Source organism: Triticum aestivum, chromosome 3B (genome assembly GCF_018294505.1).
Source record: "Triticum aestivum cultivar Chinese Spring chromosome 3B, IWGSC CS RefSeq v2.1, whole genome shotgun sequence".
Taxonomy (NCBI): Eukaryota; Viridiplantae; Streptophyta; class Magnoliopsida; order Poales; family Poaceae; genus Triticum; species Triticum aestivum.
In genome coordinates, this window is record NC_057801.1 from 569,903,807 (window position 1) to 569,975,895 (window position 72,089).

The window sequence follows — 72,089 nt, forward strand, 5'->3', positions numbered from 1 at the left end:
GTGCCTTTGCCATCAGCTGGCAGATGGCAAAGCCTCTTAACGGGGTTAGCCCCGTTAGAAGGCTAACGGCATACTTTGCCATCTGCCAGCAGATGGCAAAGGCTACAGGCTCTTTGCCGTTTGCCAGCAGATGGCAAAGGCTGCATGCTTTGCCGTCTGCCAGCAGATGGCAAAGAGCCCAAATAGGCTAGCCCAAATTTTACATGTAGATGACACGTGGCCTCTTTGCCATCTGCCAGCAGATGGCAAAGTGACTATATTGCCCCATTTAATTTTGTTTTTTCTTATCAGTTCATTTTCACAGAAAATCAAACACAAATATATTTATATGACCAATATAGCATATTCAACACATATTACCAATAGTCATGAACACATATATATCCAACACATGTTACCAATAGTAGCAAGTTTCATCCGTACATATACATAGTTTCATCAATATTACACAGTTTCATCCATAGGTAGCAAGTTTCACAAGGTCAAAACAAAAACTAAATACAAGCACTCCATCAACCCAAGCTTCCGTGATCTTAAGCAAATCTGTAAAATGGGAAAGAAGAAAGTTAGAAGAAGAAGACTAGAAGAAGAAGATTATTATGATGCAGAAATATGCATGGATTGTCAAAACTTGCATTATCCTACTATCGCTAGTACAACAAAGCTGCAGGTTGGCATAGTTCATGAACCATGTACATCATGACAAATACAATATCATCCAATGCTCGACTATGAACAAAATTGAACAATTACACCTCACAAAGGCGGAGCATAGAACCAACAAGCAAGTAGGAGGGGTATAAGAGGACGTGAGGAGCTCACCGGAGGGGGTTCTAGCCTAGGCTGAGCTTCATCACCATGGATGCGGCTAGGGAAATCAGACGAGTCTACCATCATAGGAGCACCACCACCACCACCGCCAAAACTGGAATGGCCAGAGCAAATCGCCATCATATGGGTCACCACCACCGAATGATCTTGCAAGGTGTAAAGTCTCCACATTTCAGTATAAACTAGTGGCGTCAAGAAACAAGCAGTAGCAGGCAGAAGGTAAATTCTAGTAACTGATGATTAGTAGACAAAAACAGGAAATAGATCGCACCAGTAGCAAAGTCCACTGCCGCAAGTCCTAAACATTTCATTCAGATCATATATGAAACTCACTAGTAAGCGTGCATGTGCAACTCACGTTTCAAACGTTGATCAAGTGAGTGTGAGTTCACGGTATAAAACTAAAATATGTTTTGCAAATAAATAAATTAAATGGATACAAAACTGCATGTCGTTTAAATTGTATTTTAAAAAGTGAGACATCACTGTGATCCAATAATCAGATGAAGAATCAGTTTGTGGCCTCGATAACCAATGTTTTCACGCAAAATGGTTTCTGAGATGAATTTACACACAACCAATATGTAAGTTCCGAGCACATGCAAGAGAAGAATTGAAGTTATGCATATATCTTACCCTGTTACCATCAGATGCAAGTGAACTATTAGCTTAAGATCACTTGAGCCCAGAGAGCGAAGAACATTTTTTTTCAAATTACATCATTTAGAATTGCAAAATGGACCAAAGATAAGATAATTCATACATTGGATAAAGTGGCAAAATATAGCAATGGTGTAAATAGGCATGGGACATCCCAAATATACATTGGATAAAATGCAAGGTGATAATAAGATTAGATCTGGTCACTTTATTACAAAGTAGTAAGACTAAATCTCCCAAAATAAAAATGGTTGTTCTGCCTATAAAATATATAATGCAGCCCCAATTAAAAAAGGTAGAATAAATTATGCCACAAATTGCATCATCGGCCAGCCTAACTGCGCTAATGTATCCATTTCAGAATGGCAAGCAAGCAAGTGTGTCGGGTAGCTACATGACTATAAACTTTAGTGTGGTCGATGATACCAGCAACCATCAAGTCCTCGTACTACCGAACAGAAGGATCACACACTTGCAGCTAGAAATAATCTGGTACGACATCATCTTTTATGCTATTCAGATCTATGCAGAAATATATGAACTTTATATTAGTAAATGAGATCTAACCTTCTCGGTAACAATGTTGTCATTGACACCCACATTCTTTGCAATCAATTTGAATGGAAAAACTGAAATGTTCAATGGTTCAACATGATTGTTTGTGACCCACATGTGGTGGACCGTGTTGGCTGCGGGTATTAGGAGCACGGGGCAATGTCATTCGTTTCTTGTACCTTATGAAACAGGGTATCCTTGACACATCTACTTTAGCAGCCAATTTGAAAAGAGTTCACACTCCACAACAATACCTTCCTCAATGGCAGCGTGCGAAAAGAAGAAGCAATTCAGAAGCTTTAAGGAAGCAACAAACTAATTGACTTAATTCTGCTTCTTTGAAAAGCAAATACAAAGGACAACTTGAAATGTTCAATGAAAAAACATTGATTGACTCACCTAGTTACATTAGAGCATCCTCAACTCCCAACCTCTCTTTAAGTTCAGTTTATGTTCGTCCTCCCACCTATCAAGTCATGGGTTACAGTCACCATATCATCCTTCCTTCCAACAGGTTATCAAGGAAAAGAGCAGCATATCAACAGATAATGCCCTCCATTAATACATGAATGACAGCGACACCACCGGCCAGTGCTATCCTCTGGTTGAGTTCTCCTTCTCGTAGTCTAGTTTTGCTGCCAGCAAATTAGTAATGATAACTTAGAATCAGACTTAAGACTATGACACTTCCTATGTTTGCGATAAATAAAACAACTACACATATAGGTCATACAAATAGATTTATAATCAACTCCCAGGATGAAGCCTTCAAGAATTTCTAATAAAGGGAGGCATAAAGAAAAGAAAAGGAGGCATAAAGTGTATTGTAATATGAAGAAACTTCTAATCTGCATCTACTACCAAGAATTATAAAATGGAACCCTCAAGAATTATGCTACCAAGTCAAGGGAGGCATAGAGAAGAAAATGGTCGTACCTCATTGAGATTTTCTATCTATGCCATCCTCTTAGTCACTTCTTCCTGGGCTACATGAAACTTCTGTTATGAGTTGTGAATGAAAGATAAAGCAACAACAAGGAGATGATAGAGATATAGCAGATCAGAACCATTTTGACATAATGATAAATTCCTACAAGATTCCTGTAAATCAAAGGAGGTCTTTTCTTTAATAACAAACGAAAGGAAGCAAGTACATGCAAAAATAAATTTGACACTCTTGCCAATAAAATGTTGTACCAAACTACCAAAGTAAAGCAAAATTTACAGAGGTATTGTAATTCGGTTTCTGTACCAAAATCAACGGGAAAAAAATCTCAAAGATGTGGTTAACAAAATCTGCCGGCAATGCAAACTTGCAAACAAACAATACCTACTAAATCAGTGGTGCCTTGCAAATGCAGGTTGTTGTGTGCCTACAGAACGTCCTAATTCCTAAATGGGCATTGAAGGCCTACGGGGATCAGAGGATCAGCCTTATTCTTATGCTTCTACCTACAGGGATTTTTTGAGCTAGCTAGGTTAAAACTTGAACTAATTAATAATATATATGTATATAATAATAATGGAATACCTGACATGAACTATAATATTAATATGAGGGCCTCCTTGTGTTTATATGTATAGAATGCTTATATGTATATATGTATAGAATATGTATAGAATATGGGCCTCCTTGTGATTCCTCAAAAGAATATCAAATGTGAATAAACAAAAAATCACTCTTATCATTTACTTTTCTTTACATTAAAATGAAAAACATCCACCAGGGAAACCTACTGTTCTACTAAAAACACATTTGTTTCCCTGGGGTGTACTGTTTTGCAAACTTGTTTCTCATATCAATCTTGCTAAATCTCAGTCGACTGAGACCTCGTTAAGAGTCTCAGTCGATGCTATATTCTTGAGATCCTACACTGAGATTTTCTCACATAGTACTACTATTTATGCCAGTTCATAAGCATTTTCCACAAACTACTTTGAGATTTTGCACTGCGTTTGGCTGGGAGGTAACCGAATTTGCCAGCTGGTTACTTGCTTTTGCCCATGTTTTGCAGAACAAATAACAGGCCATACTAGACATGAAGAATGACACTAGGTCCATGGAAAAATAGCACAAGAATTTGTTTTTTGGATGCTAAGAAAGCCGGCAACAGGCTAAATTGCACTTCCTCAGCCTCTCTAAAAAAGGCACCTACAGCATTGGATATCAAAAGGACCCGTCGAAACTTAGTTTACGAAATCGGAGATATCGAACTTAGTTTACAAACTCTGCTAGTACATGATATTGCAACCAAGCTTGCATACCTCAGGTTTTCAATGTCTTGACAAACGTCAGCATCACACAAGCTTAAGAGCATTTTCGAAGCATTTCAGCATAAGAAACATTTCCGGGTCAAGCTTCTAACAAATAGTCCATTAGCTTTACCGAACGATCGTAATCATCTTCAACTCCGCACCTCCCTCAAGGTCATAAGAAGACCTCTTCTCCTTTGACGGAAACACTAAAACTGGATTTGTTATTGTTCTCTCCCCTTGTCTTGCATTGCTTATAGCCATTACACAGGCTGATGCCTGGACGGCCGCACTATTGTATTCCACGAAATTTGATTGCATGGCCTGCAAGCTGATATCATCAGATAATCACTAAACAAGTAAGCGGTCAAACCGTAAGACAGACGAGTTTTCCAAATGATGCTTATAACAAGGAAGCTGCTGGAGGGGGCAGAGCTGAATTACCTATGGTTAGGCAGAGCCATGATCATCGTCTTGCTGCTTATTCTCGGCTTCGAGCCATTCGTCGCTGCCGTCAATCCACTGACGTAGATCTGCTACTACAGAGACACCCACATGAATGAGAGCACCTAAAAGCAAACCTTGAGCTCCTATCTACTGCTCTATTCACTAGCGCCTCATATCCACGAACTGACCAAGACTGCATATACGGCATCGTGGTGTGCCGCGGTGATGGCGTCGTCGATGCCTGCCCCAGCTGCATCACCACAGCATTCCAGGATGTGTGGTGGGCCGTGGATGAGGGGGAGGGCCGGCGACGGGGCGGGGGAGCGACGGCGATGGGGCGGGGGAGTGACGCGGCCGGTGACAGGGCAAGGGAGCGACGGGGCCGGCGACAGGGTGGCGGGGGAGGGCCGGCGACGGGGCGGGGGAGGGCCAGCAACGGGGCAGGGGAGCGACGGTGACGGGGCGGGGGAGTGACGCAGCCGGCGACAGGGCGGGGGAGCGACGGGGCCGGCGACAGGGTGGCGGCGGGCGAGCCTAGAGCGCCATCGACGGGGGTTGTTCGGTGTGTGGATGAGATGCGAACAACGTTTTTTTTACCTGGATGGGTGGGGAGAGAGAGAGAGGGGATAACCCCACAGTTTTTTTTACCTGGAAAAAAATAACCCCATCTCTTTGCCATCTGCCAGCAGATGGCAAAGAATCTTTGCCGTCTGCTGGCATATGGCAAAGAGGTGGGGCTGGTATGCCGTTACATGCTTGACGGCCACAGGATTTGCCAACCTCTTTGCCATCTGCTGGCAGATGGCAAATATTATTTGTCATCCACTAGCAGATGGCAAAGAATTGGCTGATGGCAACCATGTTCTTTGCCGTCTTTCAGTTCTTTGCCATCTGTTTTTTATAAGTAGATGGCAAAGACGTTCTTTGCCATCAGCTGGCAGATGGCAAAGAGCTGGCTGATGGCAAATTCCCTGTTTCCAGTAGTGACTTCTATTCCTCAGTGCTTTACAACAAGGGCAAAGTCTTCGATCATGAGCATATTCCTCATGTGGACATGGAATCCATGCCTTGCTTCTCTCAAGTCCTCAGCATGATTCATGACGCTGGCTTGCTCAATTTCTACTCTGACATAGTTGATTGGAATGAAGAGCTTATTCTTCAGTTCTACGCAACCTTGCATATCACAGGCGATGTTGCTGAGGTCAATTCTTGGGTGTTGGACTGGATGACTGAAAATACTCATTAAAAGGCACCAGCCTCTGAATTTCTTCGTGCCTTACCTATCAGTCCTCCACCTGACGGTGCTCGCTGTGTGTATGATGAACCTGAACTTACTGATCACTATATGCAAGTGCTCATGAAGCCGCTGAAGCTAGGACAAGCTCCAAGGACCAAATTCCTTGTGAAGGAATTGCTCTATGTGCCCAGAACCATCTACCGCATTCTGACGAAGACCATGAGTCCCATCAAAGGCCATGACTCATCCGATGAAGAAATTATCGGAATGATGAAGAATATGCTTTTCAATATCATGCATGGCATCCCCATAAATTATCATGATTTCTTCATGAGGACTCTGGCAAATGTTGCACTTTCTCCATTTGAGCTGAAGCCTTACGCGTCGTGGATCATGAGATTCCTCAGAACAAGGTTTTCACTCAACTACAAGGCAGATTTTCAGAATCACCTCATCTACTTGCCCCCTATTGAAGTCCTCAAGCGGACAATTTCCTCATCTGATGAGAAGGGCAAGTCACCAGCTGTGATCGATGAAGGCACTCGTCCATTGGATGGTCAGTTCCGCCAAGCTGCATCCTACTCCACCAATGATGACTCTGCCACACATGATTCTGCTGCCAATGCTCCAAAGTCAAGTCCTCAAGCTACTGCTCCTCGTGTGATGACTGACCGTGAACTGCTGATAAGTCTTCACCAGAAGGTGGATCGCAACCACAAGTGGGTTAAGCGTCAGTTTGGTTCTATTCTTCACAACATGACTTCCACACATAATGCAGTGAAGAAAAACCACTACTACCTCCATGAAGTGTTTGATCACACCTGGGCTATTTTGTCACATCTATATGGTGAAGAAGATCTGAAGCAAATGGGCTTCAAGGAAGACTTTCACTGGTCTGCTCCTCCTCCGAAGAGATACAAGAAGGTCAAGGTTCCTCCCTTGGTGGCCAGCTCATATTCTTCATCATGCGATACGGACGAGCATGAAGACTTGGACGACACTGCAATAGGCCCTACATCGACTCAAGACCCTGCCAACGCTGGTGCTCCTCCATCATCATGATATTCTTCAGGGGCGTTAGTCCTCAGTTTCAACCCTTTTGGTCATTCGATGACAAAGGGGGAGAAATTTGAGTTAGTCTTCAAGCGGGTCTATATATGGGCGTTTTTTGCTAAGTTACAACTCTCATTCTTCTGATGACTTTGATGGATCGAGTTGTAATCTTAAACTCTATGGTGGCTTGATACTTTTGCTGTGTTCTTCTGCATGCTTATTCCTCATTTATGTTAATGCACGCATGCTGAATTACATCAGTCACCATATTTCATCATGCATTTCAAATTCCTCATATTATATGTTAAATGCGTTTATGAATGACAAGATATAGGGGGAGATCTCCATGATTATACTCTTCAAGTGTGCATTCCTTCAAAAGCAAATTCCTCACTATGCACATCTTCAGGGGGAGTTCTTCTATATCTTGCAATCAAATTCCTCAATATCATTATTTACACTTCATATGTTTATCCCCGTTGAAAACTTAACCTATATTGTCATCAATCACCAAAAAGGGGGAGATTGTAAGTGCATCTAGTGCCCCTTAGTGATTTTGGTGTATTGAAGACTTATAGGTTAAGGGACTGATGCGTTTGTGAGTGTACACAGGTATATAAGTCTATGAGAAGTTTGATATTTACAGAGAATGTCGACCCCTAAAAATGAAGTTCTTCATCTGAAGACTTTGGATTTCTGAAGACTTTCTGAAGACTTACTGAAGACTTTGAAAGTGAAGAAATTGGTGTGACCCTGAAGACTTGGTATTCATTCGAGGAACATGAAGCGTGAAGAATTTTGTTTTTATAGTTTCATTTTCTCTTTCTTGAGTCATAGGAAACACCGTACTGTTAAAGGGGGTCGAGGAAATACTAAGGAAAAATTTCCATGTGATGCTCAACTCAAAATCCTACACCTACCGATCCCTTCGAGTGAAGCCATTGGAAATCTCATACACTTCAGTCAAATTCTTGAGTGACAGAGACAAAGTTCTTCTGATCTCTGAGGAATTTGTTCTGACTGAGGAGTTAGGAATTCGCTAGTGCAAATTGCCTACACAGTGAGGAACATGATAGCCTGAGGTATTTGAGAGTCAAATATTCCTACCGTTGCTGTGCTACGCGCCAGCTGTCCCAAAATATCTACCCACCTAACGGTCATATCAGACAAGGGCATTTATGTCTTATCATGTCGGGCTACTCCGTAGGCTATAAATAGCCGCCCCCTACAACCACTAGCTGGTTGGCTGCTCCGAGAGAAACTGACACTTGTCATTTGAGAGCAACCCATCCTCCGAGGACTTTGAGCGAAAATCATCAAGTGAGGAAATCCCAAACCCAAACCTACAAAACCCCAAGTGATTGAGCATCACTGAAGAGATTGATCCTGCGTGGATCCGATGCTTCTTTCCTTTGAAGACTGTGCTTCTTCCAGACGGTTAGGCGTCAAGGTCTAGAGCATCCAAGAGGAATTGTGGATCACCGAGTGACCAAGTTTGTGAAGGTTCGGAAGTCACGTGAAGACTTACCACGAGTGATTGGGCAAGGTCTGTGTGACCTTAGCTCAAGGAGAATACGGTGAGGATTGTGTGTCCGGGACTGTGTGTCCTCGAGTTTAAATACTCAGCCGCTCCAACCATATGTACAACTGAGACAGCAGTTGGAACTGGTCTACCAAATCATTGTCTTCACCGAGCTAACTGGTTCTATCTCCTCAACTCTTTCATTTCCTCATGCATGTTGTTGTGTGCCTGTTCATATCTGTTTGAAGACTTTGACTGAAGACTTTCTCAATTTCCTCAGTTCAGTTTCTTCAGTCTGTCCATCTTCATCTTGTGTTATCCTGTGTTTACGCTTTCTGTACTCTGTGCTTGTCTTCATTTCATCATGATGACTATGCTTGTGTTCTGTTTCATTCCTTTCTGAGTACTTATTCTGCTGCTAGTAGTTCTTCATTTAGGAATTTCCTCACCAGCAAATTCCTCAGTGAAGAATTCATAAAAATCTCCTATTCACCCCCCCTCTAGTCGATATAACGCACTTTCAATACCCCTCCACCCCCTCTTCATTCGTGGAGAGAGCCATCAGAACGAACCTACACTTTCAACTTACATTTTCTGAGAGAGAACCACATACTCATGTGTTGAGACCAAGATATTCTATTCCTACCATATGAATCTTGATCTCTAGCCTTCCCCAAGTTGCTTTCCACTCAAATCTTCTTTCCACCAAATCCAAATCCCGTGAGAGAGAGTTGAGTGTTGGGGAGACTATCATTTGAAGCACAAGAGCAAGGATTTCATCATCAACACACCATTTGTTACTTCTTGGAGAGTGGTGTCTCCTAGATTGGCTAGGTGTCACTTGGGAGCCTCCGACAAGATTGTGGAGTTGAACCAAGGAGTTTGTAAGGGCAAGGAGATCGCCTACTTTGTGAAGATCTATGGCTAGTGAGGCAAGTCCTTCGTGGGCGACGACCATGCTGGGATAGACAAGGTTGCTTCTTCGTGGACCCTTCTTGGGTGGAGCCCTCCATGGACTCGCACAGCCGTTACCCTTCGTGGGTTGAAGTCTCCATCAACGTGTATGTACGATAGCACCACCTATTGGAACCACAACAAAAACATCTGTGTCTCCAATTGTGTTTGATTTCTCCAAACCCTTCCCTTTATATTTTTGCAAGTTGCATGCTTTACTTTCCTCTGCTCATATACTCTTTGCATGCTTGCTTGAATTGTGTTAAGATTGCTTGACTTGTTCTAAGTTAGCTAAAATTTGCCAAAGACTAAAATTGGGAAAAGGATAAGTTTTTATTTGGTCAAGTAGTCTAATCACCCCCCCCTTTAGACATACTTCCGATCCTACAAGTGGTATCAGAGCTTTGGTCTCCATTTGCTTTGATTTCCATAGCTTTTGGTGGTCATAGCCTTGGTTTCACAACCTAGGAGAGTATGGCATCTAGCGAGGGAAACTATCACCGTAGAGGTCCTTACTTTGATGGTACTAATTTTGCTAGTTGGAAGCATAAGATGAAAATACATATTCTTGGACATAACCCCGCAGTTTGGGCTATTATGTGTATTGGCTTGCAAGGTGAATTCTTTGATGGGAGAGAACCGAACCGTGAAGCTAGCGCGGATGAGTTGAAGATGCTGCAATACAACGCTCAAGCTTGTGATATTCTCTTCAATGGATTGTGCCCCGAAGAATTCAACAAAATCAGTCGTCTTGAGAATGCAAAGGAAATTTGGGATACTTTGATTGATATGCACGAAGGTACTGACTCCGTCAAGGAATCCAAGTTGGATGTGCTTCAAAGTCAACTTGACAAGTTCAAGATGAAGGATGGTGAAGGCGTCGCTGAAATGTACTCTAGGCTTGCTCTCATTACAAATGAGATTGCCGGGTTAGGAAGTGAAGAGATGACCGAAACATTCATCATAAAGAAGATCCTAAGAGCATTGGATGGAAAATATGATACCGTGTGCACATTGATCCAAACGATGCCCAATTACAAGAATCTCAAGCCAACGGAAGTCATTGGAAGAATTGTTGCTCATGAGATGTCACTCAAGGATAAGGAGGAGCTCCACAACAAGTCAAGTGGTGCTTACAAAGCCTCATGTGAATCCCCCACATCATCAAGTGAGAAACAAACCTTCAATGAAGAATTGAGCCTAATGGTGAAGAACTTCAACAAGTTCTACAAGAGTAGAAGCAAAGAGAGAAGCTCCAAGTCAAGGTCCTACAATGACAAAAGATCTTCTAGTCGAGAGCGTAATTGCTACAATTGTGGAAGACCCGGACACTATTCCAATGAGTGTACGGCTCCCTACAAAAGAAGAGAAGAATCACCTAAGAGGAGAAGTAGAAGAGAAGAATCACCACCAAGGGAGAGAAGGAGTAGAGATGATCGTTATGAACGAAGAACATCCCGGAGGAGCAAGGATTCGGAAAGGAAGGACAATTCATCAAGGAGCTACACAAAACGAAGACATCAAGCTCATGTTGGTGAATGGGTATCCGGCTCCGACTCCAACAATCACTCCGAGAGAAGCTATCACTCCGACTCCGAACATACTCAAGATGAAGGTGTTGCCGGTCTAGCACTTGTGTCAACCAACTCCTACGACATATTTGATTCACCAAATGAAGGACTTGGAAGATGCTTCATGGCTAAAGGCCCAAAGGTAACACACCCTGAGTATGTTGATTTCAATAGTGATGAAGATGACTTGTTAGGTGATGATGATTTACTTATTGACAACTCTAGTGATGAATACTATGATGAAACGTCAATTAATCATGCTAATCAAGATAAAACGAATGACAATGATAAGGAGAAGATTGAGATCCTAACTAAAGAACTAAACACTCTTAAGTTAGCTCATGAAACTATCTTAGGGGATCATCGAGAACTTTTAAGGACTCATGAGAAGTTACGCTTTGAAAAGCTCAACCTTGAGCAAGAGCATGAGTTCTTAAAGGAAATCAATGGTGATCTTCGCAAGAAAAGTTCTTCTTACATTGCCAAGCATTTACTCTTATCTACTTACATGCCTCAAGTCAAGTCTAGTAACAAGAACAAAAAGGATTCTTCCTCTAGTAGTAACAATAATCATGTTAAATCCAATGTTGTTGCTTCTAGTAGTTCTCTTGATTCCACTAATGATTCTCTTAGCCAAGTTACACTTGAGCAAGAAAATAGCTTATTGAAGGGAATTATAGAGAAAGGTGTTTACAAGAGCCTTGTCGGGAGTAAGCAATTCGAGGAAATTGTACGCAAGCAAGGAAGGCACCGGAAGAACCAAGGTGTTGGTTTTGAACGAAAGTTCAATGCCAATGGAGTTGAGTGGGAAGAAGATCAATACCCCAAGACGAAGTTTGTTCCTCAACAAGAGAAGTATGATCCTACTTCCTTCAAAGGGACACAAGCTCAAGATGATCTTCCACCACAAGACCACAAGCAAAAAGGCAAGGATGAGCTTCAAGAGGAGATTGATGCATTTGAAGAAGCTCCCAAGGCCTTGGTCAAGTGGGTTCCCAAGACTACGTCAAGTTCTACTTCATCAAGTATGACTACAACTCCAAGGATTCCCATCAAGATGATGTGGATCCCGAAGAAGAAGAACTAGAGAGTTCTTGAGGGTGACTCCGCCAACATACTTCACTCTTATCATTTTGGCAAGGACAAGTGCAATCAACTTCCACATCTTGTACTAGTTCATGGAGTCATAAACCCTCTTGTTGGTAAGACAAGGGACAAGGTAACCTAATGCTTTCATAGACATCATTTTGTGTGTGCATCACTCTATGTCTATGGATATCCTTGTTTGTTCCTTGTGGGACTAACCCGTGTAGGTATTGAAAGTGCAACTCACTCCAAAGGATTGCTCCAAATGATCTACATCAACATTGAGCATCCACATCTTCAACACCTACATGAAGTCATCATCGACAAAACCCAAGGTTAGTTCATCCCTCTAAGGGGGGATCTCACATCTAGGGGGAGCTTTACTCTAAGAATTGAGTTAAAGCAACTCTAATGGTGTGAACACAACAATGCATTATGTAAAAGTGGCAACCCCACTTGAGCTTAAACGATGAGTATGACCTATGATCAAATGCTCTCATTTGACTCCTAAGTCAATATACTCATATATAGATGACCTAGTCATCGCCAATTGCTTGATAGATGCTAAAATGGTTGTGCATGCTTTGCCACATATTTCATTTGTCATTTTATTGTGTGAGCATGTTGGTTGCATATTTCACTCATTCGAGGACATCCACTTATTGCTTTGATTGTTTGGTTTCTTCTCTTTTGCCAAGTGGATGGACAAGAATGCCTAAGAACCTTCTCTAGCTATCTATGCTTTTCTTGTCTCAAACTCTATTCATGCTACATCACAAAGTTTGATCAAGTCAGATTCGAACCACTCTGTGTGAGGAGCACTCGGAGTCCCCGATTCGTCATAGACTTAAACTTCCAAAACTTCTTTGTCTGTTTCGTCTGATCGATTCTCCCATTTTGGTCATACCGAGATCACTAAGTCGATCTAGGTTTTCAATCTCGGTGCAACCGATTTGAACTTTTCGGTCACACTGAGTTGCAGTAACTGCTTGCAGTGATGCATCTCGGTGCCACTGAGTTGTTCCACTTGGTCACACCGACAGGGTCGGGCTATATATCCATGGGCAAAATTTTGGAAATGTCTCCAAACTCTTTCACCCACGCTCAGCCTGCTCTGCCTCCCTGGGTCTCCGGATCGTCCTCCTCGTCACCAGCTGCCTCTCGCCGCTGGTCTCCGCCGCCGTTAATGGGAATCATCTCCACCGTTGCCGCCGTAGCAAGTCCATCGCCAAACTAGGGTATGGACTTGATCCTTGTGCTAATCTCACTCCGATTCCTAGCACATTGTTTTTGCCATGTGTCTTGCCATGATTGAGATCATCTTATCCAGCGAAAACACTCCGTAGTCTAGTTGTGAATCGAAAATTTAGGGTTGGGTTTCTGCCGAAACCATCTCGGACCAACCGAGTTGTAGAAATCGGTTCCATCGATTTGGCCAAGGCTATTGCACATGTGATTCTCAGTCTGACCGAGAATTGCAAATCGGTGTGACCGAGTTCAGGACTTTGTGAAACCCTAGCAGTCTCGGTGCCACCGAACTGTGACTCGGTCTGACCGAGTTCACTAGTTTAGGTTCCTAAAGCTGCTTCGGTATCACTGAGTTTACAAATCGGTAGATCCGAAATGCTTTCTGTGGAAAACTAAAACTAAGTTTTTGACTCATTCTTTTGCAAAAACCTCTGTATTTTGTGATGCTCATCCTATTTACCTCATCTATATATATCTATTCACAGGGTCTGCTGTCAGTGTTTGCAACATGTCTGATCAAAGTGACAGTCAGAACAAGTCTGAGGAACAGGTTCATATGAGTGAGGGCACTAGTCCCTCTAGCAGCTATGATGGTAGCAGGAGCGCACCCAGCAACTTGCCTAAGGCAGCCACCAGGGCCAGAAAGAAGAAAACCTCAGAGTCTGAGGATGAAGACTATGTGGCTGTTGAGGGTGAGGCCACTTCCAAGAAGAAGGTGCTCAAGAAGGAATATGGCACAGTTGCTGCCACCAAGCCTGGTATGAGGACCAAAGCATCTGCTAGAAGAATTCCCATGTCTAAAGCTAGAGCCTCCACTCAAGTACCTTTGGAATCTGAACCCAAAGAGGTTGCTGAAGAAAGGAAGAAGAGGAAGGAAAGCGCCAAGAAGACCATGGCCAGGGTTGTTGGAAAGCCTTCCATGATGGAAGAGGAAGAAGAGGAAGAGGTTGTTGCACCAGCACCTAAAGCTCAGAAACTTATGGGTGATGCCATCAGGTCAGGGGTTGCTTCATCAAAGCCCAAAGAAGCTCCCAAGGCAGCTGCTCCAAAGCCTAAAGATGCACCCAAGAGGAATATAAGGAACATTCCTGCTGGAGAGAAGAACAAGGCCCCAATGCCTGAAGCTGCTATTGAAGAAGAAGATGATGAGGAACATGTCTTGAGAAAGTTGAAGCCCAAAATTCCAGATCACAATGATGTTCATCATGTAGCTGAGAAAGGATGCAGGACTCAGACAGTGGAGATTGACTAATCCCTATGCAGTCAGGAGGAGAATTGTTGTGGACTACAGGTTCCATACAAAGGAACAACAGGATTTCTATGAGACAGTGCTGCTTGACAAGAAGCCAATAGTCTGTGACATGAGATGGGTGGACTGGAAATATATCAAGGAAAATGAAGAGCACTATCCTGGAGTGTATGACAGTTTCAATGCTTGTGGAGTGGATGACTTTGTTGGGCAGAAGCTCACAAAGTGGAATGATGAGCTTATAATGCAGTTCTACTCCACAACACACTTCTACCCAGATGGAAGGATAGTATGGATGTCTGAAGGTACTAGGTACCAATCAATTGTTGAAGAATGGGCAAATCTGATCAATGCACCTAAGGAGAAAGAGGATGAATTGGATGTCTATGCCAAGAAGAAGAAGGATCACAACTCTATGACACATATGTACATGGAGATCCCAGATGCTACTATTGAAACACACAAGTTTGGATCAGTACATTACCTTCTGTCAGGATTGCCAACAATCAACTGGATCCTCAGGCACACTCTTTTGCCTAAGTCAGGTGATCACAAGATGATCAGAGGACATGCCATCAACCTGCTTCACATATTTGATGTGCCTCAAAAGTTCAAGGTCATGAGCCTTATAGTGGAAACTATCAAGAGGACAGCTGCTGACCAAAAGAGAAGTTGTGGGTATGCCCCACAGATCCAAGAGCTAATCAACTCCAAGATGGGCACTAGCACATACCTCTTGGACAAGGATCACATGCCCATCTACCCAGATTTTGAGGATAACATAGTGGTTATGGATGAAAATGAACCATCTTCTGTGCAAGCACAAGCAAAGAAGGACAAGGCAAGGACTGAAAAGGCTACAAAGATGCCAACCATTGATGAGGCACCTCAGTATTTCCTGAAGAGCAAGCAAGATCAGCTTGGCTACTTGATTGCCTCCACTCTGAGGATTGAGAAGGGATTGGCCACCCTGACTCAAAACCAGGAGAGCCTGGAGAGGATCATGGAGCAGACATTCTATGACTTGGATGTGAAGGTCACTGAGACACAGTCAGTTGTTGAGCAACTTCAGGATGGCATGCAGGAGAGGAAGGGCAAGACTACCACTGATGTGTTTGCTAGAGTGCCCAGAGCACAAAGATCTACTGCAGTGCCTGTTCCAGACACAAGAGCAACTTCGTTTGCACCAGCTACAGCTTCAGTGCCACCAGCTCCAGCATCTACTCCACTAGCTCCATCTTCATCAACTGATGCTTTCGTCCTTGGCGTTATTTCTACACCACCAGCTGAAGACCAAGCCTGAGAGTCGATTTAGTACTATGCATTTTCTATGAACTTTTTGGTAACTTGTTGCCAAAGGGGGAGAAAAATGTATAGATCATAGGCTTCGAGAGAGAGCTTTGCTTTTTATTCTCTCTTGTTTTGGTGCTTGAACTTTGTTTGCTTGTTTGATATACTTTATGCATGTGTGATACATGGATGATCATGTGTTTGATCATATGCTACATTAATGCTTGTTGGATGACATTATCCTTTTATCTCTATATGATCATTCACTTTGCTTGGTGATGAGTGCATGTGTTTAATTATTATCATTTTGAGCGCTCCACCAAGATGTATGTGACATGGGAGAGTAACTTATGATCCTAACTCATTGTGCATTTGCAGTCCAAAGCAAATCTTAAACTATGCACAAATTTAGGGGGAGCTCTCACATTTCACATACTTCTCAAAGCGACAATGTTTTTCAATCTTATTATCATTTGTCGAAGCTTAGATCTATATGTTGTCATCAATTACCAAAAAGGGGGAGATTGAAAGTGCAACTATCCCTAGGTGGTTTTGGTAATTCCTAACAACATATAGCTCATTGAGCTAATGCTACTTCTAGATAAATATTTCAGGAAAGCTCAATGAATGGCATGGCATGGATGAGAAAAGTGGACCCCTCAAAATGCTAAGGACAAAAGAATTGGCTCAAGCTCAAAGCTCAAGACTCTACATTTTATATTTTAGTGATCCAAGATCACATTGAGTCTATAGGAAAAGCCAATACTATCAAGGAGGGATGAGGTGTTGCTTAATGAGGTTCTTGCTCAAAGTGCTTAGTGATATGCTCCAAAGCCCTCAACTACTTTCTTACATCCACATATGACCTAAACCAAAAGTCAAACTCGTCCCCACCGATTCTTTCTATCCGGCGCCACCGAGTTCAGATGTCATAGCCACTGCCACAAACCCTAGGCAAATCGGTCTCACCGATAGGGATCTCGGTCTCACCGAGATGGGATTGTAATCTCTCTCTTTCCCTTCGTAACATTTCGGTACCACTGAGATGAGCGATCGGTCCCACCGAGATTGCAATGTAAAGTCTCTGTTTCCCCTTCGTAACATTTCGGTCTCATCAAAATGAGCAAACCGGTCCCACTGAGTTTACCTGACCAACTCTCTGGTTAGCTTATTACCAAAATCGGTCCCACCGAGTTTGTGTAATCGGTCTCACCGAGATTAAGTTATGCCCTAACCCTAACCATATCGGTCCTACCGAGTTGCATGTCGGTCCCATCGAAAATCCTAACGGTCACTAGATTTGCTGAATCGGTCCGACCAAGTTTATCAATTCGGTCCCACCGAGATTGGCAAGTTGTGTGTAACGGTTAGATTTTGTGTGGAGGCTATATATACCCCTCCACCTCCTCTTCATTCGTGGAGAGAGCCATCAGAACGAGCCTACACTTCCAACTTACATTTTTTGAGAGAGAACCACCTACTCATGTGTTGAGACCAAGATATTCCATTCCTACCATATGAATCTTGATCTCTAGCCTTCCCCAAGTTGCTTTCCACTCAAATCTTCTTTCCACCAAATCCAAATCCTATGAGAGAGAGTTGAGTGTTGGGGATACTATCATTTGAAGCACAAGAGCAAGGAGTTCATCATCAACACACCATTTGTTACTTCTTGGAGACTGGTGTCTCCAAGATTGGCTAGGTGTCACTTGGGAGCCTTCGACAAGATTGTGGAGTTGAACCAAGGAGTTTGTAAGGGCAAGGAGATCGCCTACTTCGTGAAGATATACCTCTAGTGAGGCAAGTCCTTCGTGGGCGACGACCATGGTGGGATAGACAAGGTTGCTTCTTCGTGGTCCCTTCTTGGGTGGAGCCCTCCGTGGACTCGCGCAGCCGTTACCCTTCGTGGGTTGAAGTCTCCATCAACGTGGATGTACGATAGCACCACCTATCGGAACCACGACAAAAACATCCGTGTCTCCAATTGCGTTTGATTTCTCCAAACCATTCCCTTTACATTCTTGCAAGTTGCATGCTTTACTTTTCGCTGCTCATATACTCTTTGCATGCTTGCTTGAATTGTGTTAAGATTGCTTGACTTGTGCTAAGTTAGCTAAAATCTGCCAAAGACTAAAATTGGGAAAATGATAAGTTTTTATTTGGTCAAGTAGTCTAATCACCCCCCTAGACATACTTCTGATCCTACAGCCTCACATGCCGTGTCAACTACCTCACTCTCTAAGTGTTGTGGCTCACTCACTCCCTCAAGGATGCTCTCACTCATATGGTTGGTGGAGTCACTCAAATGGCGCTCAACCTCACATAGGATGTGTGGCATGCTCTCATGTGTGGGGCTAGTGGTGGTCACACTCATCCTCTCATAGGAAATGCTCTTAATGTCACGCATGGTGGAGTCACTCGTGTCACTCATGTGGTAGTGGCTCTCCTCACATGGCACTTGGGGCATCTCTTCATATGTGGGTGTCGGAGAGATGTTGATGCAAATATCTCCATGCGCGGTCGCGTAGCTTGACTCAGAGTATGAGTCCAATATGGGCACCGTCTTCATGTTGTTGAAGAGGTTCGCGCTCGTCGCCGTGGTCGAAGGGGATGGCCCTTGCTCGACCTTCTTGTCACCGTCTTGGTGTGGGAGGCCCATATGATGTGGCACCTCGTAGCTCGTCTCCATGACCGAATGGAGTTTCCCATGCTCGGCCATCTTCCTTGAGGGGCTTCCGAAGATGGAAGTGTCGCCCTCGCTTGTAGGTGGTCGCCTTGTTGTTGATGAAGTCGTTGTAGGCGTACCCGTGGGAAGTAGGCGAAGATGTCGTACGTCCAAAGGCGAAGATGCCTCGATAGCACTTGGCGAAGATGACAAAGTGGTGGTGGTAGACGTAGCTCCGTCTTGGTGGTGTTCGTATCGCGGTCTTCTTTTGTGCTCCTGAAGCTTGGACTTGGCGTGAAGTAGGGCTTGTTGGGACTTGTGCATTTGCGCTTGTGGAGCATCTTCATGATGATGATGTCGTTGTCGTGGTTGAGCTTGTAGTAGATGCCGTTCGTCGTCCTCGTGCACATGTTGCTTGGAGGTGACTTTCCCTTCATGATGATGTTGATCACGAACGTGATGGTGGTCGCCATGTAGATGTGGACGTGGATGAATTGCACTTGCATCATTTTCGCGCTCCGAAGACTTGTGGCTTGAATGTCGCCGCCTTGAAGATGACGAAGGGGAAGAAGACTTGATCAAGGCTCTAATTTCGTCCATCCTTGCATCTTGCTCCTCTTTATGTGCGGAAAGCTTCTTGTCGATGTAGTCCCTTTTCCTTGCTTCGGAGTGAAAAATGTCGATGGAGATGTTCTCGAGGCGCTCTCGCAATCTTGATTGTGCGCCTTGCATTTGTCGTTGTAGATCGAAGATAGACGCTTTGGAGATGTAGTTGTTCACGCCGTCATTGTTGTCGTAGATCGGAGATGAAATGCCTTGCCTATCCATCACAAGACTCGAGCAAATGTGAGTGGGAGAAGGAGAAGAACTGTACCAAATGTACCTTGACTGATGTTGAAGATGGATCAATTATCACTCAAATGTGTAACAAGGAAATAGCACAGTTGGTACCAATTCTTGTCGGTTCTCACACCTACACAAGTAAGGCTTTGGGTGGAGCTCGGTGAGGATAGTGGCCCAAAAAAATTTGATGCAAAATGTTAGCAAGAGTCAATAATGTTGAAAGATATTCACAAATTTGCAAGCGAAACAAGTAGACCAATAGCACAGGATGGCACACGGAAACGCACACACGAATAGATAAATGGGGTCGTACAACCAAGGAATGAGCACAAAATGTGGAGTCCATGTAAAACGCTCGTGTTGCACAACTCAAGAGAGACGCTAGCACGATTGCTCTATAGGCGGATACGACACTTGTGCACAACCTATAAGATGCAAAATGGATAAACTTTCTATCCCAAGTATGCTATGTATGTATGGTTCCCGGTGTTTCTCTCAAGATGATCCAAGATGATCGGATATGACAATCTTATATGCAATGTGGTATGATGCTATGGCACTTGCTTACAAGCTTCTTTGCTCTCTCTTTTGCTTAAAAGCTTTATTTCTTTTTTTTCATTGGCCACTTTTGCACAATGCACAAACCAAGATAGCAATTGTGTATATGCGGGAACAAACTTGTGACACAAGATATGATACCAATATATGCACCACGATGATATGGTATGTATGCTATGGGAAGTATGATCACTAATGTGCACAAGTCACGTTGCCGGCAATACACAAATGGCTAGTCTCGATAGGCAAGTAACACAGAATGAGCTAGGGGTTAACAATGCAATGGCAAGGGGATATACAAAGGAGGGATACCACGATACCAAGATGATATGGAGGTTACCGTCCGAGGCAATGATGAGTGGCGGTGTTCTTGATGTAGAAACCAAGATGATGGAGACTCGTCCCTAAGTAGCCGAAACACCTTAGGAAACGGAAAAACCGCGAACTCAAAATCTCAAACATCAAATGTCAAAATGGTGGTAGCGGGAAAGCGGTGGTGGTTTGCACTCGGCAATGCGGAAGTGGAATGATGGGTTATACACGTGTCGGAGTTGAAGTTGCCGTCCCTAAGTAGCCGAAACACCTTAGGAGACACAAGCCACAACTCAAACAAGCTCAAACAACTATTGGGTTAAGTTGGGGGTGGCGGAAGTGTATGGTGGGCACGCCTATACGGAAGTGGTGGTGGTGGTTGATGAAGAAGCAACCATCCCTAAGTAGCCAAAATACCTTAGGAGACTCGAATCACTACTCAAGCAACCACTAATGCTATGAGGAACAAAATAGGTTAGGTTGCGGAAGTCGATGGTGGCTATGTGGATGATGTGGTGGAAGCCCTAGGTAAAGATGCTAAAGTTCCAAAAAATTGATGGAGTCAAATGATGTTGGTGTTATTTTTGTGGGAAGTGGGATGTCAATAGCTTCAAAACGAGCTAAAGAACGCCAAAATCGGAGTTCAGATGAATTAGTTATGGCCGAAACAGAATCAGCCGAAGTCAATATCTACAGGTTACGCACGTCCGTAAATGGACGGATGTCCGGTCGTCGGACGTCCGGTCGGGTCGGAAATCCGTAAATTCAGCTCGGGTTTGGGGTTCCGGTCGTCCAGTAAAGGTCGAACGTCCGGTCGTTCCTGGGGCTCCGGACGTCCGTAAAACGCCGGTCGTCCGGTTGGTCGGGGTCAACACGAAATCCGAGATCCGGGGCGTGATTTTGAGCGAAAAATGGAGATTTCGGGGTCAAAATTGAAGAGATTTCGTGGATGAAAGATGGGGAAACTTGGGGAGATGCTAGATCCACTTGAAACCAAGCAAATCCACGGATCAAAATCAACAAAACATCATCAAAATAACAAATCACAAAAAATTGGGGCTATTTTTGATGCGGATTTTCGGATAAGAACGCAACAAAATCAAGCTAGAAAAAGAGGGTAGGGGCTCCAAAAACGTGATCAACGTGGCTCATGATACCAAGATGATGTAGGGCGGAACCCTAGGGGCCGATCTTTCACGTTTGGAGAGGATCCTACGGGGAACACGAAGAACGCGCGGAAGAACACGAGGGAAAATCACGAGGGAGAAACAAGAGAAACACTCAACCGAACACGGAATTGATCACACAAGTGCTAGATCTAAGAAACACAAAGACATACACGAGATCCAAAGTCAACAACGAACGATACAAGTGGCGGTAGCTCATCTCTGAGAGGAGGTCTTGAATCCACGAGGGATCTTCCCGTAAAGGGGTCTTGAATCCATGGTGGATCTTCTCCGAAGAGGCCGCGGTCTCTCACGAGGAGGAGATCCGTATGGATGAGCAAAGCTCTATCTCAAATGAGCTAATCCTTTGCTAACCCTAGCTAGGAGGTGGGAGAGGTCTATTTATAGTCATAGTGCAAATGGGGGTCGAAGTGAAGGGGTACAAGGGCATCAGCCCGAAGCTGCGAGCACATAGGTAGCAGACATCCGGTCTTTACTGGTCGTCCGATCGCTCGCGGAGGTCCGGACGTCCGGAAGGATCGGACATCCGCTAGTTTGGTTTGGGTGCAGGTATGCCGGACGTCCGGTGCGGCCAATCGTCCGCTCGCTGGGATGTCACCGGACGTCCGGTCTGGACCGGTCGTCCGCTCGCTGTAGCGTGCGTCTGCTGGGTCTTGGCCAGGCTGGTCGTCAGGTGCTGGACGTCCGGTCGCCAGCGGTCGTCCGGTGGCTGTAACTTCTTCGGGGTCTCTTCTTCTTGGTTCTTGTACTTGGCGTCCTCGCTAGCTCGTCCGTTGGATGTGGTGGTTCCGTGACTTTCCTCTAAGTACCGGATCATGCATAGCACACATGTTGGAGGTAGTAGCCATGTCTCACATGTAGAAAGTGACGATTTGGAGAGGAGCGAGTTCACCTTGTGTCCAATGGCGTATGTTCGAGGTCTCGTCATATGTCCTCTCGGGGTTTGGAGAGTAGTCGGAGTGTACATGGGGATGAACGTGGGATGCTCCACATCACCAATACATTGATTTGTTGATAGAAAGAAACTTAATAGATGTTAGTGCACTCCTTAGTACAATCGAAGGCAATGATGCGGCTACATGTGCAACTAGAGGGGAAGCAACGTCAACTTCTTCGAAACCAAAGATGAAGAATGAAGAAAGCATCAAGAATTAACAAAACAAGATCAAGAATCCACAGATCAACAATAGATGCATGAAAAAGATATTGCTTCAACTAGTGGGAGCAGTTATGGAAGTTGGAAATCTTCTGAAATGCATTCTTGTGGTTCTTGTTTTCTTTGGTTTTGCTATTCTAGCCAAGATTTAGTGATATATTTTATATTTAATGTTGTTGCAAAAGCAAATGAAAGCATTAAGATAGATCAATTTAAGTTTTACGGGCTGGGACGAGCTGCGCCAGATCAAAACTCGCAGAAGCCGACCCGTAAAAAAGTATATTCTGCGAATATGCTTTTTTTACGGATCCATTATGCGGGGTCTGCATCTGTGCCAGCCCGCGTCGGCCCACAAAAGTGGTTTTACGTGAACTGCAAATGAGTTATGCGGGTCGACGGGATGCGAGGTTTGCTAGATGCTCTTGCCAACCACTAACACGATCCAGCCTTCGCATAATTCCTGTAGTACACGATTTTGGAAAACTAAAGAAGCAAACGCCGCTTTATCTGGATTCTCGAATAGAAATTTCGTCTCTTTTGTTTTGGTATATACTACCGCCTTTCTTTTTCTCGGCACACTGGAATGCTGAAGGGATGGACAGAAGAGACATCCAGTGGACAGCAAACTGGCTCACACTAAAGCAATCTGAACGAATAATACAGAATGACCCGGCGCTTCCATATGTACATGTTTAACGACGACTAAAGGGGAGCAGAATACCGACGACCCGACGAAAAAAAAAACACATACAACACCACTCTATCAAAGTACAACACTGTCAACAGTGTCAGGTCGCTGCAGATATGTGCATCTCGCTGTTCTTTTAACGGAAAATGGGAAAAACTCTCGGTGTTGTTTCCGCACTCTCAAGGGCACACGAATCTAGGGGTGATGATAGCCCTTTCCTTTCTGATCATGGTTGCGCCTTACTTGTCCAGAAAGGCCTTCAAACAAAACGGTGGGTAAGAATCCTGCTCCAAGAGTTCAAATGTCATGTATGCATCATGATGCCGACAACACCAATAGTGAAATCTCAATTGAAGTCGATTAGCAACTTCCAGAAAGAAGTGTTTCCTTTTGCAAGTAAAACAGCAATATTTGTGAAAATTATGTATGAGCTAGAAAAAGAGTAAATGGGCTGTAGTACACCCATACAGAATCATGACTCATAATGAGAAAAACAAAGACAGGATTAGTGCTGCTATATATTATACCTTGTCAACTTCCTGCTGTAGATATTGTCTCACCACGGTCGACTGCTGTATAACTCTCTCCAATGATGAATATGCTGGTAGATTAGCATGTGCTGCGATTGATCGCCAGACAAACATCAAAATACGATCGTATATGGAGGTTACAGTACCAGAAGCTAAAGAGAGTATCTTAGAGCGTACCGAGAATAGCCCGATTCAAACTATCTGCAACATTCTGCCTATACTCTGGGGCTAGTAGATGAAACATAGGTGACTTCTCAGGCTCTTCATAAGCTAGGAGGGCCATAAAGTCCTGCACAATAACACAAGGATCTCCATAGTTACTCACGCACAAAAAAATCAAAACATCCTCATATGTGACATGCTAAAGAAGTTACATATAACTGGTTGAATGGTGCTTCTCTACTTCAACCATATGCAACTCATGCTGCGTAGAAAATCTAGCAGCACCCGGTCTCGGTGATGATAATGGGCTACTTCTCCGTACTTGGGCAACACAAAAGATCATGTTGTATTGATAGTATGTGACAAGCTAAAACTAATTCAATGCAAATATCATGCTGAATTTGGATCTGTTGTAATCATTAAACATAATGAAACCACATCGTAGTCTGGCAAATTCAACAAAGATGGTGATATCAATCAGTATCCAGATGACTACAACACAGGAGAAATTTCAGGTGGTCTGGCATCCGTACTGTTTTGATATATCCTTCCATACGAATGCATAATATCTCATGTATCACAGACAACCAAATTCCTACTAGTATATGAAAACAAGATTTGAAGTTGTCTAATACGTCTAGGGTTATAAAAAGTTATACCTCTAATTTCTCAACATACTTGGAAACTTTACCAAAGGGTGTCAACTTTTTCTGGCCAAACTCGAGTGCTTCTGTGCTGCCAGTCAAAAATAGCCAGATTAATAAAACCATATAACCTAATTTCCCACCCACAAAATAAATTCGGCCAGTTACCATTTTCTGGAACGAATTAGCTCAATGAAGTGAAGACTTATAAGATCAAAATGTAAATCCATGTCATTCTCTAGCAAGTTGGGTGCCAACTCTTCTGTCAGTTCTATGGCCTTCACGGCATCCCCTTCCACCACAAAATTTAAGATTGCTGAAACAAAATCCCAACACAGCATTAGAACATAAGATGCAAATATCCCATGCATGTAGACAAATGGGGATGGAAATGGTCATTTTGTAAAACTGACATACTCCATAGTGTCATGAATTCATGATATGTAAGCTCAGATACATTTAAGATCTAGTTATACCACGATTATTTCAAAGGCACTAAGGAAGAACAAAGGGAGCAAATGAAAGCTACCGTTAAAAAGAAACTATAATGGAAGTATCCCAAAAAAATCAAAAAATGTAAAACATGAAGGAATTACCCTCAGGCCTCAGATTTACTTAGGTATAACTAAGCAGCCTAACATGACATGGTAAATCAAATCAATAGGTTAAAGTACATGATAGAACAATCATGTCTGAATTGGCTAGATGTTGATATCACATCCGCCAAATGAAGTGCAGTTCCATACTTGCATTGACCAGTTGATTCAGTAGGAGTATTTCAGTTAACTGAATTAGTAATTAGTACTATTAATACATCTTTTCTTATAAGATGAAAATGGACTTCCTTCATCATCTTTAATTAACATTGACATTGTAATGTTTGAACAAATATAAGAATACAAAAAATGGGAAAGTTAATGTACACTAGAACTGAAAGAAATTTGCAGAAATATAGAGAGGTTCCTTGTATGCAATTAAACAAGTACTCCCTCCGTAAACAAATATAAGAGCATTTAGATCACTACTTCAGTGATCTAAACGCTCTTATATTACTTTACGGAGGGAGTAATACACAATTACACATCCCTGAACAATACCAATAAAAGATTAAGTATTGACCTGCAAATATATACCTTTACGCTTATCCACATCTACAGTATAATCAACAGGTAACTTTAACCCAGTGCTGGATAGGAAGGTCTCTGCGGTCTCCTTAAAACAATTGTGCATAAGATAAGATAGCACTATGTTGCGAACATCGTTATCGCTGACAGACTGCGGTTGAAAGAATTCAATGTCAATAGCAGGCTATTACCAAAAGTAAGATGAAAGCATAACTAGTATCATCAAAATCTAGGGAGAAGAACTCTAGTCATCTGCCTCAACAACGGTAACAGGTTATTTTCTTGAGTGAATTTGGCAACGCCAAGACTACTTTATACTCACTTCAGCAAGCATAGCTGCATTTATTATCCATGGGCACAGTGAGATAACAGTGCTCTCTTACCTAGTAGTGTCCAAATTTCTATTTGTTGTGCATATTAATATTAATAATATCATAAAAGCATTTGTGTAGATATTTGTGAAATTACAAATGACAAATGAATATGTTCCAATTGAAAACAAATATGCTTATCGCTGACGTGCTTTAATAGTTGTGAAATTACAAATGACAACTGAATATGTTCAACAAAGGGTAAGGACTCAGGAGAGATTCTTTCACAGAACTATTCCCTATTGAGATGCAGGCATCTAGTAGAGTTGTAGTTTCAGGGAGGGTGCACGCTTGGAAATTAAGGCGTTGTCAGAGTTCGCAAATGCATGAACATGGATCGGCATGGGTATCTAAGCAGCAAAGCACATCTATATGGATCGGGCATCTAGTGGCAAAAAGAAGGAAAGTGGTAATGAGGTGACGTGATCAGCCAGCAATCGCTACATTGCGGTAGACTGATGGCCGGCAACCAATAGCAAGCACAGGACAGCAAAGGTTGGGCTGCAAATGTTTAATTTCAGGCCACCGATAAGATTGAGGTAATAAATATGGTATTGGGGTTTCGCCAGAATTAATGGCACGTAAATTCATGGATTCTAGTAAAACATCAGGTATACTTTTTCTACTGACCGGATATCGTTTTAACGTCACTACTACTACTTCCGTGTTTACCATAAGGGCAATACTACTACTTAGAGCACTCTAAAGTCTCCATTGACAGAATACCAGATTAAGAAGCATGTACAAGTGGTTCAATACTCTGCAACCTGTACTCATGTTGTTGAATGCTAAACTGGCTCGCTGCGGAATCGCCCCGATAGAGCGACCCGCCAAACACTAAGAAAGCTCCCTGTGCGGCTTACCGCCAAGCAGAGCGTCTCTTTGATTCCACTGGACCGTAGGGTACCTTAACGACAAAGTTCCAATCTCTTCTTCACTAGAAACCCACGCAATTGACGAAGTCCCAATCTTCTGCACTACAAGCCACCTTATTATCGGCAAAGAATCGATCTCTCTTCTTTACTACCACAACAACCTCATCCCCAAAGTTTGGACCTCCTCTCACTAAAAAACCTAGCACGAGCAGATCATCCAGTCAAGGCAGTCCAGTACACGGAAATCTACGCAAACGAATCCATTAGCCGAACACGAAGCAATGAGTACTTCGGGAAGGAATTCCGCACGGACGGGAGAAATCACAAGAGCGCCCCATCTACCTCGCCGCCCTATCTCCCACCCCAAACGGATTCGCGAACGGACAATAGCCAACACCAGAACCGAGGAAGTTATACGAGTGGGGGGGGGGAAGGGGAAAGAATGAGGAGCGTGGAGAGTGAGCGTACGGCGTCCTCGTAGAGGCGGGGATCCAGGTCCATCATGGCGGAGGAGAGGTCCAGGAGGTCGGCGCCGGACGCTCGGAGGGGAGGCGGGCACTGCCTGCCGCTGGGGGAGCCGAGATTCCCCGAAAAAGGTTTTTTTCTATTCTAATTTTTCTTTGTTTCCTCCTTTTCTTTGCCTGGCTGCTTTCTAGGGCCCGTGGTGACGGCGCATGAGAGGACTTCTTTTCTTCCCTAGTAGGACTAGAGAAGTGCTGAGAGTTCGTCAGTTTTACAAGGTTTTTCTCAAAGGAGAAGTGAAAAGAGGTTACAGGATTGTTAGAAAAATTTTCTACTACATATACCACAATTCTAGATTCAAAAGACCGTTCATTCATTTATTCATAAAAAAATTGAATATTCCGACGATACAATGCTTAAAATAGAATCCGAGGGACTCAAAACCAGACTTTAAATAGTAACTCTTCACTAACACCCATCTTAGGCTAACCGATGTGACGCTTCATTTCCAGGACACTGCACCCATCTAATCTAAAATTCTTGCCTTACCAAAGTAAGGTCTTCACATCTTCTACCACAGGTCCAGTGGCCGACAGATTCCTCCTCAAGTCATTGAGCATACCCGTTATTCCTTTACAATCTATCTAAATAATCAACTTTTGAATGTCCCTTTCGATGGCTAGTTGAGCCGCACATTCCACAATTCATCCATCCCTTAAAAGGAATGGAGCAAGGGAGAATTTTTTTTTCTTTGATCCCAAATTCAAATGAAAACCGGACTTTACGGCCCGCTTTGACCTTTTTTTTGAATTCCTATGCACAAAGAACCATACCAAGGTCTTTAGGGTTTGGCCAATGGTATGCCTCAACCTACAACTACGTATAGCAAGTTAGATTCGGATGCCACATTGGCGCACATATACGACTTGCAGATGACAGGTAAAACATGCAGAGGAGACACATTCATCAACTATGGAAGTGAAGAAAATGGAGAAAAGGCGAAATAGGACAAATGCGCACATATAGTTGCTCATGTCCACTGGCCATCGTGTGCTCGCTTCGCATCGACGATTGGGACAATTGGTCTTTCCACCCCTGAGCGCAATGACGACATATCCAACCTTGATGAGTGCGTCCGGGTGTTTCCCTGGCACAGATGAGCTAACGGTGGTGCGCGGACGACATGACGGTAGCTAAGATAATAAATAGATAATCTTGTGTTGTGGTTTTATATGTAAGAGATGCCTCTAAGGTCGTTGGTAAAGTTGATGGAGGCGATGGAGACAATGATAAAGTTGATGGAGGCGATGGAGACAATGGTGTCGGTGTCAAAACCGGCGGATCTTGGGTAGGGGGTCCCGAACTGTGCGTCTAAGGTCGATGGTAACAGAAGGCGGGGGACACGATGTTTACCCAGGTTCGGGCCCTCTCTATGGAGGTAATACCCTACTTCCTGCTTGATTGATCTTGATAAATATAAGTATTACAAGAGTTGATCTACCACGAGATCGTAATGGCTAAACCCTAGAAGTCTGGCCTATGATTATGATTGTGATTTTGCACTATGGACTAAACCCTCCGGTTTATATAGACACTGAAGGGGACTAGGGTTATACAAAGTCAGTTACAGAGAAAGGAATCTACATATCTGAACGCCAAGCTTGCCTTCCACGCCAAGGAGAGTCCCATCCGGACACGGGAAGAAGTCTTCTGTCTTGTATCTTCATAGCCCAACAGTCCGGCCCATGTTAAGAGTCCGGCAGTCCAAGGACCCCTTAATCTAGGAATCCCTTAGTAGCCCCTGAATCAGGCTTCAATGACGAGGTGTCCGGCGCGCAGATCGTCTTCGGCATTGCAAGGCGGGTTCCCTCTTCGAATACTCCAAAATAGTCTTCGAACACAGAAAATGTGTCCGGCTCTGCAAAACAAATCCCACACACAACCGTAGAGAGTATAATATTTCATGAGTCCAATCCGCTGATAACTTTTCGTAGCGTGACATCACGTCGCCACCCGGCCATTATTCGAACCGTTTTTAGCCTGCCGCCCCATATTTTAAGATGCGGTTTCATTGGCACGTCTTGTCAAAGCAGAGATCGTGTCCCCTTATTGCGGGATTCTCATCAATACGGGCATGGGTAACCCAACCGCGCCATCTGCACAACCCTTGGGGAATAGGCGAGTTTAAAGGCGAGTGGGGAGGCGCTTGGTATTCATTGCCTTTATAAAGAGATAAGGATCCACCCTTTTCACCCACGCCTTCTCTTTCTCTGCTTCCCCCATTCTCGAGCTCCAGCGCCTAAGCCCTCATCCTTTCCGCCCCCAAGAAAGCACTCCAACCATGTCCAGATCCGGAGCGCAGGGCAAGTGGATGGTCTCCTCCGTCAAGGAGAAGGACATTATGAAGCTCCGGGAGGCTGGGTATCTGGCCAAGGAAATCGCCCACCGGCTTCCGGCCAAGGGACAGATCGTCCCTACCTCGGAGCCCCATGAGAGGGTGGTGTTTATCCCTCACTTCGTCCGCGGGCTGGGATTCCCTCTCCACCCGTTCATCCGTGGACTCATGTTCTACTACGGGTTAGATTTCCATGATCTAGCCCCAAATTCCTTCCTCAACATCTTGGCATTCATTGTCGTGTGCGAGGCTTTCCTCCGCATCCCACCTCACTTTGGATTGTGGTTGAAGACCTTCAATGTGAAGCCGAAGGTGGTGAGTGGCCAACATGCTGAGTGTGGAGGCGCCATGGTGAGCAAGATGCCCAACGTCACATGGCCCGAAGGCTCCTTCGTGGAGACTGTCAAGGGATGGCAAAGACCGTGGTTTTATATCACAGAGCCGCGCGACACCAAATGGGTCGTGGCTCCCACATTTTGGTCTGGAGCCCCGACGCGGCTCACCTCCTGGCCAGAGAAAGGCCTATACTGGTCTTCGTTAGACGAGCTTACAGCGCTTCGAACGTGCATACAGAGCATGATAAACAAACATATCAAGCTTGTCAATGTGATCCAGGTGATGCTTATCCGCCAGATCCTTTCGCGCCAAAGTCGGGCTGTCCATTTGTGGGAGTACGATCCGGCCAAGCACCAAACCTTGATGCAGTTCTTCGGCACTACGCACGAAGACATCTGGAAGGTGCTTGTCAAGTCCAGCGAGACGCGGCCAGCTACGACCGAGGACCGTGGGCATGACTTGGCCCATCCTGCTAGTCCGGTAAGTTTTTTTTCATGTTTTCGAGGTGTACCCTTTACTTGCATACTTGAGGAAGACACATAAGCCTCCCTATTGATTCTCTCAGGGCTGGACAAGAGAAGGCGGAGCGGATTCACTGTCTGGCTCCGCTGCCCGAAGACCCAGAAATTCCACTTTTGACGAAGATGTTGGTTTTGGCGCCCAATCAAGCCCCGAAGAAGAAGGCCAAGGGGATCATAGGTGGTCTCCAGATTAAGGGCACTTCGGACGTGACGTCCGAAGACGCCGAGACTCATTCCTCCGCCGCGGAGGACGACGAGGAAGAGGAGGAGGAAGAAGAGAGTCATTCCCCTCTAAGGAGGGAAGAAAGAAAAGGACAGCCTCCACGTGTCTGGAGGCTGAGGCATCCAAGAAGGGGAAAACTTCCCTCCTGGACAACTCCACCGCGGCCACCGACAGCAGCTCGGAATGGCACCCCAGGGACAAGCCCCTGGCCAAATCTTGAGTACTCAAAAGCTCGGACACATTCATATATTCGGCCTCTCTTCTTCATAGTATTAACGTGTTGAATCATGCATTTGCAGTCCGGCTCGGTCCAACCTCGAGCGGTCCTCATCTTCAGGGGATTCGCTGGACCCGGAGGCGATGGACAGTGGGACCCTTCTGGCTGCCTCCTCTCCCAAGGCCATGGATAACACCGAGGTGTTGTCCGGAAGGATCCCAGGCCAGAGAGAGACTCAGGAGGCTGTCAGGTCGGCGCCAGAGGGTGAAACCTCAGCTGCCGGACACATGGAGGAGCAAATCCCCATGGAGACTGGCGATGGGGTCCATATTTAGTTCGGCCCCCCACCGAATACAATTCCGGAGACCTATACGGCTCCGGAATCAGGCAAGCAGCCTCCTTCAAAAGAAGGGGGTGCGCCTATTCCACCGGTGACCTCTATCCATCCAGAGGCACCGGATAATTTGCTGGAAGTGCTGCAAGGCGCTTCCATCGTTGAGGAACACCGTACCCTTATGGGTATGGTGATTAAGAAAATCCAGTCCGCGAAGAGCGGACTGACCGAATCCTGCACCAGCCCTTTAACATGCTTTGAGGTAAGCAACGCAATTTATATAAAAAGAATGTCATAGTATAGACAGTAGCCCCTGATACTCTATCCGGTGTTCGGAAAGAAAAGCCGAACAGAGGATCAAATAATTTTCGCAGGAGACTAACCTGACATGTCTATGTGAATAAGCAGGCGTCGCTGTTGGCCGCGACCTCTCATACTGCTGAGGTCTCCGACTGAAGCAGAGTCTGGAGCGGACCGAGGAGGAGCTCGGCCATGTGAAGAAACAGCTGGAAGATAGTCAAGGTATGCAATAACCTTGTATATATTCAGGAAGGACGAATGATTTGTGTTGACTAAAGTGCCATGATATTTATTAGGAGCGGCGACTGAGGTGGAGACCCTCAAGAAGGCGCTGGCCGAGGCCGAGGAGAGGGCGGTCAAGGAATGATCCGCCTATGAAAAGCACGAGGCCAGGGTCAGTGAGGTACAGCAGGAGCTCCAGGACGCTGTGAAGAAATGCGAGTCCTTGGAGCGAGCGCAACCTTGCGGATCAAGAGTCTGAACTTTCCAAGGCCCGCCAAAGCGCAAACGATGCCCGGGTTGAAGCCTAGGGCGCCCTCCAGGAAATCTAGGAGGCCAGAAAAATCGTGGCGGGTAAGGCCTTTATTACGCAGAGAAAATATGTGAAGAAAACGCCCCTCTTACTGACCCAGATTTGGAGTTCTCCAGGGGCGTTTGCAGATCTGCCGTGCAGCGTTTCAGACACTGCGGAATTCTTCTGAGCCAACGAGGGGAGCTCCACGGAGAAGCTATTTTGGTCGCAGTACCTTGCGCTGGAATATCCGGTGCCCTTTAGCGATCAGCTTAAACAGTTGGTCGAACTGCATAGGGTGGCCGAACTAGCCATGAAGGATTTAATAATCCGGCTATGGCCGGTCGAAGCCATGCCCAATAGTTACTTCGCGCTCGTGAAGCGGCTGGTCAATGCCTGCCCTCGGCTTGATGCCATCAAGCGGTCGGTCTGCATCGAGGGCGCGCGAATGGCCTTCACCCGAGTCAAGGTGCATTGGGTGAAGATGGACGCTGCGAAGCTTATGACCGAGGGCCCGCCCGCGGGCAAGGAGCACCGCACGCCCAAGCGATATTTTGAAGATGTCCTGGAAGGATCCCGCATTGTGGCGGAGCAATGTGCTAAGGATGTTATCTTTGAATGAATACATTCATGTTATCCTGTCCTGTATTTATGAAACAAGATCGTTATGTAATATAATGCTTGTTATTTAAAATTTTATCTCTTATGCGATTGTTTTGTTATATCTGAGAGTTGGCCAGTCATCGGCTTCCGCCCCCACGTAGGTAGTACGGGGGTGTTCGGGATGAATCTAAACACTCTTTACTCCAAAGTTTGGTCCTTAAAGGAGGTGTTTAGCGCAACGAACCAGGCAATCGGACTATGTGGCTTTACCACTCTTACTTAGCCATAGGAGTTTGACAATAAAAATTTAGGTGCATCCCCTAGTATTCGTAAGTCTGAACTTGGGATGCTGTAAACACCTGATCGGATAAAACCAATTCATCGCATAATGCAGAAAAAACACAAAAGATTTGAGACCTCTCGAACAGCTGACCGGCTCACGCCGCATCATGACAGTCATTTTTCGGCTTTCTCTACTGAGGTGCTCATCCGGATGAACCAGGACACAATCGCAGTAGTTCTCCCTTTACTACCCTAGCTGATATAGCGGAACATAAGGTAGTAAGCACAGGAGCCGGGAAACCCAACTATTTACCAAAGACATGATTCAGAGGCAATGCATATAATGCTACAATTCGGGGTGCCGAACTACACTGTAAAAGTGTTCGGACTTTGTTGCCATATTATGGGGCGTAATGAAGCCCCTGGCCAATTAAGGCGTACCATAGTGTACGGGTGCAATTGATAAGAATATCAAGAAAAAGAAGAATGAAGCAATAGGCTAATGCCGCAGAGATTGGTCCGCAATCTAATTTCCATTATATTTTGATTATTACGTCAAAGCGTATTTATACAAGTAGTGCAATAAGCAACATGGCTATTTAACATGCCACGATCGAGGGAGAGCTGTGTGCGGGTCCTTAAAAACAGGTATAACGATCATTTAAAGAGACCACCTGGAAAATCCCTTATACGTCGATGCTTCTTGCCGTCTTGGTGTATCCGTCCCTTGATGGGTTCGACAGTCAGGCTACCAGGAAAGGCCTGGAAAAAAGAAAGAAAGAAAAAGTGAAAGTATGTGGGTCCTGGACAGGTCGAGCCGTATTATGGACCATGATCTAGCTGTGCCTTCGTCTACGCCCATGGTATTTTGAGTGCGTAGTTATGTACGTGCGGTACGAATGCCGCAGTTTGGTCGGCACTGGGACGGAGGCCGAATTGCTAGTCAAGCTCTTGACGAGCTGGACTGTCCTGCTACAGAGTAGTACAGACTCGTTTGACAGTGTCCGGGAGCTTGGCCGCCAAATTAAGGTTCTACCTGAAAAGGCCGCTTTGTGCTTCTGCTGCGAGGGCAGCGGTGTGCTCCTTAGTACAGAGGGAGCGTTCCGTATTTCCATTCACTGTTATGACACCGTGTGGACCGGGCATCTTGAGCTTGAGATAAGCATAGTGTGGCACCGCATTGAATCGAGCGAATGTGGTTCGTCCGAGCAGTGTGTGATAGCCACTGCTGAAGGGGATGACATTGAAGATTAACTCTTCACTTCGGAAGTTGTCTGGGGATCCGAAGACCACCTCCAGTGTGATTGAGCCTGTACAGCGAGCCTCTACACCTGGTATGACACCTTTAAAGGTAGTTTTTGTGGGCTTGATCCTTGAGGGATCAATACCCATTTTGTGCATTGTATCCTGATAGAGCAGGTACAGGCTGCTGCCGCCGTGCATGAGGACTCGTGTAATATGGAATCCATCAATGATTGGGTCGAGGACCAGTGCGGCTGAATCACCATGACGGATACTGGTCGGATGGTCCCTGCGATCGAAAGTGATCGGGCAGGACGACCATGGGTTGAACTTTGGGGCGACTGGCTCCATCGCGTAGACGTCCCTGAGTGCGTGCTTGCGCTCCCTCTTGGGGATATGGGTAGCATATATCATGTTCACCATTTTAACTTGGAGGAAAAACTTCTTCTGTCCCCCTGTGTTCGGTGGCCGAGACTCCTCGTCATCGTCCTTGCTTTCTGACCCCTTCTCCTTGTTCTAGGCATTTAACTTGCGGGCCTGTTTAAAAACCCAACATTCTCTGTTGATATGATTGGCTGGTTTATCAGGAGTGCCATGGATTTGGCATGGGCGATTGAGTATGCGGTCCAAACTGGACGGGCCTGGGTTGTTTCTTTTATATGGCTTCTTCCGCTGACCGGACTTAGAGCCACGGAATCTGTGTTGACCGTCGTGTCTTTGGTGTTGTCACCGTTGCTTCGATGCTTGTGTCTGTTGTGTCAGGGCTTGCCGTTGCTGTTTCTGGCTTCAGAAGTGCCAGATTCGCTTGTATTGTTATTGCTACAGGCTAGCCAGCTATCTTCGCCCGCACATAAGCGGGTCATGAGTGTCGTGAGGGCTGCCATGGACTTCGGCTTTTCTTGGCCGAGGTGTCGGGCGAGCCATCCGTCACAGATGCTGTGTTTAAAGGCTGCTAGGGCTTCGGTATCCGGACAGTAGACGATCTGGTTCTTTTTAGTTAAGAATCTAGTCCAAAATTTCCTGGCTGATTCTCCGGGCTGTTGAACTATGTGACTCAAGTCGTCGGCATCCGGAGGTCTGACATATGTAACCTGGAAGTTGTCAAGGAATGCGTCTTCCAAGTCCTCCCAGCTGCCAATTGAGTTTTCAAGCAAACTATTCAATCAGTGCGGAGCAGGTCCCTTAAGTTTTAGCGGGAGGTATTTGATGGCATGAAGATCATCACTGCGGGCCATATGAATATGGAGAAGAAAATCTTCAATCCATACCGCGGGGTCTATTGTCCCATCATATGACTCGATGTTCACGGGTTTGAACCCTTCCGAGAATTCATGTTCCATTACTTCATCAGTGAAGCAAAGGGGGTGTGCGGCGCCTCTATATCGGGCCATGTCGTGACGTAGCTCGGATGGAGTTCGTCTGCGGTTTTTGGCCCGGACGTGGTTATATTTGTCACGCCCGGCCGGGTGGCCATCATCGCGCATCGGGGCACGCCCCCGCGATCCATAGGTCGATCTGGTCTGACCTGCTCTATTTTCCAGGTCATGGCCTAGCTCATATGTATATCCCCGAGCTGTTATGTCTCTGTTTTTATGATGAGGTAGTGCGGGTTGGTGTTCGGCACGAGTTGCCGCTTTGTCCCGACCACATGGTGGTCGGTCAGCCGCATTACGCGCTAGTAGGACAGGCTCCAGCGCCTCCTCATCGAATTGGGGTAACAGTTTGCGCTTCAGGTAACTTTTGGTTGGGCGCTCAAGGCCGTATTCTTCGGCTGCTAGGACATTAGTCCATCTATCGTTGAGCAGATCTTGATCAGCTTGAAGCCGATGTTGCTTCTTTTTCAGGCTCCTTGCAGTGGCTATTAGCCGGCGCTTAAAGCGCTCCTGATCGATGAGCTCCTCAGGCACGATAAAGTCTTTGTCGCCGAGGCTCACCTCGTCCTCGGAGAGTGGTAGGTAGTTACTGTCCTCCGAGTCTTCATTCATGGCCTATTCCTCAGGGCTAAATGGCCCATCTTCCCGTTCGTCCTATCCGGAGGTTGGCTCAACAGGGTCTTCATTGTTTTCGGCATCATCCGGAGTGATATTTTCTCCTGTGCCGGTATTGCTATTTTTTCCACGGCATGGTTTAGAGCGGCGCCGCTGACGTTGGCACTTTGGATGTATCTCAGGAGGTTTATCCTCGACTGGATCCTTCTCATTATCGTCGTTGTTTTCTTTGGGTGTATCCACCATGTATACGTCGTACGAGGAGGTCGCTATCCAGCGCCCTGTAAGTGGTGGTTTCTATGCCTGCTCCTCTCTGTTATCGTCGTTCATATTGTCGATGTCTTCAGAGTTGTAATCGAGCATGTCGGTTAAGTAGTCAACAGTGGCTATGAAGTGGGTGGTGGGTGGGAAGCGGAATTCCCCGTCACCAGCCTCCAATCCAAACCGGATATAGTTCGGCTGGGAGTCCCCTGATAGGGAGAGGGCTTTTAATGAGTTTAGCACATCGCCAAAAGGTGAGTGCCGGAAGATGTTCGTGGAGCTGAACTCAATGATAGGCGCCTAATCCGGTTCGATGGGCGCGGATGCACGCGGTTCGGAACCTATGGCCGGAGATGAATCCGAGGTTCCGGTGACACAGGCCGGACTCGAGGTTGGATCTGTGTGCGGCTCTAACACCGATGAGTATGCGGTCTTCGGGGCGGGGTTGAGCTTCCCGTCCACGGGCGGTGCAATCTACTCCGGATCTAGGGCCAGAGCAGTTACAGGCGCTATCTCCTGGGTACGGTCCGATGACAGATCTAGGTCGTCTTCATCATGGTGGCAGGGTGAAGGAAATATGCCCTAGAGGCAATAATAAAGTTATTATTTATTTCCTTATAATCATGATAAATGTTTATTATTCATGCTAGAATTGTATTTACCGGAAACATAATACATGTGTGAATACATAGACAAACAGAGTGTCACTAGTATGCCTCTACTTGACTAGCTCGTTAATCAAAGATGGTTATGTTTCCTAACCATGAACAATGAGTTGTTATTTGATTAACGAGGTCACATCATTAGTAGAATGATCTGATTGACATGACCCATTCCATTAGCTTAGCACCCGATCGTTTAGTATGTTGCTATTGCTTTCTTCATGACTTATACATGTTCCTATGACTATGAGATTATGCAACTCCCGTTTACCGGAGGAACACTTTGGGTACTACCAAACGTCACAACGTAACTGGGTGATTATAAAGGAGTACTACAGGTGTCTCCAATGGTCGATGTTGGGTTGGCGTATTTCGAGATTAGGATTTGTCACTCCGATTGTCGGAGAGGTATCTCTGGGCCCTCTCGGTAATACACATCACATAAGCCTTGCAAGCATTACAACTAATATGTTAGTTGTGAGATGATGTATTACGGAACGAGTAAAGAGACTTGCCGGTAACGAGATTGAACTAGGTATTGGATACCGACGATCGAATCTCGGGCAAGTAACATACCGATGACAAAGGGAACAACGTATGTTGTTATGCGGTCTGACCGATAAAGATCTTCGTAGAATATGTAGGAGCCAATATGGGCATCCAGGTCCCGCTATTGGTTATTGACCAGAGACGTGTCTCGGTCATGTCTACATTGTTCTCGAACCCGTAGGGTCCGCACGCTTAAGGTTACGATGACAGTTATATTATGAGTTTATGCATTTTGATGTACCGAAGGTTGTTCGGAGTCCCGGATGTGATCACGGACATGACGAGGAGTCTCGAAATGGTCGAGACATAAAGATTGATATATTGGAAGTCTATGTTTGGACATCGGAAGTGTTCCGGGTGAAATCGGGATTTTACCGGGTTACCGGGAGGTTACCGGAACCCCCCGGGAGCCATATGGGCCATCATGGGCCTTAGTGGAAAGGAGAAAGGGGCAGCCCAAGGGGGCTGCGCGCCTCCCCCCTTCCCCTAGTCCTATTAGGACTAGGAGAGGTGGCCGGCCACCCCTCTCCCTCTTTCCCCCTTGGGAATCCTAGTTGGAATAGGATTGGGGGGGGGAGTCCTACTCCCGGTAGGAGTAGGACTCCTCCTGCGCCTCTCCCTCTTGGCCGGCGCACCCTCCCCCCTTGGCTCCTTTATATACGGAGGCAGGGGCACCTCTAAACACACAAGTTGACACAAGTTGATCCACGTGATCGATTCCTTAGCCGTGTGCGGTGCCCCCTGCCACCATATTCCTCGATAATACTGTAGCGGAGTTTAGGCGAAGCCCTGCTGCTGTAGTTCATCAAGATCGTCACCACGCCGTCGTGCTGACGGAACTCTTCCCCGACACTTTGCTGGATCGGAGTCCGGGGATCGTCATCGAGCTGAACGTGTGCTCGAACTCGGAGGTGCCGTAGTTTCGGTGCTTGATCGGTTGGATCGTGAAGACGTACGACTACTTCCTCTACGTCGTGTCATCGCTTCCGCAGTCGGTCTGCGTTGGGTACGTAGACAACACTCTCCCCTCGTTGCTATGCATCACATGATCCTGTGTGCGCGTAGGAAATTTTTGAAATTACTACGAAACCCAACAGTGGCATCCGAGCCTAGGTTATTGATGTTGATGTTATATGCACGAGTAGAACACAAGTGAGTTGTGGACGATACAAGTCATACTGCCTACCAGCATGTCATACTTTGGTTCGGCGGTATTGTTGGACGAGACGACCCGGACCAACCTTACGCGTACGCTTACGCGAGACCGGTTCCCTCGACGTGCTTTGCACAGAGATGGCTTGCGGGCGACTGCCTCTCCAACTTTAGTTGAACCAAGTATGGCTACGCCCGGTCCTTGCGAAGGTTAAAACGGAGTCTATTTGACAAACTATCGTTGTGGTTTTGATGCGTAGGTGAGATTGGTTCTTACTTAAGCCCGTAGCAGCCACGTAAAACATGCAACAACAAAGTAGAGGACGTCTAACTTGTTTTTGCAGGGCATGTTGTGATGTGATATGGTCAAGGCATGATGCTGAATTTTATTGTATGAGATGATCATGTTTTGTAACCGAGTTATCGGCAACTGGCAGGAGCCATATGGTTGTCGCTTTATTGTATGCAATGCAATCGCGATGTAATGCTTTACTTTATTACTAAACGGTAGTGATAGTCGTGGAAGCATAAGATTGGCGAGACGACAACGATGCTACGATGGAGATCAAGGTGTCGCGCCGGTGACGATGGTGATCATGACGGTGCTTCGGAGATGGAGATCACAAGCACAAGATGATGATGGCCATATCATATCACTTATATTGATTGCATGTGATGTTTATCTTTTTATGCATCTTATCTTGCTTTGATTGACGGTAGCATTATAAGATGATCTCTCACTAAATTATCAAGAAGTGTTCTCCCTGAGTATGCACCGTTGCCAAAGTTCGTCGTGCCCAGACACCACGTGATGATCGGGTGTGATAAGCTCTACGTCCATCTACAACGGGTGCAAGCCAGTTTTGCACACGCAGAATACTCAGGTTAAACTTGACGAGCCTAGCATATGCAGATATGGCCTCGGAACACGGAGACCGAAAGGTCGAGCGTGAATCATATAGTAGATATGATCAACATAACGATGTTCACCATTGAAAACTACTCCATCTCACGTGATGATCGGTCATGGTTTAGTTGATTTGGATCACGTGATCACTTAGAGGATTAGAGGGATGTCTATCTAAGTGGGAGTTCTTAAGTAATATGATTAATTGAACTTAAATTTATCATGAACTTAGTCCTGGTAGTATTTTGCAAATCATGTTGTAGATCAATAGCTCGCGTTGTTGCTTCACTGCGTTTATTTTGATATGTTCCTAGAGAAAATTATGTTGAAAGATGTTAGTAGCAAATGATGCGGATTGGATCCGTGATCTGAGGTTTATCCTCATTGCTGCACAGAAGAATTATGTCCTTGATGCACCGCTAGGTGACGGACCTATTGCAGGAGCAGATGCAGACGTTATGAACGTTTGGCTAGCTCAATATGATGACTACTTGATAGTTTAAGTGCACCATGCTTAACGGCTTAGAATCGGGACTTCAAAGATGTTTTGAACATCATGGACCATATGAGATGTTCCAGTAATTGAAGTTAATATTTCAAGCAAATACCCGAGTTGAGAGATGTGAAGTCTCCAACAAGTTCTATAGCTAAAAGATGGAGGAGAATCGCTCAACTAGTGAGCATGTGCTCAGATTGTCTGGGTACTTCAATTGCTTGAATCAAGTGGGAGTTAATCTTCCAGATAAGATAGTGATTGACAGAATTCTCTAGTCACCATCACTAAGTTACTGAACTTCATGATGAACTATAGTATGCAAGGGATGACGAAAACGATTCCCGAGCTCTTCGTGATATTGAAATCGACGAAGGTAGAAATCAAGAAAGAGCATCAAGTGTTGATGATTGACAAGACCACTAGTTTCAAGAAAAGGGCAAAGGGAAGAAGGGGAACTTCAAGAAGAACAGCAAGCAAGTTGCTGCTCAAGTGAAGAAGCCCAAGTCTGGTCCTAAGCCTGAGACTAAGTGCTTCTACTGCAAAGGGACTGGTCACTGGAAGCGGAATCTACCCCAAGTGATTGGCGGATAAGAAGGATGGCAAAGTGAACATAAGTATATTTGATATACATGTTATTGATGTGTACTTTACTAGTGTTTATAGCAACCCTCAGTATTTGATACTAGTTCAGTTGCTAAGATTAGTAACTCGAAACGGGAGTTGCAGAATAAACAGAGACTAGTTAAGGGTGAAGTGACGATGTATGTTGGAAGTGGTTCCAAGATTGATATGATCATCGTCGCACACTCCCTATACTTTCGGGATTAGTGTTGAACCTGAATAAGTGTTATTTGGTGTTGGCGTTGAGCATGAATATGATTTGATCATGTTTATTGTAATACGGTTATTCATTTAAGTAAGAGAATAAATTGTTGTTCTGTTTACATGAATGAAACCTTATATGGTTACACACCCAATGAAAATAGTTCGTTGGATCTCGATCATAGTGATACACATAATCATAATATTGAAACCAAAAGATGCAAAGTTAATAATGATAAGTGCAACTTGTTTGTAGCACTGCCGTTTAGGTCATATTGGTGTAAAGCGCATGAAGAAACTCCATACTGATGGGCTTTTGGAATCACTTGATTATGAATCAGTTGATGCTTGCGAACCATGCCTCATGGGCAAGATGACTAAGACTCTGTTCTTCGGAACAATGGAGCGAGCAATAGATTTGTTGAAAATCATACATACTGATGTATGTGGTCCGATGAATATTGAGGCTCGCGACAGGTATCATTATTTTTCTGATCTTCACAGATGATTTGAGCAGATATGAGTATATCTACTTGATGAAACATAAGTCTGAAACATTTGAAAAGTTCAAAGAATTTCAGAGTGAAGTGAAAAATCATCGTAACAAGAAAATAAAGTTTCTACGATCTGATCGTAGAGAAGAGTATTTGAGTTACGAGTTTGGCCTTCAGTTAAAAGCAATGTGAAATAGTTTCACTACTCATGCCACCTAGAACACCACAATGTAATGGTGTGTCCGAACGTCATAACCATACTTTATTAGATATGGTGCGATCTATGTTACCGATCTACCACTATCGTTTTGGGGTTATACATTAGAGACAGCTGCATTCACGTTAAATAGGGCACCATCTAAATCCGTTGAGACGACACCGTGTGAACTATGGTTTGGCAAGAAACCTAAGCTGTCGTTTCTTAAATTTGGGGTTGCGATGCTTATATGAAAAAGTTTCATCCTGATAAGCTCAAACTCAAATCGGAGAAGTGCGTCTTCATAGGATACCCAAAGGAGACAATTGGGTACACCTTCTATCACAGATCCGAAGGCAAGACATTCGTTGCTAAGAATGGATCATTTCTAGAGAAGGAGTTTCTCTCGAAAGAAGCGAGTGGGAGGAAAGTAGAACTTGACGAGGTAACTGTACCTGCTCCCTTACTGGAAAGTAGTTCATCACAGAAAACTGTTTCAGTGACACCTACACCAGTTAGTGAGGAAGCCAATGATAATGATCATGAAACTTCAGATCAAGATACTACTGAACCTCGTAGATCAACCAGAGTAAGATCCACACCAGAGTGGTACGGTAATCCTGTTCTGGAAGTCATGCTACTAGATCATGATGAACCTACGAACTATGAAGAAGCGATGGTGAGCCCAGATTCCGCAAAGTGGCTTGAAGCCATGAAATCTGAGATGGGATCCATGTATGAGAACAAAGTATGGACTTTGGTTGACTTGCCCGATGATCGGCAAGCAATTGAGAATAAATGGATTTTTAAGAAGAAGACTGACGCTGATGGTAATGTTACTGTCTACAAAGCTCGACTTGTCGCAAAAGGTTTTCGACAAGTTCAAGGGATTGACTACGATGAGACCTTCTCACCCGTAGCGATGCTTAAGTCCGTCCGAATCATGTTAGCGATTGCCGCATTTTATGATTATGAAATTTGGCAGATGGATGTCAAAACTGCATTCCTGAATGGATTTCTGGAAGAAGAGTTGTATATGATGCAACCGGAAGGTTTTGTCGATCCAAAGGAAGCTAACAAAATGTGCAAGCTCCAGCAATCCATCTATGGACTGGTGCAAGCATCTCGGAGTTGGAATATACGCTTTGATAAGTTGATCAAAGCATATAGTTTTTGTACAGACTTACGGTGAAGCCTGTATTTACAAGAAAGTGAGTGGGAGTACTACAACATTTCTGATAAGTATATGTGAATGACATATTGTTGATCGGAAATAATGTAGAATTATTCTGCAAAGCATGAAAGGATACTTGAATAAAAGTTTTTCAAAGAAAGACCTCGGTGAAGCTGCTTACACATTGAGCATCAAGATCTATATAGATAGATGAAGACGCTTGATAAGATTTTCAATGAATACATACCTTGATAAATTTTTGAAATAGTTCAAAATGGAACAGTCAAAGAAAGAGTTCTTGCCTGTGTTGCAAAGGTGTGAAATTGAGTAAGACTCAAGACCCGACCATGGCAGAAAATAGAAACAGAATGAAAAATCATTCCCTATGCCTCAGTCATAGGTTCTATAAAGTATGCTATGCTGTGAACCAGACATATTGTATACCTTGCTCTGAGTTTGGCAAGGGAATACAATTTTGATCTAATAGTAGATCACTGGACAGCGGTCAAGAATATCCTTAGTAAGGACTAAGGAGATGTTTCTCGATTATGGAGGTGATAAAAGAGTTTGTTGTAAAAGTTACATCAGTGCAAACTTTTACACTGATCCAGATGACTCTAAGTCTCTATCTGGATACATATTGAAAGTGGGAGCAATTAGCTAGAGTAGCTCCGTACAGAGCATTGTAGACATAGAATATTTGCAAAATACATACGGCTCTAAATGTGACAGACCCGTTGACTAAGCTTCTCTCACGAGCAAAACATGATCACACCTTAGTACTCTTTGGGTGTTAATCACATAAGCGATGTGAACTAGATTATTGACTCTAGTAAAACCCTTTGGGTGTTGGTCACATGACGATGTGAACTATGGGTGTTAATCATATATAGATATGAATATTGGTGTTAAATCACATGGTGATGTGAACTAGATTATTGACTCTAGTGCAAGTGGGAGACTGAAGGAAATATGCCCTAGAGGCAATAATAAAGTTATTATTTATTTCCTTATAATCATGATAAATGTTTATTATTCATGCTAGAATTGTATTTACCGGAAACATAATACATGTGTGAATACATAGACAAACAGAGTGTCACTAGTATGCCTCTACTTGACTAGCTCGTTAATCAAAGATGGTTATGTTTCCTAACCATGAACAATGAGTTGTTATTTGATTAACGAGGTCACATCATTAGTAGAATGATCTGATTGACATGACCCATTCCATTAGCTTAGCACCCGATCGTTTAGTATGTTGCTATTGCTTTCTTCATGACTTATACATGTTCCTATGACTATGAGATTATGCAACTCCCGTTTACCGGAGGAACACTTTGGGTACTACCAAACGTCACAACGTAACTGGGTGATTATAAAGGAGTACTACAGGTGTCTCCAATGGTCGATGTTGGGTTGGCGTATTTCGAGATTAGGATTTGTCACTCCGATTGTCGGAGAGGTATCTCTGGGCCCTCTCGGTAATACACATCACATAAGCCTTGCAAGCATTACAACTAATATGTTAGTTGTGAGATGATGTATTACGGAACGAGTAAAGAGACTTGCCGGTAACGAGATTGAACTAGGTATTGGATACCGACGATCGAATCTCGGGCAAGTAACATACCGATGACAAAGGGAACAACGTATGTTGTTATGCGGTCTGACCGATAAAGATCTTCGTAGAATATGTAGGAGCCAATATGGGCATCCAGGTCCCGCTATTGGTTATTGACCAGAGACGTGTCTCGGTCATGTCTACATTGTTCTCGAACCCGTAGGGTCCGCACGCTTAAGGTTACGATGACAGTTATATTATGAGTTTATGCATTTTGATGTACCGAAGGTTGTTCGGAGTCCCGGATGTGATCACGGACATGACGAGGAGTCTCGAAATGGTCGAGACATAAAGATTGATATATTGGAAGTCTATGTTTGGACATCGGAAGTGTTCCGGGTGAAATCGGGATTTTACCGGGTTACCGGGAGGTTACCGGAACCCCCCGGGAGCCATATGGGCCATCATGGGCCTTAGTGGAAAGGAGAAAGGGGCAGCCCAAGGGGGCTGCGCGCCTCCCCCCTTCCCCTAGTCCTATTAGGACTAGGAGAGGTGGCCGGCCACCCCTCTCCCTCTTTCCCCCTTGGGAATCCTAGTTGGAATAGGATTGGGGGGGGAGTCCTACTCCCGGTAGGAGTAGGACTCCTCCTGCGCCTCTCCCTCTTGGCCGGCGCACCCTCCCCCCTTGACTCCTTTATATACGGAGGCAGGGGCACCTCTAAACACACAAGTTGACACAAGTTGATCCACGTGATCGATTCCTTAGCCGTGTGCGGTGCCCCCTGCCACCATATTCCTCGATAATACTGTAGCGGAGTTTAGGCGAAGCCCTGCTGCTGTAGTTCATCAAGATCGTCACCACGCCGTCGTGCTGACGGAACTCTTCCCCGACACTTTGCTGGATCGGAGTCCGGGGATCGTCATCGAGCTGAACGTGTGCTCGAACTCGGAGGTGCCGTAGTTTCGGTGCTTGATCGGTTGGATCGTGAAGACGTACGACTACTTCCTCTACGTCGTGTCATCGCTTCCGCAGTCGGTCTGCGTAGGGTACGTAGACAATACTCTTCCCCTCGTTGCTATGCATCACATGATCTTGCGTGTGCGTAGGAAATTTTTTGAAATTACTACGAAACCCAACAGTGGTATCAGAGCCTAGGTTATTTATGTTGATGTTATATGCACGAGTAGAACACAAGTGAGTTGTGGACGATACAAGTCATACTGCCTACCAGCATGTCATATTTTGGTTCGGCGGTATTGTTGGACGAGACGACCCGGACCAACCTTACGCGTACGCTTACGCGAGACCGGTTCCCTCGACGTGCTTTGCACAGAGATGGCTTGCGGGCGACTGCCTCTCCAACTTTAGTTGAACCAAGTATGGCTACGCCCGGTCCTTGCGAAGGTTAAAACGGAGTCTATTTGACAAACTATCGTTGTGGTTTTGATGCGTAGGTGAGATTGGTTCTTACTTAAGCCCGTAGCAGCCACGTAAAACATGCAACAACAAAGTAGAGGACGTCTAACTTGTTTTTGCAGGGCATGTTGTGATGTGATATGGTCAAGGCATGATGCTGAATTTTATTGTATGAGATGATCATGTTTTGTAACCGAGTTATCGGCAACTGGCAGGAGCCATATGGTTGTCGCTTTATTGTATGCAATGCAATCGCGATGTAATGCTTTACTTTATTACTAAACGGTAGTGATAGTCGTGGAAGCATAAGATTGGCGAGACGACAACGATGCTACGATGGAGATCAAGGTGTCGCGCCGGTGACGATGGTGATCATGACGGTGCTTCGGAGATGGAGATCACAAGCACAAGATGATGATGGCCATATCATATCACTTATATTGATTGCATGTGATGTTTATCTTTTTATGCATCTTATCTTGCTTTGATTGACGGTAGCATTATAAGATGATCTCTCACTAAATTATCAAGAAGTGTTCTCCCTGAGTATGCACCGTTGCCAAAGTTCGTCGTGCCCAGACACCACGTGATGATCGGGTGTGATAAGCTCTACGTCCATCTACAACGGGTGCAAGCCAGTTTTGCACACGCAGAATACTCAGGTTAAACTTGACGAGCCTAGCATATGCAGATATGGCCTCGGAACACGGAGACCGAAAGGTCGAGCGTGAATCATATAGTAGATATGATCAACATAACGATGTTCACCATTGAAAACTACTCCATCTCACGTGATGATCGGTTATGGTTTAGTTGATTTGGATCACGTGATCACTTAGAGGATTAGAGGGATGTCTATCTAAGTGGGAGTTCTTAAGTAATATGATTAATTGAACTTAAATTTATCATGAACTTAGTCCTGGTAGTATTTTGCAAATCATGTTGTAGATCAATAGCTCGCGTTGTTGCTTCACTGTGTTTATTTTGATATGTTCCTAGAGAAAATTATGTTGAAAGATGTTAGTAGCAATGATGCGGATTGGATCCGTGATCTGAGGTTTATCCTCATTGCTGCACAGAAGAATTATGTCCTTGATGCACCGCTAGGTGACGGACCTATTGCAGGAGCAGATGCAGACGTTATGAACGTTTGGCTAGCTCAATATGATGACTACTTGATAGTTTAAGTGCACCATGCTTAACGGCTTAGAATCGGGACTTCAAAGATGTTTTGAACATCATGGACCATATGAGATGTTCCAGTAATTGAAGTTAATATTTCAAGCAAATACCCGAGTTGAGAGATGTGAAGTCTCCAACAAGTTCTATAGCTAAAAGATGGAGGAGAATCGCTCAACTAGTGAGCATGTGCTCAGATTGTCTGGGTACTTCAATTGCTTGAATCAAGTGGGAGTTAATCTTACAGATAAGATAGTGATTGACAGAATTCTCTAGTCACCATCACTAAGTTACTGAACTTCATGATGAACTATAGTATGCAAGGGATGACGAAAACGATTCCCGAGCTCTTCGTGATATTGAAATCGACGAAGGTAGAAATCAAGAAAGAGCATCAAGTGTTGATGATTGACAAGACCACTAGTTTCAAGAAAAGGGCAAAGGGAAGAAGGGGAACTTCAAGAAGAACAGCAAGCAAGTTGCTGCTCAAGTGAAGAAGCCCAAGTCTGGTCCTAAGCCCGAGACTAAGTACTTCTACTGCAAAGGGACTGGTCACCGGAAACGGAATCACCCCAAGTGATTGGCGGATAAGAAGGATGGCAAAGTGAACATAAGTATATTTGATATACATGTTATTGATGTGTACTTTACTAGTGTTTATAGCAAACCCTAAGTATTTGATACTAGTTCAATTGCTAAGATTAGTAACTCGAAACGGGAGTTGCAGAATAAACAGAGACTAGTTAAGGGTGAAGTGACGATGTGTGTTGGAAGTGGTTCCAAGATTGATATGATCATCATCGCACACTCCCTATACTTTCGGGATTAGTGTTGAACCTGAATAAGTGTTATTCGGTGTTTGCGTTGAGCATGAATATGATTTGATCATGTTTATTGTAATACGGTTATTCATTTAAGTAAGAGAATAAATTGTTGTTCTGTTTACATGAATGAAACCTTATATGGTTACACACCCAATGAAAATAGTTCGTTGGATCTCGATCGTAGTGATACACATAATCACAATATTGAAACCAAAAGATGCAAAGTTAATAATGATAAGTGCAACTTGTTTGTAGCACTGCCGTTTAGGTCATATTGGTGTAAAGCGCATGAAGAAACTCCATACTGATGGGCTTTTGGAATCACTTGATTATGAATCAGTTGATGCTTGCGAACCATGCCTCTTCGGCAAGATGACTAAGACTCTGTTCTTCGGAACAATGAAGCGAGCAATAGATTTGTTGGAAATCATACATACTGATGTATGTGGTCCGATGAATATTGAGGCTCGCGACAGGTATCATTATTTTTCTGATCTTCACAAGATGATTTGAGCAGATATGAGTATATCTACTTGATGAAACATAAGTCTGAAACATTTGAAAAGTTCAAAGAATTTCAGAGTGAAGTGAAAAATCATCGTAACAAGAAAATAAAGTTTCTACGATCTGATCGTAGAGAAGAGTATTTGAGTTACGAGTTTGGCCTTCAGTTAAAAGCAATGTGAAATAGTTTCACTACTCATGCCACCTAGAACACCACAATGTAATGGTGTGTCCGAACGTCATAACCATACTTTATTAGATATGGTGCGATCTATACCGATCTACCACTATCGTTTTGGGGTTATACATTAGAGACAGTTGCATTCACGTTAAATAGGGCACCATCTAAATCCGTTGAGACGACACCGTGTGAATTATGGTTTGGCAAGAAACCTAAGCTGTCGTTTCTTAAATTTGGGGTTGCGATGCTTATATGAAAAAGTTTCATCCTGATAAGCTCAAACTCAAATCGGAGAAGTGCGTCTTCATAGGATACCCAAAGGAGACAATTGGGTACACCTTCTATCACAGATCCGAAGGCAAGACATTCGTTGCTAAGAATGGATCATTTCTAGAGAAGGAGTTTCTCTCGAAAGAAGCGAGTGGGAGGAAAGTAGAACTTGACGAGGTAACTGTACCTGCTCCCTTACTGGAAAGTAGTTCATCACAGAAAACTGTTTCAGTGACACCTACACCAGTTAGTGAGGAAGCCAATGATAATGATCATGAAACTTCAGATCAAGATACTACTGAACCTCGTAGATCAACCAGAGTAAGATCCACACCAGAGTGGTACGGTAATCCTGTTCTGGAAGTCATGCTACTAGATCATGATGAACCTACGAACTATGAAGAAGCGATGGTGAGCCCAGATTCCGCAAAGTGGCTTGAAGCCATGAAATCTGAGATGGGATCCATGTATGAGAACAAAGTATGGACTTTGGTTGACTTGCCCGATGATCGGCAAGCAATTGAGAATAAATGGATTTTTAAGAAGAAGACTGACGCTGATGGTAATGTTACTGTCTACAAAGCTCGACTTGTCGCAAAAGGTTTTCGACAAGTTCAAGGGATTGACTACGATGAGACCTTCTCACCCGTAGCGATGCTTAAGTCCGTCCGAATCATGTTAGCGATTGCCGCATTTTATGATTATGAAATTTGGCAGATGGATGTCAAAACTGCATTCCTGAATGGATTTCTGGAAGAAGAGTTGTATATGATGCAACCGGAAGGTTTTGTCGATCCAAAGGAAGCTAACAAAATGTGCAAGCTCCAGCAATCCATCTATGGACTGGTGCAAGCATCTCGGAGTTGGAATATACGCTTTGATAAGTTGATCAAAGCATATAGTTTTTGTACAGACTTACGGTGAAGCCTGTATTTACAAGAAAGTGAGTGGGAGTACTACAACATTTCTGATAAGTATATGTGAATGACATATTGTTGATCGGAAATAATGTAGAATTATTCTGCAAAGCATGAAAGGATACTTGAATAAAAGTTTTTCAAAGAAAGACCTCGGTGAAGCTGCTTACACATTGAGCATCAAGATCTATATAGATAGATGAAGACGCTTGATAAGATTTTCAATGAATACATACCTTGATAAATTTTTGAAATAGTTCAAAATGGAACAGTCAAAGAAAGAGTTCTTGCCTGTGTTGCAAAGGTGTGAAATTGAGTAAGACTCAAGACCCGACCATGGCAGAAAATAGAAACAGAATGAAAAATCATTCCCTATGCCTCAGTCATAGGTTCTATAAAGTATGCTATGCTGTGAACCAGACATATTGTATACCTTGCTCTGAGTTTGGCAAGGGAATACAATTTTGATCTAATAGTAGATCACTGGACAGCGGTCAAGAATATCCTTAGTAAGGACTAAGGAGATGTTTCTCGATTATGGAGGTGATAAAAGAGTTTGTTGTAAAAGTTACATCAGTGCAAACTTTTACACTGATCCAGATGACTCTAAGTCTCTATCTGGATACATATTGAAAGTGGGAGCAATTAGCTAGAGTAGCTCCGTACAGAGCATTGTAGACATAGAATATTTGCAAAATACATACGGCTCTAAATGTGACAGACCCGTTGACTAAGCTTCTCTCACGAGCAAAACATGATCACACCTTAGTACTCTTTGGGTGTTAATCACATAAGCGATGTGAACTAGATTATTGACTCTAGTAAAACCCTTTGGGTGTTGGTCACATGACGATGTGAACTATGGGTGTTAATCATATATAGATATGAATATTGGTGTTAAATCACATGGTGATGTGAACTAGATTATTGACTCTAGTGCAAGTGGGAGACTGAAGGAAATATGCCCTAGAGGCAATAATAAAGTTATTATTTATTTCCTTATAATCATGATAAATGTTTATTATTCATGCTAGAATTGTATTTACCGGAAACATAATACATGTGTGAATACATAGACAAACAGAGTGTCACTAGTATGCCTCTACTTGACTAGCTCGTTAATCAAAGATGGTTATGTTTCCTAACCATGAACAATGAGTTGTTATTTGATTAACGAGGTCACATCATTAGTAGAATGATCTGATTGACATGACCCATTCCATTAGCTTAGCACCCGATCGTTTAGTATGTTGCTATTGCTTTCTTCATGACTTATACATGTTCCTATGACTATGAGATTATGCAACTCCCGTTTACCGGAGGAACACTTTGGGTACTACCAAACGTCACAATGTAACTGGGTGATTATAAAGGAGTACTACAGGTGTCTCCAATGGTCGATGTTGGGTTGGCGTATTTCGAGATTAGGATTTGTCACTCCGATTGTCGGAGAGGTATCTCTGGGCCCTCTCGGTAATACACATCACATAAGCCTTGCAAGCATTACAACTAATATGTTAGTTGTGAGATGATGTACTACGGAACGAGTAAAGAGACTTGCCGGTAACGAGATTGAACTAGGTATTGGATACCGACGATCGAATCTCGGGCAAGTAACATACCGATGACAAAGGGAACAACGTATGTTGTTATGCGGTCTGACCGATAAAGATCTTCGTAGAATATGTAGGAGCCAATATGGGCATCCAGGTCCCGCTATTGGTTATTGACCAGAGACGTGTCTCGGTCATGTCTACATTGTTCTCGAACCCGTAGGGTCCGCACGCTTAAGGTTACGATGACAGTTATATTATGAGTTTATGCATTTTGATGTACCGAAGGTTGTTCGGAGTCCCGGATGTGATCACGGACATGACGAGGAGTCTCGAAATGGTCGAGACATAAAGATTGATATATTGGAAGTCTATGTTTGGACATCGGAAGTGTTCCGGGTGAAATCGGGATTTTACCGGGTTACCGGGAGGTTACCAGAACCCCCCGAGAGCCATATGGGCCATCATGGGCCTTAGTGGAAAGGAGAAAGGGGCAGCCCAAGGGGGCTGCGCGCCTCCCCCCTTCCCCTAGTCCTATTAGGACTAGGAGAGGTGGCCGGCCACCCCTCTCCCTCTTTCCCCCTTGGGAATCCTAGTTGGAATAGGATTGGGGGGGGGGAGTCCTACTCCCGGTAGGAGTAGGACTCCTCCTGCGCCTCTCCCTCTTGGCCGGCGCACCCTCCCCCCTTGACTCCTTTATATACGGAGGCAGGGGCACCTCTAAACACACAAGTTGACACAAGTTGATCCACGTGATCGATTCCTTAGCCGTGTGCGGTGCCCCCTGCCACCATATTCCTCGATAATACTGTAGCGGAGTTTAGGCGAAGCCCTGCTGCTGTAGTTCATCAAGATCGTCACCACGCCGTCGTGCTGACGGAACTCTTCCCCGACACTTTGCTGGATCGGAGTCCGGGGATCGTCATCGAGCTGAACGTGTGCTCGAACTCGAAGGTGCCGTAGTTTCGGTGCTTGATCGGTTGGATCGTGAAGACGTACGACTACTTCCTCTACGTCGTGTCATCGCTTCCGCAGTCGGTCTGCGTAGGGTACGTAGACAATACTCTTCCCCTCGTTGCTATGCATCACATGATCTTGCGTGTGCGTAGGAAAATTTTTGAAATTACTACGAAACCCAACACAGGGAGCGGCTGTCAAGGGCTCGAATCCATCGAAGATCAAGTCTCTGCGGATATCGGCAACGTAATTCAAGCTTCCAAACCTGACCTGATGGCCAGGGGCGTAGCTGTTGATCCGCTCTAGATGGCCAAGCGAGTTGGCCCGCAGTGCGAAGCTGCCGAATACGAAGATCTGTCCGGGAAGGAAAACCTCCCCCTCGACTACATTGTTGTAGATGATTGATGGAGCCATCAAACCTTTTGGTGATGATGCAGCGGAACTCTCAATGAAAGCACCAATGTCGGTGTCAAAACCGGCGGATCTCGGGTAGGGGGTCCTGAACTATGCGTCTAAGGTCGATGGTAACAAGAGGCGGGGGCCATGATGTTTACCCAGGTTCGGGCCCTCTCTATGTTTACCCAGGTTCGGGCCCTCTCTATGGAGGTAATACCTACTTCCTGCTTGATTGATCTTGATGAATATGAGTATTACAAGAGTTTATCTACCACGAGATCGTAATGACTAAACCCTAGAAGTATAGCCTATGATTTTGATTGTGATTCTGCACTATGGACTAAACCCTCCGGTTTATATAGACACCAGAGGGGACTAGGGTTATACAAAGTCGGTTACAGAGAAAGGAATCTACATATCCGAACGCCAAACTTGCCTTCCATGCCAAGGAGAGTCCCATCCGGACACGGGAAGAAGTCTTCTGTCTTGTATCTTCATAGCCCAATAGTCCGGCCCATGTTAAGAGTCTGGTCGTCCGTGGACCCCTTAATCCAGGACTCCCTCAAATGGCAGTGATGATGATTCCCCCGACGGCACTCCGACACCACTGGAAGATAGAGGAGAGGGACCCCCTCCTCCTTCTTCCTTGGCCTTCTCTTTAGGTGGGATAAGGTTTCCCCCTTTGATCAAGTCAACCAAACACCTAGGTTTAATGGAACCATGTGTTTCCCATGTTGTGGTTTGCATGTGTATTCCTTGGATAACCTTGATTTTTTTTCTTTCTATTATCATGTTTTGAAAATACCGCAAACATAAGGACCCATCCATGTCTTGTGGCAATATTGCGATCAAAATCATTTTAAGAATGGACAAGGGAAGCCGTAGCAACCAGCCGCTTCAACATGACAGATAGATATCTAGAGTAGAAGTCACCATAGAATAACACCTACTATACTAATAGTCTCGTTGGTGCACCCCCTTCATTTCTTCTCTCTTATTTTATCTTACTTTCCCCAAATTACATCGAAACCAAATCATCAATGATGGCATGGCTTTGTGCTTCATGCCCAAGAAACCCCTGGATCATGTGTACTTTTTTGCCCTAAGCTCGAGTAGCCTCCACACAAGGCCGACAAAGTTGGAGGGCAAGACATTATGTGTTGTTGCAACATCATGAAGGACGATGAGGTGGAGGGTGCAACCATCTTGAACTTCCTAAGAGGCGGCAATCATGGAGAATGGCCACTCAACACAAGATGGTCAAAAGGGCACAATAACGTTGGTGAGGTCGCTTGGGGAGTGGTGAGGTCACTTGGGGAGTCTCTTCATTAGTCAACACCAATTTCCTCACATCATAACGTCACCCATCACTACTGTAGGATGCTGCTAATGTGACACTACGATCAGAGACCCTTCAACGAAACTGTGTGCGATGCAATAATCACAAACGGTGGTGTAAAAAACCGTCAAAAAGGTGCAAAACGTTTGCGATGACAGATGCATCAAACACGGTTCACATTGTAGTTGCGTGTGCGAAGCAAGGCATACGGTTGATCCATACGAACTGTTTGCGATTAGACAGAACAACAGAAATGGGCATATCAATGTGTGTGCGATATATGGCATGCAATTCGCTCTTATGAACTATTTGCTATTAGGGAAAGCAACAAAAACGGTCAGCCAGATCAATGTGTGTGTGATATATGGCATACGGTTCAGTCGAATGAACTGTTTTCGATTAGGGAAGAGAACATAAACGGTTCAACTTAACAAGGTGTGTGTGATACGCGACAAAAAGGCCAGGAGGTTAATTTGAGAACAAGTACACAAAGGTTAATTTGACATACATGACTTATAAGTTTCACAGAAATCATATCACTTTTTTTGGAAAACCTTTAATTGCGTTGATTGTATATAGTGCTCCGTCCTATTAGTTGAATTAACCTCGAGGTCCATGTTTTGGAAACATGTAGTAAAGTAATGGGATAGACCTTCATTCAAGCCAATCAACATGTGTTCAAAAAACAAAAATTATCAAAAAGTAATGAGATAGACCTTCTTCAAGCCAAAAAATATGTGTACAAAAACCAAAAAATGTCAAAAATTACAAAACAAGGACCTCAAGGTTAATTCAACTAATATGATGGAGCACTATATACATTCAATGCAATTAAATGTTTACAATGACCCATCACATCAGTTAATTTAACATCGAGACCACTTCCCATCCGGTCACCCCTCTGATGACTACTCAAGCCTCAACACAGTTAACTTGGGAGTTCGGTTAGATGAGCTATCGGTAGGGAAGCTGGTCCTTGTTGCTGTAGGATCCCTCTTTGCATCCTTTATTGGGCACCCGGATGACCGACTGTTGCTGCCCAATGGTCAATGCCACGTCCCCCGCGAATGTAGATGCTTCCCTCCATTGGATGAGTGGCAAACGGTTAATCAAGAAGAACTGTTTGCGATGATGTAGAACAACAGAAACGGGCAGCCAGACGAGCGTGTGTGCGATATACGGCATGCAGTTCACTAGGATGAACTGTGTGTGATTAGGCAACACAATGGAAACGGTTCAACTAAACAAGATGTGTGTGATACACGGCAAACAGGTCCATAATCAGAAATGTGTGCGAAGACCAATAATAAAACAGACGATTGCTGCTAATAAGCCATGTGATTTGCTCTGTCTAGTCTACAAAAGAATAACATGTGTATATGTATATATATATATATATATATATATATATATATATATATATATATATATATAACTGAAATAAACATCTAATTACATAAGTGACTATATAGATCATTCACACACACCTCAATAAATTGCATGCATTCTAAAGTGGGAGAAATGATCGTCTAGTCATCTACTTCTTGTGACGCTCCCTCTACTGCTCTGTGACTCGATCCCTCGTCTAGGGCAGGAACAAGACACTTCCTCGTGTCAATGATCCGTCATGTACATCTCGTAGCTTGTGTACGCGTCCTTGGTCGCGTACTTGACGTGTTGTTCATCCAGTCTCTCATGCTAAACACTGTGCCAAGCGATCTTGTCCTTCTTGCTCTCATCCTTCATCTTCATGTAGTAGGGGTCGATGATGGCCGAGGCGAGGTCAACCATGGAGTTTAGTTTGTTCTTGTCACTGCCCCAGACCTTGTAGTGGTGCTGGATGTTGACAAGATTCGGGCATTTCAAGCCCGAAACTTTGAGCGCTTTTAGATCATTGGTGGTGTCCACCGTAGCGAAATTGTAGTCGGAGCTGTTGACAAACATGGAAAAATGCTCGCAAGGCCTTGTGCCTAGGTGGTAGTTGTAGACGAGGACATCATGTCGCACGCACAACTGGGCGACGACAACCTTTTGATCGTGCCCGGCATGACCAATGGTGTACTCGAGGTCAAATCCAACCACTTGCACTACAAAAAAAGACACATCCGTGACATTTTGGGCCGAACGAATTTTTTTCCTGTCATACATATGACACTTCTATGACGATAATTGTGACAAAACCCGGTATCATCATAGATGTGGTGGGCTCCTACTTCTATGACAAAAAATCATGACAGAAAATGGGCTTTTCGTCCTGGGCGGGCCGGAGACGCAGCTGCATGACATTCTTTGGGCCATCCACGACGGAAAAAACCATGGTAGAAGTGAAGGCGAGGAAAATTTCGGGGAGTTCCCGGTTATGGTGGGTGGTCGGGGGCCGAGCGATGCACGTTTCTCTCGTACACGTACGCGCGTGTGTGTGAGGCGTTGGCTCTAACTGAACCCGAGCGAGGCATTGGGCTCTAACTGAACCCGAGCGATTGCACTGCAGGCTACGTGTTACTGAATCCGAGCGATTGCACTGCAGGCTACGTGTTACTGAATCCGAGCGATCAATCAATGGTTGTTAACTGAACCCGATCGAGCAATTCCTTCACTACTGCTGCTAACTAAAGTCGATCGATGCTGCCTCTCTAGTGAACAGTGAGTGTTGCGGGGGGGGGGGGGTTGATGAACAGTGAGCGGTGGGGGTGGATGAACAGGACCCCGTGGCGTTGCCTCGATCGAGCCGGTTGGGGCTGGATGAACAGGACCCCGTGGAGGGCTGGATGAACAGGACGAACCCGTGGAGGGCTGGATGAACAGTAGATGGTGGAGGGGTGCCCGTGGAGGGGTGGTTGAACAGTAGCTGGTGGAGTAGCGCGCGGTGGAGGCTGGATGAATAGGAGCCCGTGGAGGCTGGAGGAGCTCGATGGTAGCCCGTGGAGGCTGGACGAGGTCGACCGTGGAGATGAACAGTATCCCGTGGAGTCCCATTTTGCGGTATGCCACACCCCTCCCGATGAACAGTACCCCCGTTTTGACCGTAGCGCTCCAACACAAGTCCGTTTCGTCCGTTTTGCGGTAGGCCACACCCCTCCCGATCAACAGGACCCCCGTTTCAACCTAGGAGGCCCGTTTCCTCCGTTTTGTGGTATGCTAGACCCCTCCCGATGAACAGGATCCCGTTTCAAACGTGGCCGGTCTAACACAAGGCCGTTTCCCCTGTTCTGCGGTACGCCAGGCCTCGTTTCCATCGCCTGTTCCATCCAAGACCTCTCAATGAACACGACGATGCATTCCGTTCCGACCCAGCCAGTTGGCTCCCCATGAACACGACGACGATGCTGTTTCTCCATTCTGACCCAGCCATGTACACGAGCCCTGGCCGTACGTATGCGCGAGTAGGCGTTTGAGACCCCGCCCGTATGTACACATACATGGCCGTATTTTCTTTCTTGCACATTGGCCGTTGTACATATGTGTACATGCTACGTGCGCGCCTCTACTACGACACGTGCGCGCCTCTACTACGACACGTGCGCGCCTCTACATCCACCAGTATGTACGTACACGTTCCTGACTAGAATGACAATGCTACATACGCTTCGACCAGGTGGGTCCCGACTGTCAGGCACTTCCTTGCGTGCGAAGATGTAGCTGGTGGGTCCCAGCAGTCAGGGGGGCGAATCGTTTTTTTTGCCCGGACGCTCTTCCTTGCGTGCGAAGGTGTAGCTAGTGGGTCACAACAGTCAGGGGGAAACATTTTTTCGTGAAATACGGTGGTCCGTCCGATGGGTCCCTGCTGTCAGGTGGAGGAATAATTATTTTGCGCGTAATAAGGAGGCACTTCCTTGTGGCCGCCGTGGACCCAGCTGTCAGCCTCTCCACGCACAGTACTCTTCCGATGGAAGTCGGTCATTGACCACATTGACCACGCCGCGTCGAGAGCACCACGGCGGTGGATGACGGCGAGGCCTAGGTAGGGGACGACGCGGAGCCAGGGAAGACGCAGCAGTGGATGCCCACGCGAAGAGGAGTACGAGGGTTCACTGGTTCGGCTGCGGTGTGAGGCTTCCATCGCCGCAGAATAATAGGGGGTGTGGGTGAGTAGAGGGATGGCCTGGCCAGTGGTGGGAGTAGTAGGGGGCGGTGAGGCCTCCGCGGCATCACAGCCGGCCACGGGAGGCAGGAGCATGCGGCACGACCGGCGCTGCTTTGGGCGGCTGGAGCACGAAGACCAGAGGTTGAAGAAGCACTACGGCCGTTGGATGGACATTGTACGGTCACTGGAGCTAGAATCGTTCATATTGACTAAGTTGACAAAGCCCTCCATCCTTGTCAACTTAGTATGCCCACAAGTCAGCCTCCCACCAAGGTGAGTCCCAGCTAGCAGGGGGAGTATTCATTTTTTTTGTGCGTAATAAGGAGGCATTTCCGGTGGGTCCGAGCTGACAGTGGGGGGAACGTTTTTTTCGTGAAATACAGAGGCCCTTCTAGTGGGTCCCAGCTATTAGGTGGAGGAATCATTATTTTGCGCATAATAAGGAGGCATTTCCCTGTGTGGGCCCCTACTGTCAGCCTCTTTCGTTGGCTGTTGTTTGTTGACCATGTTGACCTCGCTGTGCCGAGATCACAAACGCGGTGGACAAGGGCGATGCCCAGGAAGAGAACCACCCAGAGCCGGCGAAGCCACCGCAGCGGATGCCCACACTAAGGGGAGTATGAGCGCTGACTGGTCGGCTGCGGAGTGAGGCTGACGTCGCCGGAAAATAACAGGATGTGTGGGTGGTTCGAGGGATGGCCTGGCGGCATCACAACCAGCCATGGGAGGAGGGAGCAGGCAGTTTCGCCGGCGCTGGTTTGGGCGGCTGGAGCAGGAAGATCAAAGATTGAAGAAGCACGGCGGCCGTTGGATGGACATCCAACAGTCACTGCTGTGTGTTGACTAAGTTGACAAAGCCTTGCGTACGCGTCAAATTTTTTTTAGGACAGCGTCATCGTCAACCTAGTAGGCCCAGAAGTCAGCCTCCAAATCTATGGAAAACAACATACAACCCATTAGCCATTATTTTCAATAATTTACATCCCATTTTCTAATTCTTAAGGATATTTGAAGCCCATATTCTTTTTATTAGCATTACAGACCATATATTCTGGGCACTGTTAAAAAATTCAACGAAATTTTGCATATTTCGGTGGGGTCCGAACTCTTTTAATCACAAAATTTCGAGTCATGTTAAAAATAATTTTCAAAAAATTATATCAAAATAAAATTCAAAAAACAATTCTCCGCAAAAAGTAATGAAATTTAGAATCTTAACTAGCAAGATACCCGTTCGTTGCAAAAAGATGATATTTTAATGTAATTGCCAGTTGGCTTTGGTTTTTATAAGAGTAGAGAGTAGAGAAATCCTAAAAAAATGATATTTTAATGCAATTGCCAGTTGGCCTTGGTTTAAAAATTTACAGCCCATTTTCTGGGGAAGCCCATTTCTTACTACTTACATCCCTCCTTGTCTTGAAAGATTTGTAGCCTAGCATGGCTGAGAAAAGCAAGTAGGCCTCGGTTTTGGTATTCTCCAAAAAAAAGAACTGGGCTAGCCAATTTTAGAAAGAAAAAAAATATCAACTGGGCTCGTCATGTGCTTAATAAAAGTGTAAGCATGGGCTAGACGGGCCATAGCCCCCGTACAACGCGTAGTTGAGCTCCGTCTCTGAAACTGAAAAACAACTGGGCGAGCTGCTGGGTCCCTGGTGTTATCCGCTCATTGTGTAATTTTCTCGTTTATTGACTACATTGACAATGGCGTGGGACCTAGTTGTCAAACAATTAGGAGGAAGTATTCTTTTTGGCTTGTAATAACGAGGCACCTGCTTGCGAAATGCAATGACCTTGGTGGGTCCCTACTGTCAACCTCTCCACGTACAGTCATCTCCTGATTCCTCTTGGTTGTTGACCGTGTTGACAACGCCAGACGGCGGCGGGCACAGCGAGCAAACCAAGGCGGAGAACGATTGCAAGGCCTAGGACGGGAACCAACAACAGCCATGGAAGATGCAGCAGTGTAGTGGCAGGTGGAGGGGAGTACGAGGCAACAACATGCAAGTCAAGCATACAAATGGTACAAAAAGCCCAAGGATTAATTGTTCATCAAATTTTTAGACAAAACCCAGATTGAACATGACAGTAACATCTAACCCAACCACTCTTTTTTGCAGTCACAAACAAATGGATCGGTCTGATCCATAAAATCAACATCCCGTGCAAAAAAATATATTTCAGGATGTCTACAACTTGTTGTAAATAGAAGCCGAGCACGTTTAGAAGCCATTTGTCCACCTGCAACTTTTTTTTTCTGTTCAACATGTTCGTCCGTGAGAAATATCTTGCTGTAAAAATTAAGCCTCATGGACAATAGTAACCTTGCATTCATTAGGAAGAATGTGACAAAGCTTCTGTTTGCCTGGTTGGATGCATATCGTCCCATCGTTATTGTCCTCAAACGAATGTCATGAGAACTGAGAAAATCCTTGTGCTTATTACGCCACCGATTGGTTATATGGCTTTTTCCATGTGGTTCTGCCTAAGTAGACATGAAGATTGAAAACAGTTAAGGTATGAAAAAAGAGTATGTCAAAAGAACGATAGCTGAACAGTTAATCCTAGTACAATATATACAAGCTTTCAATGTGCATGAAATCATCACCTCTATGTATAAATTCTCCAGAGATTGAAAGCATTGCAGCAAGCCAATAATTATGTCCAGATCAAAACTATACATTCTGATATATACGATCTTGACAGAATCTAACAACATTGATAGGCTATCAATGGACGAACTCTTCATTGAGCATATAACATAATATTAGTACCCAAAGTGTACTCCAAGATGATATAAAACGTATGCGCACAAATGAAAAATGCAGCATATGATTACAAATGTGTAGATCATAATATACGGTACCTGAAAAAGTGAGGAGCCAAACACCAACTCCTTGTGATTATTAAACGGGTCACGAATTACACCCAAGGTCTCCAGTTTGGGCGCAGAGACGACAATTATTTCTGAAGGTGTATAACAATTATGAAGGAGCAACCTTTCTGGTGAAGGGGCATCTTCGATGATGAGCTGTTGTCCTTTAAAACAAATTCCAATGCTTTTAAGGCGAGGCGACTTTATTTGGAGACAACTGATACCAATTTCTATTCCCAAAACAATCAGCAAGCGCTCTAGGGCAGGGCAACTGGAGTGGATGATGCTGTGCAGTGAGGCCTCCGACAGATAAACCACCACAAGCAAAAGTTTTTTTAGAAGTGGGAGTCGAAGCATTTGTACCAGATCATCTGGTAGATGGCACCGGGCGAAGGTGGCCGTGTGGAGAGAGGAGGAAAACCGCGAGATGGACAACGATGGTGTGGGAACAAATTCTTGGTGTGTTCGTGGTATGAAACTTTTGTGGTAATGGTACAACTCAAACTGCTGGAGTTTTCCGAATTCAGGGGATGTTAGCCAAGCGTCCACCTTGCCGGGTATGGACAGCAGGTAGCATGTCGGGATGCAGAGGCATTGAACGGGGCCCTACTGGTGAGAAGAGATGATGGCTCCGAGAAGATCAAATTCAGGAAGGACAGATATCTGACGACAGTCGAGATTGAGGGGCGCAGTGCACCATAGAGGGCGCCACTGAGTTGAGAGGACTTGTGTGCGGCAGCTATCCTTGGTGCGGAGAAGCGAGATGATCTCCCCAAGGATGACGTCCAGGAGATCACTGATGCGGTCCACTGGAGATTCTACCGGTTCCTCAGATCCGGGTGGGGGGGGGGCTTGCCGCTTCTCCCCGCGCTACCGTGCGCGGGATCTACAACCGGTGTCGCCGCTGGCGGGAGCCTCATCTTCTTGGCACTGGGGCCAGCCGACTCCATTTTCCTTGTGGGCGTCGTGCCGAGCTCACGGGTTTGAGCAGAGTAGCCAGAGACAAGCCTAGTGGCAGTGCGAGTGGGGAAGAAGGAGGGCTGGGGATTTCTGTAGGAGTGGAAGAAGAGGAGCATGTGTTTTCTGTACGAATGTGGATGAGTGAGGAAGATTGGGGAGCGGGGGGAATTGGGGGGGGGGAGAGATGGAAGCGGGAGAGCGAGTTGTTCGTGTTTATAAGCCCTGCTGCACTAACTACTCGCTTTTCCCCAAGAATCGCTCTCTTCTTTTGCGTTGCTGCATTGGAGCTGGCGCATGGACTTGGCTGACTGACCATGCATGCAGGATGCATGTGCCCGCCGGCCACTGCATGCACCTGGTTTGTTACTTGGCCTATTTAATAGGGTGGTTATGGAGTAAATTAAGGAGATTTATTTTCTCTGTGTACATCCACCAAATTAGAGGATGCGGTACTGGATGCAGACACTCACATTAAACTAAGCTTCAGAAGATACGGTATGCATACTAACATTCAGAAGAACAAAATTTCAGCATGTCTATGCATCTCAATGATTCACCATACTATAACCAATACAAAGATGTGAGAAGGTGTGGAAATAAAGAAAATTGGTCGAGGCTTCTCTGAGCAAAGGGCCTCCCTGCGCACGCATTAATTTCCTGGGCATGCTTGTTTCTTCTCAATGTTGCGAGCACTTTGAGCATGTTGGCAACTCCACAGCTAGCTAGCTGCCTCATCTAGCAATTGATGCTAACACATTTGCAGCAAACACATGAGGCAATAGAGATGACTCAACATGGGTCCATATTGTGCAGTTCCCCTGAAATCATATTCATTGTCCTGAATCTAAAAAGATAGGAAAACAGTAGCTATACTTAAACGGTGTTGCAAAACAGTAGCACATATCAATAGCTTGACATGACAAAACACGATCATCTAGATGAAGGGGATACTGACCTGCCTGAGGAAGATTATATATAATTTCATAAGTCCTTGGTTGATTTCCACCTTTGGCTGCACTGCTTGTTTGCTCCTCCACACATGACATGATCGTTCCACACTGCATTCAGCAAGTCAACGTACGAATAAGCTAATTTCATCTTACGGTGGTCATTGTACCTAGTTACAAATGTAGGAATACCTGGAGCACCATGGGGTTAGCTGACAGCAGGTAGATGCAGCCATATAAATTTTGTGCGGTGCTACCAAAATTGAGGTTTGTATCCCTTCCCGTAGTGAGAATTCTTCTTGAAGTTGGTAGAATGTGACGGCTTGTTCTTTGCATCAAACTTGCCTTTCCCCTGAGATTTGTTCTTGTTGTTTTGGGGTTGGTTGGGCTGGAAGTTCTTCTTGTGTACCATGTGGCACTAGAAGCTCCCTCCGCGACCCGAGCACATGTGTCTTTTGCTCTCGCCTTCTCCTCAAAATCAAGAGTGCTAATGAAATCCAAAACAGAAAACTCATGTCTATTGTTTTTCAGAGAAGTAGCAAAATCGTTCCAAGAAAGTGGAAGCTTGGCAATGATGGTCCCAGCAACAAATTTGTCCGGCAACACACACTTAAAGTACTCAAGTTCCTTTGAGAGTGACTGTATCTCATGAGTCTGCTGAACAACAGAGTGCTCATCAGTCATCTTGTAGTCACAGAATTGCTCCATAACGTACAACTCGTTGCCAGCGCCCGAGGGCCCAAACGTGGTCTCGAGCGTAGCCCACATGTCTTTGCCGCTGTCAAACGACATATATGAATCCATAATGGAATCGTCAAGAACACTCAGCAGGGCGGCTTTGAAGAGGGTATCCATGTTCTGAAAAGCTTCCTGTTGTGCAGGATTAAGATCACCCTCAGGCTTACCCTTAGTGGCGTCATAGCAGTACATGATCTGAAACCAATATACTGCTCTTGTGCGCCAACTTTTATATTGCACCCCCTTAAAAGTAGGCGGCTTCAAAAGCACAACAAAACCACTTGGAGTAAATTGCCTGTAATCAGGTTTTTGGATTGGATTGTTGAAGATATGAGCAATTTAGTATGATATTTAATCCGAATCAGCAGTAAATAGATCATGACGACAATTGCAAACATCAAAGTAATGATGCAGACTAAACCGGGAGGACAGAATCACATATTGTACAGCGGGAGCAGAACCAATGTGGTTGATGTTGTCACTCATATCGTTGGTGAAGAGGTTACCGAGGTTGGGGAAGAAGGCTGTCGTTGAGGAAGTCGTCGCTGGAAGCAGTCACAGGAGTGTGCTCCCCAAAAACCTGATTACCGCTCTCCCGTATAGGATCACGAAAGGTGGGGTTCGGACAACTGTTGTCCCTTCTCACGGTGCACACCGGAAGGAGGGCTGGAGAAGAATTGCGTGGCAGCGCTAAGATCTGGAATGGTGCGAAACCATATGATACAATGGCGGCTAGGGTAGAGCATGTCAGGTCGGTCGTGCGAGTATAATAGTAGACCTTTGGCCCCCAAACCCCACATCCAAGTCAATAATAGCTCAAAGAAAACTCAATAATAGCCCCACCAAGGTTTGTCTCAAAAAACGGAGTAATTAAGGCGTCCGTTAGTCCCTTTAGTATAAATACTATATCATTAATAATGCCCCCTCCTTTTGTCTCACAAAGTATGTTGGAGTACAACTGGCTACATGTTTACAATCTGCTTCTCTTCTCTCTCCTCTTCTCTCTCCTTCAACTAAGCACAAATACTATATTTAAATCCTTATAGCCTACTTATGTCATCTAATTGTAGTACTTGCTCTAAAGTTACTCTCCATTGTGTAGTCTGAAATGCCGGGCATGCAGCGGGCGGTGCCCTCGGTCGGTGCGCCGCTTCAATGACAGAAGCAGTGAGAGGTCGTGTTGCCCTGACTTGCCATCAATGTGCAGCGGCGGGCTCAACTGCGCCGGGCAGGAAGCGCGCGCGGGAGGGGGGAGGGGTTTTTGTTGGGCCAAGAAGGTGAGAAGCCAACTTGGGATCGGTCCGGACCGGGAAATATCATGTGCTCCCATACTCTGCATATGACACTAGTCTATGTTACTACTCCCTCCTTTCCAGTTTATAGAGATGTTTAGAGTAACATAGTAATATGTTACAGTATAAGTTACTCCCCACTATGACCAGCCTTGGCCTCTCCCAGTGCTGCACCATGTATGATGTGGCACCAATAAACTAAGCACCTATGCATTGAAGACTTGAGTTACTAAGCCATTTAATGCACTTAGCACCTCATCTAAAGAGCATGGTTAATAGTATAGCCAGCTGTTGGCTATAAGCCAGTGCCATGTCATTTACAGCCCATCTTATAGTCAACATGTACAATAGTAGATCGAAAGAGTGTACTACTTTTTTATTATGTGGCCCAACTTTCATTCTCACAAAGTGCCTAGGAGCACGTGCTAGAGCTGGCTCTTCATGAAGAGCCCGCTTACCTTCTCTCTCCTCTTCTCTTTCCTCCAACTAAGCAGAAATATACTAGTTTATTCCTTATAGCCTGCTGACTCAACTCTATTGTACTTGGTCTAAGCACATCTAAGCACTTACTAGCACCCCCTTGACCGTGGACCTTGACGATGTACGTCACCTTGTGTCTCATAATTTTCCTCGTCATCATCTGAGTCCTAGAAGATCTCCCCCACATCATCATTAGCATGTGGCCGCCTTGATAGATAACATGCGCAGAAGGAGTAGAGGCGACTGGGGACGCACCACCACCACGTCGTGGGCACTCCGTATGTGCTCGTGTGCGTGCAGCGTGCGTGTTTTTCCATCGGTGCTAGCTCTAAGGCCGAGGCTGCGGTCGTCTTCATCTCCGACTAGTAGTTTAGCAACGGCGGCAAAGAGGTGCTGCAAGAGATGCTTATGCGCCGTTGCATGCGAGCTTCACCGTAGCACGACAAACCGGACGTCGCCGCGGATAGCGCACACCTCCATGCAGCCCAGTGTGTGCGCATGCATGTGTTATTCACGTGCATTCTGCGGCCGATCGTGTGTGCATGCACGTGTTGTGTACGTGCGTTGTGTGCTCCATGCTGTGTGTGTATGTGCATGAGTTGGATTGGATGGAGTTAGTGCGTTGGCTTGTGTACATGTGTGGCTGCATGCGTCCGGTACATGCGTGGCTTGTTGCATGGTTATCAATAATTCAATATAAACTAGTCCCTCCGTTCCTAAATATAAGTCTTTCTAGCCATTTCAAATAGACTACCACATACGGATGTATGTAGACATATTTTAGAGTGTAGATTCACTCATTTTGTTTTGTATGTAGTCCCTTATTGAAATCTCTAAAAAGACATATATTTGGGAATGGAGGGAGTATACAACATCTTTAACTTGGCATCCTGATGTACCGTTTCTAGTGGTTAGCGAAAAGTTCATGCTATTTTATTTGTTTATAGGTGGGCAGGCGGCAAAAAACAGGGGAAAACGCGCAAGGTTCCTTGTAGACGCTCCACCGCGAGGTTCCTTGCTCCTTCTCGGTCGTCGGGAATCTATGCTCTTCAACTCTTTTCTTTTACGTGAGCTTTGTTCATCCTTTTCCCAACACGCAAGACATCTAGCATCAAGGTGCACGTGTCATGCAAGAAAATGGAGATAATCAGATAAGCAGTGCGTAAGTGAGTCATGCACTTCGATGGCACCTACGCAATATTTTTTCTCCTCGATGGCACGTGAATAGTGCACGTACTCAACGATGGAGCATGGGATGGTAGCAATGACAGGGTCAGCCCTTTTTTGGAGAGAGTACGTACTAAATAACTTTGATGTGTCCCGTCAACTCGCAGAACGACGAGAAGCTTGATTACGCCTTCTCCCTCGCCAATGCGTGCGCGGTGGGTCGCAGCACGAGGAGAAACTTTTGCTTACAAGCGGTGGACGTGCAGTAGTTCATTTGGTGTCAGATTGCCAGAAGCACTACTGTAGAACCATCGACTTCCAGAAGAGGCGAAGAGCCAAGCGCAAGGTCACCTACTAACCTTAGGCTAGGCATAGTGGGAGTAACATAAGTAGGGGTACCTCCTTTTTTTTATTCTAGAAACAACCACACGCGAATATCAAGATGCTGGTTATGTAGAACAAATTTCCTGGAGTCCGTGCTCAGCCCTCCTCTATCTCTCTTCTTAGCCAGCCAGCGGATGCACGGAGCCCATCGTCTGTTTGCTCACAAGCGGTCCCACATGTCAGTGAAAATGCAAGAGGACCCACTGAACCTGCACATCTTTCACCTCGACGTGCTGGTGATGAAAACAAATCCAATAAAGATCTCCGGTGGCCGCTTTTGGAGTTACTCAAGAGTAGTAAGATCCTATTTACAGTTTAACCCAAGATGCACATCACGTGGCTTCAACTACCACTCTATTTTCTTGCATGACAGGACCTGGATGTTGGATGTCCCACGTGTCGGCAAAAGGAGGAAGAACCAGACCAAATCTTCGGTTGTGCTCTCGGATTAGACTAGTTGTGCTAACTTAAATTTTTTATTGTGTACTAGAATGGATGCAAGTTTTGGTATTGGGAAGAAGAGTACATTGATATATTGATAGAGCATTGGAGTTGGCCTTACAAGTGGGACCCTAGTTGAGGAAACCGACTATCGGCAAACCCCCACCTCGCCCGCCGCGCGATGGCTGAGTTAGAGAAACGATGAGGTTGAAGAGATTGCTCTAGCACGGACTCCAAGAAATATGGTGTCAGATGGAAGTCGTGCTGGTGACGTGTGCCGTACTCCTGTACGTGAATGCTTGTTCTGGCCCATGCCACCCTACTACTGCTACTACTTATATAGTAAGTACTAGTATCGAGGATTCGAGGTGCTGGTTACGTACAACGAACACATTAACATATGGCTACAGTAAAAACACCCGCCCGACGCGCGAAGCATGTGAAGCTAGTACAAATAGTGTACTACTACTGTTGATTGGCCTCATCCGATAACCTATTGCAATGCACGTACAATTATGTATTCGGAAAATATTTTTTGCCTCGCCGCACCACTCACTCAGAGAAGAGACTCGAAAGCCATTCATAAATTTAGTAAGTTTATCACAGGCATATCATTTTATTACATACAATAGGTCATCAACCCACATCAACAACGAGGATACATTATAAATACTAAAGTTTTCATCACACAAAAAATAACAAGCAACGAAATGAACTTCAACTCTACCAATCCTCAGTGTTGGAAACACTTGCTTTGAACCACAAGTGATTCTCTGGGACGGGCCATCCATTGTCGATCTCGAAACCAACGCAGGACTGATCATCCAGGATGAAGCAGCCTACTATATCAGTACCAGGGTAGGGAACCACCCAAATGTCCGAGGTATAGACACAGTTGCTTCTCATAAATGGTACTAGTAACGTTGTGTCAACAACAGTTGGATCGCCTTTCACCATCATCGGATAGTTTTGTCCAAGGAAGAGCGAGTTGTCTCCAAGACTATCAATTCTATACCAGGGAGAAGGTGTTGGCGCTAGCACACTAGTATCCATCCCGAATACCATGCAACGGGTGTTGGAATAGGTCCGGAGAGTGCGATCATGGGAGACAACACGTGCTCCCTTAGTAGTAACAAACTCAGTGCGCTGTATATAGACAAGAAGAGGTGATCCATCATCATTAGTTGCCAGGCACCACTAAGTATATAACTCCTGCTCGCCCTCATGCTCGTGATCATCACCATCGTCATTGTTGTAATGATGTTATTAGTTGAGTCGAGAATGGTCTTGAACGAACCTGCCATGCTAGCCGAGGTGATGATGTCGCACCGATCAATGAGTTCCTCCACCACGTCATCTTTCAGATCGGGGCAAGAATAACGGGGTCGTTTCCGGCCTGTTCCCTCCATGGAGAAGACGATCAAACAATGGCAGAAGGAAGGGTGAAGGGCTGAAGGAAAATGGAGGAGCGAGAGGAAGAGCATGCGACAGCAGTTCCAAATCGAGAGGGAAAGGCAAAGAGTCGGTGGATGGTTGCCAATTTGCCATGGTACACGAAGAGGAGCCCCGGCCTACACGTCTGTTCGGAAATACTAGTAGAAAAGGACTTGTCATCGTCTCACTGATATGTTGGAATGGGACCACTTGTCAATGAAACATGGTGTGTAATTTCTCGTGCAAAATGCAATCTGGCCGCGTTGGCCCGAGGTGCCGCATTAGTTTTTTTGAAAGTTTACCGCATTAGTTATCGACCTTTATTTTTTTAACATACAATCTGAATGGATAGCTCCTGTGGTCATCATACGTGAGCGGATATAGTGATGGTTGATTCGCCCGAGCAACTTGTTACCGTGGGAATATGGGAGTACCAGCGGATTCAAGGAACAGAGAAATGATGGTTGTTTCGTCCGAGCAACTTACTATGGCGAAGGTGGGGCTCTATGATTTGACTGCTCACTAGTCATTACCACTGCGCCGCAACGACCGGGGTGAATTTTTCCCTGAAGTTGTGTTGTGCACTCAATATTGCTGCATGGCAGGTGGAGCCGGATGAAGGATGTCCAACATGTCGGCGAAACGAAGTTGATTTGTTTCTGGCATTGCTATCAATCCTTCAGGATTTGTTTATATGTATGCATAATTTTGATGAAATTGTACTATGATGCTATGAAGGTTTCAACTTTGGTTCCCATAGGAAAAAAAGGTTTCAACTTAGGATTCATGTGTCTTGCCTCGAGATTATCTCGGTACAACATTCCATCAAATACAAATGAAACTGCCATGGCTAATGCATCTCAATGGTTCGTAGATCAGCGCCAATATTCACATCACAACTGAAGACAAAGTTGTGAGAAGGTGTACAAATAAAGAAAAAAAACATAATTGATCGATGCTGTTCGTAGGCATGACTCCATTTCCTTGGCACAGTGTTCATTGCTTGGCAGCTAGTTTCACCCAGCTCTGTAGCCAAAAAAGAGGTGTATGAAGGACACCACAATCCGATCATTTTGTGCAACTCCACTAAAATCGAGCAGACCATCCCTGTTTGCAAAGATATCCAGTCAGTGTGATTACAATAATAGTGGAACTAGATGATGAAACATAACACACATAAATAGAAGCCGATCACCTCTATGATCTCTCTTTAGGACTAACTTCTTGTTGGAGAAGATTAGGCACGGAGTTGGATGAGGAGGATAGCAAAACCAATCTCCCTTTCCGCAGTCCCATAGAAATGTAAAAACGTTGCCCGTGTGACATTTTGGCGGAACTGCACAAAACACTCTTTAGAAAAAAAGTGATTTGTGCAGTTCACCAAAAGGTCGCAATAGCAACGAGGTGAAAATGGATAGCCCTGTTTGCAAAAGGAGGTCAAAAGGAAACAATTAGTGCCCAATAACACGAGTTGAAGACACATACGCCGACAAAAAAGAAGCATGTTCCATGTAATAAGGGAAATATAGCACATGGTGGTTTATCAAAAATGGTTTGAGGACGAGATTGCGAGATGGAAAGTACACCGGCCGAGATACGATTTAAGCAAACAACTAAAGAAGATCCACATGCAGCAACGTGGGAAGATGGGCAGTGGAGCAAGGCTGGAGGAAGTTGTACCTGAGGGTCGTCGGGATGTTACTAGGAGGGCGCCAGCGGCCGGGATCTGCCCATACTGCGGTAGCGAGCAAGTGGCGAAGGCCCTACCGCGCTGGAGCTTGGTTAGAGAGAACGGCGGGTACCGTAGATCGGGACGTGCTGCCTCAACACCGTCGAACGGAGAGACGATGCACATCCTCCCTTTCCGTCGGCGGATGGGATGCGGCCGGATCACTGACCAATGCTGAGAGAGAGGCCACGACGGCCTTGTGTGAGATGGTGTGACGAGAGACAAACCCATTTTTCCATTTTCCCCATGGTGATTGTTTTATATTCTGTACGTGCCATTGAGGAATATATAACTTTATTTAATGCTAATGCATCAAGTTGAACTTTGTTCCGTCTAGGCGTGGTACCCGACCCTCCTTTGAGTAAACAACCGCTACATGCGTCAAATTATCACATGGGCTGCCTTTTTCATACAGAAACAAACTCCATCGTGTACCCGCGCGGGTGTGGCCGGGAACCGGAGGTGAGTACGTGCGTCCTGCATGCACTTCTTCTTTAGGTGCAAGTACATACGTGGGTGGGTGTGAGAGAGATGGTTTGTGCGAAACAGAGGCAAGGTGTTGATGATATCTCAATCAAAAAAATGTAACATATGCAATGTGTGTGAAATGGAGTCATGGACATGTGATATCGATAGAATTGAAAACATGGATGAAGTGTGTGGCTGCGCGATCGATAAAGAGTGCCATCGAATTTGTGTTTGCCCACGTCAAAGATACAGGGCGGTTGGCCTACTGGAATTTCAGAGGGTAGAGGTGCAGTTTTTCTCTGTGACATGGATACCTACCTACAACGTTCGACTATCGGTATGTGTGTGTGTGGGGGGGGGGGGGGGGGGGCAGAGACCGATCAACTAGTATATGTCTGGGGAAGGAGAGAGACCTAGCTATGTATTGAGGGAGATCGATCAACATCCATGGATATGTGTAGCAGAGGAATAAGGTTGGGAAAAAGACAAAGGTAGAGCGTCGGAGGGTTGGTGGTGGAGTGGCGTCTCACAAATGGTGGGAGAGGCCTGCTAGACAAACGGAGGGTATGAGTGCAATATCAATAAGAGAGGGTGGGGGATGTCTGTCTGTCTATGCACGTGCGTGTGAGAGACGGGTCGGGGGGTATTCAAGGATGATGAGGGGAGAAGATATGGTTGTGGTAAGGATATGTAACTACATAGGAAGATCAACCGTCGTGTGTCCGAGAAAAGGAGAGACATAACTAGTGAGGTAAGTGTATCAGTGCTTGGTGAAAATGAATTATAGTCGACCT

The 72,089-nt window shown here is 45.1% G+C and overlaps 1 protein-coding gene and 1 long non-coding RNA gene across 12 annotated transcripts; both read right to left on the reverse strand.

Moving 5' to 3' along the window:
- Positions 1-484: 484 nt before the first annotated feature.
- Positions 485-5,302, reverse strand: LOC123065755 (uncharacterized). 10 transcript variants are annotated; one of them, XR_006431136.1, is made up of 7 exons: positions 4,935-5,302; positions 4,744-4,832; positions 4,312-4,623; positions 2,983-3,032; positions 2,612-2,681; positions 823-2,512; positions 485-543 (listed from the first exon to the last, which is right to left on the reverse strand). It is a non-coding gene; the product is annotated as an uncharacterized lncRNA (long non-coding RNA). The 10 variants fall into 10 exon arrangements; XR_006431130.1 differs by having other exon boundaries at positions 4,312-4,630; XR_006431135.1 differs by having other exon boundaries at positions 4,744-4,838.
- A 17,990-nt stretch (positions 5,303-23,292) lies between these two features.
- Positions 23,293-27,735, reverse strand: LOC123070965 (glucose-induced degradation protein 8 homolog). 2 transcript variants are annotated; one of them, XM_044494403.1, is made up of 7 exons: positions 27,540-27,735; positions 25,835-25,976; positions 24,870-25,017; positions 24,717-24,792; positions 24,073-24,184; positions 23,893-23,984; positions 23,293-23,649 (listed from the first exon to the last, which is right to left on the reverse strand). In XM_044494403.1, exons 1-7 carry the CDS (start codon positions 27,573-27,575, stop codon positions 23,605-23,607), a joined length of 651 nt encoding a protein of 216 aa, XP_044350338.1. In that variant the 5' UTR covers positions 27,576-27,735; the 3' UTR covers positions 23,293-23,604. The 2 variants fall into 2 exon arrangements, with proteins under 2 accessions (XP_044350338.1, XP_044350339.1); XM_044494404.1 differs by having other exon boundaries at positions 23,293-23,622; positions 27,540-27,702.
- Between the last annotated feature and the right edge of the window lie 44,354 nt (positions 27,736-72,089).

Coding starts and splice junctions, on each gene's coding strand:
- LOC123070965 (XM_044494403.1), bottom strand. CDS start 27,575: ATGATGGACCTGGATCCCCGCCTCTACGAGGACGCC. Junction 24,185..24,716: donor AGTATGTTGAGAAATTAGAG/GTATAACTTTTT, acceptor GTTATTGTGCAG/GACTTTATGGCCCTCCTAGC. Junction 23,985..24,072: donor TTTGAATCGGGCTATTCTCG/GTACGCTCTAAG, acceptor GATCAATCGCAG/CACATGCTAATCTACCAGCA.